General features: G+C 40.0%; 1 protein-coding gene across 8 annotated transcripts; it reads left to right on the top strand.

Moving 5' to 3' along the window:
* Positions 1-33,755: 33,755 nt before the first annotated feature.
* On the top strand, positions 33,756-40,256 carry ZBTB14 (zinc finger and BTB domain containing 14). 8 transcript variants are annotated; one of them, XM_063618251.1, is made up of 5 exons: positions 34,253-34,327; positions 34,985-35,152; positions 35,931-35,960; positions 36,606-36,689; positions 37,737-40,256. In XM_063618251.1, the coding sequence occupies exons 4-5, from the start codon at positions 36,687-36,689 to the stop codon at positions 39,081-39,083; spliced, it is 1,350 nt and encodes a 449-aa protein (XP_063474321.1). In that variant the 5' UTR covers positions 34,253-34,327; positions 34,985-35,152; positions 35,931-35,960; positions 36,606-36,686; the 3' UTR covers positions 39,084-40,256. The 8 variants fall into 8 exon arrangements, with proteins under 8 accessions (XP_055093534.1, XP_055093543.1, XP_063474347.1 ...); XM_055237568.2 differs by lacking the exons at positions 34,253-34,327; positions 34,985-35,152 and adding an exon at positions 33,777-34,166; XM_055237577.2 differs by lacking the exon at positions 34,985-35,152 and having other exon boundaries at positions 34,226-34,327.
* The last annotated feature ends 31,833 nt before the right edge of the window (positions 40,257-72,089 follow it).

Below are 72,089 nucleotides of genomic sequence, written 5' to 3'. Positions count from 1 at the left end.
ATTGTAATACTAAAGTTTTAAATTTTAATAAAATCCAACTCATCAATCTTTTCCTTTATAGTTGGTGTATTTGTGTTTGGTTTAAGAAAGGATACTGACCTTGAAGAGATTCTTCTACAGTGTCTTCAAGTAGCACTTTTTGTTTTAATTTTTTATTTAGATATATACTCCAGCTGGAAGTGCTTTTCCTATTTGATGTGATGGAGGTCACAATTCATTTGTTTATTTATGGATATCTAATTGTTCTAACATTAAATGTTGAAAAGGCCATCCTTTCTTCCAATATGCTGCAGTGGTACCTTTGTCATGAATCCAGTGTATGTAAATATGCAAGTCTGTTTCTATATTCTCTTTTTTGTTCCATTGTTTTATTCATATATCCATGTGTGGATGCCTTACCATGTTAAATATTAAAATGTTCCAGTAAGTTTTCATATCTGGTATTGGAAGACCAGATAAGTAGTCTATAGGAAACACTTTAGAATTAAGTAAATAACATGTTTCTCATCAAAATTTCCTCATATATATATATATAGCATGATTAATGATTCCTAACTAACCTTATCTTTATTATGTTGGTTGCAAAATGATACTTTTTCAACTCTGGCACCCAAGTAGGATGTCTTTTAATTTATTTATTTCCCTTCCTCCTTCCCATTTAAGAGTCTGGCAGTTGTCTTCAGCTGGGGACCCTAAGTCTGGAAATAAGTCCAATAAATTCATTTCAGGTCTTCTGTCCTCTGGTGACAGGAATTAACAAAGAACCAGTCACCAAGTCAACGTGAGCTCATGATTCTCCATTGCACTATTTTCCTTTTTTTTTTTCAGTTAGTTTTAGGCATGGTTCTTAGACCATTCCACTGGATTTTTAACTTTTTAGCCCAATCTGACAGTTTTCGCTCTTTGACAGTCCTTAAGACTGTTCCTATTTAGTTTACTATTTTATATGCATGACTACGTTCTTTGATATTTTATAATTGCTATTTATAGTTACCACTTATTTAACTTTAGTTCCTCTTTTTTCATGTTCTTACTTTTTTGGGGCATTGTAGAGTGTCTATTTCTTCCTTCTTTCTAACCCTTGCTAATTTTGGAAATTTCCTAATGCTTCAAAAATACACAAATGGTTATTTTCTGTTTATGACAATCATAACTAAAAATATATTTCTCATGATTATCTCAGTAGATGCAGAAAAGGCCTTTGACAAAATTCAACAACGCTTCATGCTAAAAACTCTCAATAAATTAAGTATTGATGGGACATATCTCAAAATAATAAGAGCTATCTATGACAAACCCCCAGCCAATATCATACTGAATGGGCAAAAACTGGAAGCATTCCTTTTGAAAACTGGCACAAGACAGGGATGCCCTCTCTCACCACTCCTATTCAACATAGTGTTGGAAGTTCTGGCCAGGGCAATTAGGCAGGAAAAGGAAATAAAGGGTATTCAATTAGGAAAAGAGGAAGCCAAATTGTCCCTGTTTGCAGATGACATGATTGTATATCTAGAAAACCCCATTGTCTCAGCCCCAAATCTCCTTAAGCTGATAAGCAACTTCAGCAAAGTCTCAGGATACAAAATCAATGTACAAAAATCACAAGAATTCTTATACACCAATCATAGACAAACAGAGAGCCAAATCATGAGTGAACTCCCAGTCACAATTGCTTCAAAGAGAATAAAATACCTAGGAATCCAACTTACAAGGGACACGAAGGACCTTTTCAAGGAGAACTACAAACCACTGCTCAATGAAATAAAAGAGAATATAAACAAATGGAAGAACATTCCATGCTCATGGGTTGGAAGAATCAATATCATGAAAATGGCCATACTGCCCAAGGTAATTTATAGATTCAATGCCATCCCCATCAACCTACCAATGACTTTCTTCACAGAATTGGAAAAAACTACTTTAAACTTTATATGGAACCAAAAAAGAGCCCGCATCGCCAAGTCAATCCTAAGCCAAAAGAACAAAGCTGGAGGCATCATGCTACCTAACTTCAAACTATACTACAAGGCTACAGTAAGCAAAACAGCATGGTACTGGTGCAAAAACAGAGATATAGATCAATGGAACAGAACAGAGCCCTCAGAAATAACGCCACATATCTACAACTATCTGATCTTTGACAAACCTGACAAAAACAAGCAATGGGGAAAGGATTCCCTATTTAATAAATGGTGCTGGGAAAACTGGCTAGCCATCTGTAGAAAGCTGAAACTGGATCCCTCCCTTACACCTTCTACAAAAATTAATTCAAGATGGATTAAAGACTTACATGTTAGACCTAAAACCATTAAAATCCTACAAGAAAACCTAGGCATTACCATTCAGGACATAGGCATGGGCAAGGACTTCATGTCTAAAACACCAAAAGCAATGGCAACAAAAGCCAAAATTGACAATTGGGATCTAATTAAACTAAAGAGCTTCTGCACAGCAAAAGAAACTACCATCAGAGTGAACAGGCAACCTACAAAATGGGAGAAAATTTTTGCAACCTACTCATCTGACAAAGGGCTCATATCCAGAATCTACAATGAACTCAAACAAATTTACAAGACAAAAACAAACAACCCCATCAAAAGTGGGCAAAGGACATGAACAGACACTTCTCAAAAGAAGACATTTATGCAACCAAAAAACACATGAAAAAATGCTCATCATCACTGGCCATCAGAGAAATGCAAATCAAAACCACAATGAGATACCATCTCACACCAGGCAGTGGCTCATGCCTGTAATCCTAGCACTTTGGGAGGCTGAGTCCAGTCCCCCCTCCGACAGGCCCCAGTGTGTGTTGTTCCCCCTCGGTGTGTCCATGTGTTTTCATCGTTCAGATCCAACTTATAAGTGAGAACATGTGGTACTTGGTTTCCTTCCTTCTTTCTTTCCTTCCTTCCTTCCTTCTTCTTCTTTTTTTTTTTTTTTTTTTTGACAGGGTCTCACTTTGTTGCCCAGGCTGGAGTTCAGTGGCATGATCTCGGCTCACTGCAATGTCTGCCTCCTGGATTCAAGCAAGCCTCCTACTTCATCCTCCCTAGTAGCTGGGGCTACAGGTGTGTGCCACCACACCTGGCTAATTTTTGTATTTTTAGTAGAGGTAGGGTTTCACCATGTTGGCTGGGGTGGTCTCAAACTCCTGTCCTCAGATGATCTGCCTTCCTCCACTTCCCAAAGTGCTGGAATTGCAGGCGTGAGCCACCACATCCAGCTGGTATTTGGTTTTCTGTTCCTGCATGAGTTTGCTGAGGATAATGGCTTCCACCTCCATCCATGTCCTTGCAAAGGACATGGTCTCATTTCTTCTTATGGTTGCAGAGTATTCCATGGTATATACATACCACATTTTCTTTATCCAGTCTATCATTGATGGGCATTTGGGTTGATTCCATGTCTTTGCTATTGTGAAAAGTGCTGCAATGAAAGTAAGTGTGCATGTATCTTTATAACAGAATGATTTCTATTCCTTTGGGTATATACCCAGTAATGGGATTGCTGGTCAGATGGTATTTCTGCCTCTAGATCTTTGAGGAATCACCACACCATCTTCCACAATGGTTGAACTACTAATTTACACTCCCAACAATGGTGTAACAGCATTCCTTTTTCTCTGCAACCTCACTAGGATCCATTGGTTCTTGACTTTTTAATGATAGCCACTGTGACTGGCATGAAATGATATCTCATTGTGGTTTTGATTTGCATTTCTCTAATGATTAATGATGTTGAGCTTTTTTTCATGTTTGTTGACTGCGCAAATGTATTCTTTAGAGGAGTGTCTATTCATGTCCTTTGCCCACTTTTTAATGGGCTTGTTTCTTTTTATCTGGTAAGTTTGTTTAAGTCTCTTGTAGGCTGTGGATATTAGAGCTTTGTTAGATGGATAGATTGTAGGAATTTTCTTCCATTCTGTAGGTTGACTGTTCACTGTGATGATGGTTTCTTTTGTTGTGCAGAAGCTCTTCAATTTAATAAGATCCTACTTGTCAAATGTTGCTTTTGTTGCAATTGCTTTTGGTGTTTTCATCATAAAATCTTTACCTGTGCCTATGTCCTGAATGGTATTGCCTAGATTTTCCTCTAGGGTTTTTATAGGTTTGGGTTTTCTGTTTAAGTCTTTAATCCATCTTGAATTACTTTGGATATAAAGTGTAAGGAAGGGGTCCAGTTTCAATTTTCTGCTTATGGCTAGCCAGTTTTCCCAGCACCATTTATTAAATAGGGAATCCTTTTCCCATTGCTTGTTTTTGTCAGGTTTGTCAAAGATCAGATGTTTGTAGATGTGCAGTTTTATTTCTGAGTTCTCTATTCTGTTCCATTGGTCTATGTGTCTGTTCTTGTACCAATACCATGCTGTTTTGGTTACTGTAGGCTTGTGTATAGTTTGAAGTGAGGTAGCATAATGCTTTGTTCTTTTTTTTTAGAGTTGTCTTGGCTATTCGGGCTCTTTTTGGTTTCATATGAATTTTAAAAGATTTTTTTCTAATCCTGTGAGAATTTCAATGGTAGTTTAATGGAAATAGTATTGAATCTATAATTTACTTTGGAAGTATGGCCATTTTCACGATATTGATTCTTCCTATCCATGAACATGGAGTGCTTTTCCATTTGTTTGTGTCCTCTCTGATTTCCTTGAGCAGTGGTTTGTAGTTCTCCTTGAAGAGGCCCTTCACTTCCCTTGTTAGCTGTATTACTAGGCATTTTATTTTCTTTGTAGCAATTGTGAATGGGAGTTCATTCATGATTTGGCTCTCTGCTTCCCTATTGCTGGTGTACAGGAATGTTAGCAATTTTTGCACATTGATTCTGTATCCTGAAAATTTACTGAAGTTGCTTATCAGCTTAAGAAGCTTTTGGGCTTAGACAATGGGTTTTTCTAGATATAGGATCATGTCCGCTGCAAACAAAGATACTTTGACTTCCTCTCTTCCTATTCAAATCTTTCTTTGCCTGATTGGCTAGGGCAGAACTTCCAATACTATGTTGAATAGGAGTGGTGAGAGAGGGCATCCTTGTCTTCTGCCAGTTTTCAAGGGGAATGCATTCAGCTTTTGTCCATTCAGAATGATCTTGGTTGTGGGTTTGTCATATATGGCTCTTACCATTTTGAGGTATATTCCTTCAACACCTGGTTTACTGAGAGTTTTTAACATGAAGGAATGTTAAATTTTACCTGAGACCTTTTCTGCATCTATGAAGTAATCATATAGTTTTTGTCTTTAGTTTTGTTTATGTGATGAATCACATTTATTGATTTGCATATGTTAAACCAAGCTTACATCCCAGGGATGCTTTCAAGTTGGTCATGGTGGATAAGCATTTTGATGAGCTGCTGGATTCGGTTTACCAGTATTTTATTGAGGATTTTTACATTGATGTTCATAAGCGATATTGGCCTAAAGTTTTCTCCTTTTTTGTTGTATTTCTGCCAGGTTTTGGTGTCAGGATAATCCTGGCCTCATAAAATGAGTTAGGGAGGAGTCCCTCCTTTTCAATTTTTCAGAATAGTTCCAGTAGGAATGGTACCAGATCTTCTGTGTAGCACCGTTAGAATTCAGGGGTAAATCCACTGGGTCCTGGGCTTTTTTTCGGTTGTAGGGTATTTATTACTGCCTCAATTTCAAAACTCATTATGAGTGTGTTCAGGGATTCAATTTCTTCCTTCCTCATACAGTCTTGGGAAGTTTATGTGTCCAGAAATATATCCAGTCTTCTAGATTTTCTAGTTTATGTGCATACAGGTGTTTATAATATTCTCTGATTGTTGTTTGTATTTCTGTGGGATCAGTAGCGATACCCCCTTATCATTTCTGATTGTGTCTATTTGATTATTCTCTCTTTTCTTCTTTATTAGTCTAGATAGTGGTCTATTTTATTATTTTTTTTCAAAAAAACAGCAGCTGTGCTGCATTGTGGGAGACTCCTCCTTCTCTGGACCACCTGGACTCCCTGGAGCCAGCAGGCTAGAATGGCTGAGTCAACTGAACAATAATGACAGTGGTCACCCCTTCCCGCTAGAACTTGGTCCATCTCAGGCAGTCCTCTCCAGCCTGGTGTAGCTGGCTGGCTGGAATTCCAAGCCAGTGGATCTTAACTTGTGAGGTGTTGTGGAAGTTGGGCCTGCAGAATGATGCTGATTGGCTTCCTGGATTCCACCCCCTTGCTAGGGTAATGCACGGATGAATCTCCCACCTCACTGGGATTTCTGGGGCTGGAGTATGTAAAACTCCTGGGTCTCTGTGTGTGCCTGAGCGGCTGCTCTGCCAAGATTATGCGCAACGCTGTGTATCAGAGCCAAGGCCCTGGTAGTATGGGCTCACGAGGGGATCTCTTGATCCATGGTTTGCAAAGATCCATGGGAGAAGTGTGGTTTCCTGGGCAGGGTTGCACAATCACTCACCACTCCCCTTGGTTGGGAGCAGGAGTTCCTTTGGCTCTGTGCTGCTCCCAGGTGGCTTGTTGCCCCACCCCGCCTTTCTTCATTCTCTGTGGGTCAAGTTGTCCACCTAGTCAGTCCCAATGCAGGAACCTGGGTATTTCCGTTGAAGGTGCTGAATTCACTCGCCGTTTTCATTCCTTTCCATGACAGCCATGGACTGCAGCTTCTTCTAATCTGCCATCTTGGACCCTCACACAATATGCTCTTTTTCTTTCAATATTTTCATTACCAACATATATATGGGTATATATATTTATTGTGCACCTTTATGTTCTGTCTTCATCATTCCCTATCTTGAGATCTATGTTCTGATTTAATTGCACTCAGTCAATTTTAATTTCACTTGATTTAATTGCATGCTTCAGTAAGTTCCTTGGATATGGTATTTGGGCAGCATAAAATATGTATATTGGCTTATCTGAAAATGCCTTTTATTCTGGAAGAGATGAAATATAGCTCTGATGTATAATGGTTTTTTTAGATCTGTTCTCTTTTCAACTAGTGTTACCAATGAGAAGTCTGACATTAGTCTGTTTTTTCCCCTTCTGTGTGGTATCCAATGTGTTCTCTTTAACTTGGAGTTCAGAAGTTTTACTAGGGGGTGTGTGTGTGTGTGACCATTAATCCTGATGGGATTCATTCTGCCCTTTCATTATATTCTCAATTTTTTTCCCTTCAAATTAGAAAAAAGAATTATTCCTGTTAATTATTATTCTCTGTGTATTACTTTACAAATACACAGATAGTGTATTTGTAAATACAAATAGTGTTAGAGACATCTGGACCCTCTGAAATCACACGATCTGCTTTTTAATCTCTGGCCTCAGTGACAATCAAGCACTCTACTCTGAAGGTAATTTACCTTCTTCCTGAGATCCTGTTAGACTCTACAGCTTCATACGTGTCCTAGGTGCTCCGCTAGCTTTCATCCTTTGCTGCAGCATCCCTACAGAAAAGAAGTTAAGAGGGAGTTGAAGTCAAAGGTAGGTGTTTAAGTTACCATCCTCATGGGACTCCATCACTGAACTTTCCTTCCTGCCATAATTGTCTACTTTCTCCTCCTGTCAGTCTGAGCAATTCTAAGCTCTTTAGATCTTAGTTTTCTATTGATTTCCCATATCACTTCTCCAGCATTTGGGATTGGAGCCATAACCAAACTTCCTGGGCCCCAGTTACAGAATCAGGAAGGTGGCTATGCAAATATCCCTCCTCCCTGCCTGTTCCACACTGTCTAGAATGCAAGGGCATCTTTTCTTCTGCCAGTCCCTTTTTGTCCCGAGCCATTGTTTATCCCTTTTTTCCTTGTTTTACTTTCTCAATCTAGATGCTGAAATATTTTAGCTTGGTTATTTTTCATTAGGTTTCTGGATATCCTCTTACTTTATTTTGCCCCATTGTCACTCTCAGGGAAGCCCTTTAAACTCCCTTCTACTTAAAGTCAACTTGATACCTTTTTAAAGAAACATACCTGTGACAGAGGATCACATGAGGTCCCATCCTCAAAGACCTCACTGTCCAACGGGGGAATTGGGAAAATTGACTCATTACAGTATTATAGATGTTATGACATGTAGTGGGTTGTATAGTGCCCCCCAACAAAATTCACATTCAACTGGAACCTCGGAATGTGATCTTGTCTGGGAATAGTAGCTCATGCCTATAATCCGAGTGCTGAGGGAGGCCAAGGTGGCAGAATCACTTGAGGCCAGGAGTTTGAGAACAACTTGGGCAACACAGTGAGACCTCAGCTCTACCCCCCAAAAAAAAACTATCTGGGGCCAGGCATGGTGGCTCATGCCTGTAATCCCAACACTTTGGGGGGCCAAGGCAGGCGGATCCCAAGGTCAGGAGATTGAGACTATCCTGGCCAACATGGTGAAACCTCATCTCTGCTAAAAATACAAAAATTAGCCAGACGTGGTGGCAGGCACCTGTAATCCCAGCTACTTGGGAGGCTGAGGCAGGAGAATTGCTTGAACCTGGGAGGCAGAGGTTGCAGTGAGCCAAGATCGCACCACTGCACTCCAGCCTGGCAACAGAGTGAGACTCCATCAAAAAATATATATATATATTTTTATATATTATATATAATATAATATGTATATTATATAATATGTATATTATACATATTATATTATATATGTATATATATATATGTATATGTATATATATATATATATCTGGATGTGGTGGCACAATAGTCCTAGCTGCTTGGGAAGCTGATCAGGGAGGATCACATAAGCCCAAGAGTTCAAAGCTGCAGTGAGCTAGGATCACAACACTGGACTCTTGCCTGGGCAACGAGCAACACCCTGTCTCTAAAAATAAAACTTAAAAAAGCCATCTTATTTGGAAATGGGTCTTTGTAAGTGTAATTACATAAGATCAGTTCACACTTGATACTAACAAATACTAGTTTGTATTTGCCACCCCAGAATCCATTCTTCCCCTTTGCTCCCCGACCTTTCTTTCCAGTATGGCACGTGGCTGCCCATCCACGTACCATATTTCCTTGCATTCTGTGCTGCTTGGTAGGGCCATGTGACCAAGGTCTCACCAATGAAATATGAGTGAACTGATGTGTGCAAATAATATATCATTTCCTTAAAAGAATGCTTAGTTCTCTACTTTTTTTTCTTCCCTTTTTCCTGCTAGCTGACCAGGTATGTAGTACTGTAAATCAGCTTTTACCACACAGAGGAGGATGATACAATATATTCTAGAACAGCATTGTTTCATAGAAATATAGTGTGAGCCACAAATTTGTAAGCTTTAAAAAAATACAAAGAAATGGATGAAATTAAATTTAATAACATTTTTAACTGAGTACATTCAAAATATTATTTCAAAATGCAATCAATAGAAAATTATTAATGAGACTTATTATGCCTTATGCCTTTTTTTATTCCCACCAATCTTTTAAATACAACATTTACACTTACAACATATCCTAGTTTGGACTAGTTATATTTCAAGAGCTGAATAGCCACACGTGGGCGTTGGCTGCCATATTGGATGGAGCAGCTCTAGAGCATGGCAGAGCATCATGGTAGGAGGAAGTTGAGTCCATGGTGCAGACCGCTCCCCCGTGCAAGCTCCCCTGAACTATCTAACTATGGCTACTATATACAAAAAAAACTTTTACCTTGTTGGGGCCAGTGGGTTTTTTTAGTTTCTTTATTACAGAAGTTTAGCCTGTATCTCACACTTACTTACACTTAATCTCGCACCTGTAGCAAAACTAATACAGTACTTCATTGAAAATGCCTTTGTTCAAGGCAGCTAGAAGGTTTATACAATATTTAAAATGTAAGGAATTATAACTGAAAATCTCTGGTAACATAATGCTTGAAGAAGTATATGGAGGGCCAGATATTTCATAATAAACTATGTCTCACTTCGATCTATTTTTTATTTTTTAGCTGTCTGTTGACTTCATGTATCCATTGCTTCTCTCTCATATTTTTCTTTGGAACCCTTGTGTTTTATAGGAACTGTTTATGACTGAATTAAAAGATGTTATGTACAGGATATATTGTAGATGCAATAAAAACTCAAAGGACAGAAAGTGAAGTACAAATAAAGTTGAACTAGAAAGAAGTTAGTTGTATCAAATTAGGGAAAATTTAATTGTTAAAAGAGAAAATCATACAAGCACATAATTGCATTTTCAAGAACATTTAAAATTTCTGCTATATGCTAGACATTGAACTAGACAGCAAAAATTGAAAGATGAGTATTACACGGATCCATCCTCAAAGACCTCACTGTCTGATGGAGGAAATGGAAAAATAGACTCCTTCATTACAGTATTACAAATGTCATGACATGTAGTGGGTTGAATAGTGTGCCGCCATAAAATTCATGTCTAACTGGAACCTCAGAATGTAATACTGTCTGGGCGCAGTAGTTCATGCCTATAATCCTGGTGCTGAGAAAGGCCAAGGTGGCAGAATCACTTGAAGCCAAGAGTTTGAGAGCAGCCTGGGCAACACAGTGAGACCTCACGTCTCCCAAAAATTATCTGGGCGTGGTGACACACATCTGTAGTCCTAGCTGCTTGGGAGGCTGATTGGGGAAGATCACATGAGGCCAAGAGTTCAAGGCTGCAGTGAGCTAGGATCATACCACTGCACTCTCACCTGGGCAATGGAGCAATATCCTGTCTCTAAAAATAAAAAATTTTTAAAAAATGTGATCTCATTTGGTAATGGGTCTGTGCAAATGTAGTTACTTAAGATCAGGTCACACTCGATAGGCCCTAAATCTAATGACTGGTGTCCTTATAAGGAGAGGAGATGACACAGAGACACACAGAGAGGATCAGGTGAAGACAGAGGCAGAGATTAGAGTGATGCATTTGCAAGCCAAAGAACATCAAGGGTTGTCTGGGACACCACGAGCTAGAAGAGGCAAGGAAAGAATGTTCCCTAGAGCCTTCAGAGAGACACTGTGATTTTAGACTTCGAGCATCTAGAACTATGAGAGAATAAATTTCTTCTGTTTTTTGAGACAGAGTCTCACTCTGTCACCCAGGCTGGAGTGCAGTGGCATGATCTCAGCTCACTGCAAAGTTGTTCAAATGATTCTCATGCCTCAGGCTTCTGAGTAGCTTCAATTACAGGCATGTGCCACCATGCCTGGCTAATTTTGTAGTTTTAGTAGAGATGGGGTTTCATCATGTTGGCCAGGCTGGTCTCAAACTCCTGGCTTGAAGCAGTCTGCCTGCCTTGGCCTCCCAAAGTGCTGGAATTACAGGCATGAACCACCGTGCCTGGCCAACTTCTTCTGTTTTAACCACTCAGATTTGTAGTAGTTTGTTGTGGCCATTCTGGAAAACTGATGCAAGGTAAAATGAAGCGGTGACCTTGGGGAGCACATAGGAGGAGCACCAACCTAGACTGGGCACTGAGAAAGACTTGTAGGTGGAGAGGACACCCAAACTGAGTCTTGAGACATGAGTACAAGTTAGGCAGCTGAAATGGGAAACCAAGGATTTGTGAGAGAATTCCAGCAGAAAGGATAAGCAGGTGCAAGGTCCCTGGCAGCATGAGAGCATGGGACATTTTTGAGACCTCAGGCATTTGTTTTAGCAAAACTCTAGGGTGCAACAGAGGAGAGAGGCTGGAGATGAGATCAATGAGGTATGGAAGGAATGGCTTTAAAAAGGCCTTGAGGTCCATGGCAAAGAGGTAAACTTTATCTTATAGATGCTCTAGAACCTGTACAGGTTTTCAGTTGGGTGTCACAGGTCGGTGGCTGACTAGATCAGATCTGCCTGATAATGAAGATGACACTAAAGAGATGGAATTGATATGATTCAGTGACCAATTATAATTGAGGTGCGAGGAATGGTGAATTTAAGTGTGGTGCTAAGATTTCTCTTATCAATAATTAGGTGCCTGCTGATTCCCCCAGCTGAGAAGGAAATAGGGGGTTTAAACAGCATAATGACGAGTTCAGTTTTGGAAAAGTTAAGCGTATTGGAAACTTGGTATGTAAATCCAGCCAGGGAATAAGAGCCTGAAACACTACCCTTGGGGATATTAACATGTAAGGAACAGACTGGGTGGTAGGATGGAGGGGAGAGAGCAGAAGGGGAGACAGAGATCATAAAAGCCAAGAGAAAGATCATTTCAGAGCACACATTTTAGTGCAAAGTGCCATTAGGCCTGTGGGCTAGAAAGTGCCAACTAGATTTAACAATAAGACAGGTGATGACCTTAGGAGGTGCTCACTGGGGTGTTGGTAGCAGAAAACAGATAGAAGTGAGTGGAAGAGAGAATTAAAGTAAGAAAGTGGAAATGATAAATACAGACTACTCTTTCAGAGAGCTTGTCTTAAGAAAGGAAACAGCTGGAAAGGGCAGATAAGAGAGGGTTGGTTTTGTTTTCTTAAAAATAGATGATATAAATATGTCATGCTGAGGGAATCTTCCAATAAAATAGAAGAGAAGAAAGTTATCTCATAGAGCAATGATAATGAAGCATCATCTAGGGCAAGATCCTTTTCTGCTGAGACAGGAAGAGGAAAACAGTGCATTGGGAGTGAGCCAGCAGAGCAAACCAGGAGGGACTTGAGGGAGTTCCCTGACTTCTCTAAACTGAGGACAGGGCCTTTGCTGAGTGACGGTGGGCTGCTGGCTAGGGATCTGGCGAGGCACTGACCTCAGTGGTGCCACTTTCTCCTGTGGTTCTCAGTTGTCCAGGAGTTGGTAGTTCAGAGATTAGAAATAGTTGGCATGATTGAGGGTTGGGCCTTTGCCAGGTAGGCATGGGGGAAAAAGGGAGGCAAGGGAATTGAGGTTTTGGAGAAAAAATAATTGAATTAAGTTTCTTTGGAGTTTAGCCTGACAGAGAACATACCTGTTTAGTCTTATTCAATGTCTTCATTCTACAGAGGGAGAACCTGAGAAATTTGCCCAGGCCAACGCTAGTTGCTGGCAGAGTTGTGTCCAAAATTCTGAGCTTTTAATCCGATGGCTTTTCTACTGCACTGACTGAGGCACTCTATTCCATCTGTTTCTTGCTGCATGCTTGGCCAAACTCCTTGGTGGAGTATTTGAACGCAGCTGTTAACCATTTGGGATAAGGCAATTTCACGTTGTCTCTCATCTGGCTTTTCAGCATTATTGAGTGGTGCTCCATCTAGATGTGGGTTGCTTGGATTCACCTGTTGGTGTTTGGAAACCTTGCTCTTTTTCTGGTTCCCAGGAGATGTTGAAGAAGCACAGTTAGTATGACAGGAAAGGAAACTGTGTAAGGCATGAAGCTTGTGATTGTAGTGTGCCCTGTGATGGAGCGCTTTCAAAATCTTTTTCCATTTTTTCCCAATCACCATGAAGTCTTTTCTAATGTCAATCCCTTTCATCCCACTTTGAATATTTCTCCTTTGGTGTCACTGTCTTTCTTTGTTGCAAGAAGAAATTGCCATTACTAGGATTAAGGCCATTGTGAAATAGCAAGAGACTGACTCCTTGCCAATATTGCCACAGATATTTTAACACCACCTTCTTGATAGACACACCGAAAATATATCATCATACCTCTGCACCAATCACTTTCTGAAGTAAATGCAGTCTCAGTCTTTCAGTCTTTCTAAGATTGAAAGGCTCATTCTGAAAAAGAAAAGAATTTGCTATCAATTAGAATTATTCTTAAATAGGGAAGATACATATTGTAAGTACTTAAAGCTTAATTACAGTGATATAAATTATGTAAATAATCACAGATTGCTATTAAAATTATTTACATTCTAACAAGTAAAAGATGTTACTGAAGTTTACAGATCCCAAAATAATATAAGTTGAGAATACTGTGAAATACAGACCTTTAAAATAAGAAAATTATCATTAGAACTGGACTGTCAGTAGTATTTATTTAAGTGTTTAAATGGGGTGAACCTTTTATTTTGTTGGATCTCATCACTTTACTCAGGATTAGGATTAACAAATTTAGCAAGTAAAAATACAGGATGCTTAGCTAAATTTGTATTGCAGATAAACAACCAATAATTTTTACTGTAAGTATGCATACTTGTATACAAATGTATTCATTGTTTATCTGAAATTCAAATTGTACAAGAATGTCCTGGGTTTTATGTGACAACCTACTCAGGGTTCAGTTAACTTTAGCATGGCAGAAAAACTACCTTTGTCACCAGGTATGGTCCTGCATGTTTGCTTCTCAGGAGCCGCCCCTCCCTGTCTCCATGTCCTTGGGCTCACGTGAAATTATCTTTGGGCTGGTGTCTGCTACCTAGGCTGGAAAGTGGATGAAGAGAATGGGAGAAAATTTTTGCAACCTACTCATCTGACAAAGGGCTAATATCCAGAATCTACAATGAACTCAAACAAATTTACAAGAAAAAAACAAACAACCCCATCAAAAAGTGGGCAAAGGACATGAACAGACACTTCTCAAAAGAAGACATTTATGCAGCCAAATAACACATGAAGAAATGCTCATCATCACTGGCCATCAGAGAAATGCAAATCAAAACCACAGTGAGATACCATCTCACACCAGTTAGAATGGCCATCATTAAAAAAATCAGGAAACAACAGGTGCTGGAGAGGATGTGGAGAAATAGGAACACTTTTACACTGTTGGTGGGACTGTAAACTAGTTCAACCATTGTGGAAGTCAGTGTGGCGATTCCTCAGGGATCTAGAACTAGAAATACCATTTGACCCAGCCATCCCATTACTGGGTATATACCCAAAGGACTATAAATCATGCTGCTATAAAGACACATGCACACGTATGTTTATTGCGGCACTATTCACAATAGCAAAGAGTTGGAACCAACCCAAATGTCCAACAACAATAGACTGGATTAAGAAAATGTGGCACATATACACCATGGAATACTATGCAGCCATAAAAAATGATGAGTTCGTGTCCTTTGTAGGGACATGGATGAAACTGGAAACCATCATTCTCAGTAAACTATCGCAAGGACAAAAAACCAAACACCGCATGTTCTCACTCATAGGTGGGAATTGAACAATGAGAACTCATGGACACAGGAAGGGGAACATAACACTCCGGGGACTGTTGTGGGGTGGGGGGAGGGGGGAGGGACAGCATTAGGAGATACACCTAATGCTAAATGACGAGTTAATGGGTGCAGGAAATCAACATGGCACATGGATACATATGTAACAAACCTGCACATTGTGCACATGTACCCTAAAACCCTAAAGTATAATAAAAAAAAAAAATAAATAAATAAATAAATAAATAAAAAGAGTTCAGCCGTTTCCACAGAATAAGGACACGTGGACGGTGGCTGGGAAGCAGGAGAGCAGGAGGCTGAGACAGTTCCGAAGGAAAAAGACCCAGGACCCTCAAATTGCTGGTTTGTCCTCCTATAAAACCTTGGATTGTGATGATTTCATCAAAGCATATCCTTTTAATACTCCTCTTCTGGAACTCTCTTTTTTGAAGTCAGCAAACAGGGTTCAACTTGTTTCTGACTTTCTTTCTTTTTTTAGATATGGGATCTCGCTGTGTTGCCCAGGCTGGTCTTAAACTCCTGGGCTCAAGCAATCCTCCCACCTTGGCCTCCCAAAGCTCTGGGATTACAGCTGTGACTAATATTAATACACTTGTATTAATGAAAGTTTCCCAGCCCCCTCCCACCCCCGCCAGATGTTTATTTTACATTCCCGGAGTCTAAGCAAACTTAAACTGTGAAGATTTTTCTTCCCCCGCCAACCACCCCCACTCACAAATAGTGAGCGGTAAGGGTTGGTCAGAGTATTAGAAAGAAAGTTATCTAGTAACAGGGTAGAAGAAGGTGGGGGTTTTCCTCAAACTTGAAAGTCTGTGGGTAGTAGGGTGAGGAAAAGGAATGGGGAGTGGGTGGTGCTATCTGCTTGGGGTCCAGCTGTACTCCCTACCCCATCTTAAAGAATACCCCAGGGTCTGAGAAGAATGTATAGTCTGTTGATTTGGGGTGGAGAGTTCTGTTGGTGTCTATTAGGTCCGCTTGGTGCAGAGCTGAGTTCAATTCCTGGATATCCTTTTTAACTTTCTGTCTCGTTTGGTAACCATACTCTGGGTATGATATGGTTATGATAACTGACACTAAGTCAGATAATGGCTCTTTTAAAATATGCAGATAAGTGTGAGTGTGTAGACATATTCACACACACGCACACACACGCATACATATTAAATATACATTTGGAAAAAGTTTCCAGGCTGCAGTGCAGTGGTGCAATCATAGCTCACTGCAGCCTTGAACTCCTGGGTTCAAGTGATCCTCCCACCTCAGCCTCCCGAATAGCTGGGACTACAGGAATGAACCACTGTGCCTGGCCCAATCTTTTAAAGAATAAATGTAATGTATATTTATTACTCAGCCTCCTGAGTAGCTGGGATTACAGGCGCACATCACCACACCCAGCTAATTTTTGTATTTTTAGTAGAGACGGCGTTTCACCATGTTGGTCAGGCTGGTCTCAGAAAATTAGCAAGTGCCAAACAATGTTAAAAAGGAAACAAATCAGCCACAATTCAGAGACAACTGCTATTAATATTTTGGAATACTGTTTTTCAGTTTTTCCATGTGTAAATGTTTTAAATATTTGAAATCACACTATCTCACTTAATGTTGAATCATGATCATTTCCCACTGTCAGGCCTTTTCTTTCTTATAAGGAGACCTGCATGTCATATGCAAGATATTTAGAAACATGATATGGGAATTTATCAGTCTCTACAACTCTCCCTGAACATCTTTCTGAAAGAGAACTTCCCTTAGCAGTGATGACCTTTGACTTCAAACTTGTAGCCTAAAATTCTCACCAATAAAGAATTTGTCATTTTTGGAGGAAAAAAATGTATGCAAACTTCATAATATGCCTTTTTTCTTAGGTTTTACAGCTCATACTCTTAAAATATTGCACAAAAAGCAGCATTCTCATGCAAGCATCTCGACCACTCTCCCATCATTGGCATTAGGTTAATTCACCATGTACACTTCTGAACAGGCTTAAAGCCTAGCTTAAGGAGCCAAGCACTGATTTTATCATGACACTTTCTGCTCAAATGGCAGCACTCTCTGTCTGATGTCTCTGCCCCATAGTCAACCCAGTCCCTCTCTGCTTCTGACCAGATATATGATTTAGATAAGTCTCTCTGCTGCTCTAGGCCTCAGTTTCCTTACCTGTAAAATAGAGGCTTCGACTAGATGATCTAAGGTTTTTTTTACCTTGACATTCATGATTAAAATTAGAGACCAAATTAAGAGAAACGTTCTTTTGTCATTTTCCAAAGGATGTCCAGGAATCTGGGCCCAGAGGCATGGAATGGATATGTAAAACCATGAAGTCTGGTAGAAATAGCACTGGGGACACTGAGCCCAAGGAGCCATTTCCACCTTCCAAACCTAATACCTGCCATCATGAAATAGCTCCACAGTGGCAAGGATTCCTTAGTTTCCAGTCTATTTTGAAATCATGTGGATTCCAAATTTCCTTGAAGCCTATGTTTGGTTTCTCCACATCAACTGGAAATGCATTAGAATTCAATCAATAAGGCCCATTGTAACTTTTGGGTGCTTTTCTCTGTGGAAACTAACCTAGGCTACAGGAAGTCAGATATAAAAACAGGAATTCAGTAAATGTTTATTTAATAACAAATGAATCATAGACTACCTAGGTATACTTAGGTTTATGCATTTTTTTTTTTTTTTTTTGAGATGGAGTCTCACTCTGTCGCCCAGGCTGGAGTGCAGTGGCACGATCTCAGCCCACTGCAACCTCTGCCTCCCAGGTTCAAGCAATTCTCCTGCCTCAGCCTCCTGAGTAGGTGGGATTACAGACACACGTCACCATGCCCAGCTATATTTTTGTATTTTTAGTAGAGACGTGGTTTCACCATGCTGGTCAGGCTGGTCTCAAACTCCTGACCTCGTGATCTGCCTGCCTTGGCCTCCCAAAGTGCTGGGATTACAGACATGGGCCACCACGCCTGGCCAAGTTCATGCATCTTTTTGGAATAAGCCTTGTGGCACTGGATTGTGAAAAGAATATATTTTTCACAATTTTCTAAATGTAAGGCTTAAGCTATTTGCATGTATAAATTACTAAGAGATTTTCACTCTAGTAGGCGATTTTATATGCTTCTATCTAAATTCATCGTGATAATACAGATGTTGGACCAGATAGCTATTATATTTAGAGGATGTGTATTGAATTCATCTTAGTCTTGTTTTTTTCATGATTAGCCTCTTGGCCATCATTGCAGTGTACTGTAAATACAAAATAAGTAAGTATCCCAAATGCACACAGAGGATAGAATATGATCATACCAAGGGAATGGAATTTACCTTTTGGATTACCTTCCCTGTGCCAGGCACTGTGCATATAGCAATTTAATTATCATTAAAAAGCTCATAGCAACTGGATGAAGTGAGTTCTAATTTATCTGATTTTCTGCATGGGGGAAATATTGTATTTTCCTGAAGTCACATAGCAGGCAACTGAATTGAGGTTCTATCCTAGGTTGATAAAGTTTCAAAGCTCACACAATTTTCACTGTCTGAGAGAAAAAGCAACATTAGACAAAAGGGCATCTTTATCAAATGGAATTGGTTAAAGGAGTGGAAGAAACCTAAGGGACTAAAGGCATCGAATAAAAGGGATCTAAAATAGGGGAAAGGCAGAAGACAAATAGGACACATGTTAAAGGAAATGTAGGGCCAGGAGAAGTGGCTCATGTCTGTGATCCCAGCGCTTTGGGAAGATGAGGCAGGTGGATAACCTGAGGTCAGGAGTTCAAGACCAGCCCGGCCAACATGGCAAAACCCCGTCTCTACTAAAAATACAAAAATTAGCCAGGCATGATGGTGCATGCCTGTAATCGCAGCTACTCACGAGGCTGAGGCAGAAGAATTGCTTGAACCTGGGAGGTGGAGATTGCAGTCAGCCGAGATCACAGGCCATTGCACTCTAGCCTGGATGACACAGAAAGACTCCATCTCAAAATAAATAAATAAATAAATACAAATTTTAAAAAGGAAATGTAGTTGAAGTCAAAGAGGGGAGAAAGGAATAAGAGGAATCCAGTAACTGAGTTGCAGCCTGCTAGTGCTTGAAGACTGAGCCACCTTGTGTGGCTTAGTTCTTTACCCAAGATCATGGGGTTTTGGTTTTTGTTTGTTTGTTTGTTTTGTTTTTTTGAGACAAGGTCTCACTCTGTCGCTCAGGCTGGAGTGCAGTAGTGCCATCAGGGCTCACTGCAGCCTCAGCCTTCCTGGGCTCAGATGACCCTCCCACCTCAGCCTCCCAAGTAGCTGGGACTACAAGCACGTGCCACCATGCCCAGCTAATTTTCTGTATTTTTTGTAAAGACAAGGTTTCATCATGTTTCCCAGGCTGGTCTCGAACTCCTGAGCTCAAGCAATACTCCTGCCTTGGCCTTCCAAAGTGCTAGGATTACAGGCCACTATGCCCAGCCAATCATGGTTTTTGTTTTTTTTTTAAGGTAACAGATTAATGGTCAAATATGTTTACGAATCCCAGCAATGAGATCTTTTTGTGAATTGTCCAACACATTACGTCTATTTTTAACCTTAGCTGTCTTTGGCTTGTTGGGGGACCATGGTATGAGAAGGGGCAGTGGTCAGGGAGTCAGGAGATTCTGACACTTGCAAAAGGCCACTTGCTGCCTGTGTCACCCTGGACAAGCCTTCTAGCTTCTGAGTCTTAGCTTTTCCATTTCTAAAATACCTACTCTTCCAACCTGTTAATGTTTTGTACATGTACATAAAATGTAGAAAACCCGAGTGAAATACATGCATGCATGTTAATTACACAGCACTGTACAGAAATATCATGATGACTGTTTCAACTAAAAGCTCCTCAGAGTAATATTTGTTCTTCTAACACTGGAAGTGTAGAGAGGAAGGATTCAGGTTACACAAAGGATTCTAGAGATAATTTGGATATAGAGTTCAATCTGGCCTCTCTGGGGACTATAATGATTTTGGAGATACTGGATTAACGTGCTTTGTACTCATTGAAGAAATAAATCACTTTATGAGACAAGATTGTATTTAACACCCTCTACAATAAAAATGAGGAATTTCATATGAAGCAATGATTTACTTGTGACTAGAGCTGGAGTCATTCTGACCAAGTTACTGAAGTTGACAGCGGAAGAAATATAAGCATCCAACAGTGAGTTGTTCCAAGTGGAAATGACCATGCTGTTTCCAGAAACATTTGGCAAGCAGTCTGTGTGGGGAGAAAATAACAGCAAAGGCAAAAATGAACAAATGACAATCTAGCCATCAATGTGTGCCCCATAGAGTCACTGCAGCTAAGGGAGAGATCTCCTGATTTCAGAGTTATAACTCCTCCTTCTGACTGCATGCAAATAAAGACACGTTGGCTTAATGTGAGCAGATCAGGGAATTTATGAGTCAGCAAAAATGAATAAAAATGCCGGCTAGGTAATAAATAATTGCTTCTATTTGCTGCCTAGCTGCTCGCTCTTTAACTTATGTCAGAGGCATAAATAATAAAACCTGAACAGTATAAATGCATGCATGTTACCTGGACTTGAAGTTTAAAGTACAATCAGCATTCCACAATAAAGATTTTTGTAGGATCTATTATTAGATCCCCTTTTGTAGACTTTATACTATTAAAGAAAATATTATAACCTCCCTCTTGCCAGCAGATAAAAATAAAATTATTTCTGGCTTTAATCTCGGGTACTAAAATATTTTCAACTTCCAGAGATTACCAGGATATTCCAAGGTACTTTCGAAAATTTTTGTTTTGGGGAAATAGAGGCTTGTTTGGGGGTAGAAGAAAATGTATCTAGTCATTAATTTCAAACATTGTGCAATTTGCTTTTCCTCAAATACAGATATGATCAAGTCCTTTCTCTTTGAAAAGTACGAAACAAACTTCGGCACACAGTTTTTTAAAAATGTTAAAAATTGTCCTTCTGTTGAAGATAAATGAAGTAACTGTTCCAAACCATTGTGTCTTACATTAGCCGTTATTACCGTATTTATTACTTTCAAAGTCATGATCACTGTCTCTCTTCTAAAATATTATTACGACCCTATCTGATATTTAATTGTGTACTTACAACCTATTGGAGACTACAGCTATGATTTGCGGTATCATTTTTTAAAAACAACTGATCCTTTTGTTCTTGTATTGTAAAAAAAATTTACCTCTGCCATCCCAAATTCCTCACTTCACACCATGACTAAGTTATAGTCTCCTTGAGAGCAGGGATTATAATCCCTTCTGCATAATAGGTGTTCAATATACCTTCGTGGAGTAAATGGCTGGATTGAAGCAGGAGCCTCTTTTCAACGTGCTGTGAAAGGGAACAGTGTAAAGAGAAGTTCAGCAACAGCACCAAGTGCCACAACAGATAATGTTATTTCAGCTCATCTTGGGAAAATCTCCAGGTTCATTGCATCTAGCCATGTGAAACTCCTATGCATGCTTAAGACAGTAACAACTATTTAAAGTGTTCTATTCGTGGGTGAGAAAATGAAACTAAGAAACGAGGCAATCAGCATCTGAGTTAAGGTGTTTGGCATAGTGGTTAAGAGGCACTGGGGTGATGCAATCTGGGTTCACATCCTAAGCCTGCCATTTGCTAGGTGTATGTTGCTGGGCACAACTGTTTAATTTCTAAGTGCTCCCATTTCATCACCTGTAAATGGGAAGACCCACCTCACAGGGTGTTGTGGGGATAATGAGTTAATATGTGTGAAGTGTTTGAAACGATACTGATCTTGACCCATGACAAGTACTGTGTAGGCATTCACTGCTGGCTTTATTACTCTAAAGAAGCCAGCTAGCAGGCCTGGAGGACTAGAGGACCAGAGATTAAGTCCATGCTCTGCCACTAACTAGCTGTGAGTGCTAGTTTGACATCTCTAGGTTTCTGTCTTTGCATCTGTAAAATAAGGGTGTAGGCTACATGGAAGGGCTTCTGGATTTCGAATCCTATCATAATTTATCTGGCCCTTCATTTCTTCCCTTCTAAAATGGAATTGTACAAGGTTGCTGCAATGAATGTGTATGCAAATGCAAAGCAAGTACAGTGCCAGTTTTTAGTGTCAATATAGGGTATATTTGGTGCTATATTCACTACAAAAGCATTTCAATATTAATTTCCAAATCTACTAAGTCCCAATTGCACTGCAAGTATAACATTAAGTGGTCATAAAAGAAAATAAAGCAACTACAAAATCGTTTTGATAGAATGGTTTGCCCACTGAGCAGCGGCTTCCTCTTCCTTCTTATCTCAAATTTTTCCTCCTGTTTTCACTCAAGGAAGCATGAATTTCTGGAGTAAGAGACATCTTTCTCATTCTTGGTGTCTCTGTAATTTAATACACTCGTATCCTTTTAAAAATTGGATTCTTCATTTGTTTCCTTTTGTTCTAGAAATATGCTTGGCCTACTAATATATCTGCCTCAACTGGGTAAGTTTGGCCCACGGGTGGGAATATTTAGTAGACTAGTAAAATCTTTCATAAATCTGTAAATGCTGGAGATCCATAGAGAGCACATGATTTTTGGGAAAAGGATAAAGTGAATACACTATAGTTGATGAACTGATGATTATGTGGGTTTCCTTTACCTGCTGATCACTTGAGTGTAACTAGATGTTACACACACAACAGGTGGGTTTGATCACCTGGTGGGTCACACGCTAATGATTGCAACCAAGGAGAATTTAACAAGCGGATTTTATTATTTGCAACAAGTAAGAAGGGCACCAAGCATAGTTCTCAAAGCAGTGCCTCCCAGAAAAATGGTGAAAACAGAGCTTGTATTGGGCTGGTTAGCTGAGTCATTGAATGTAGAGGCAGAGTAACAGTAGAGGAGGCATAGACCTGATCATGCTTCTACATATGTCACATGTACAGAACATGGCTAGTAAGCTCCTCCCTGAGCAGGGATTTAGTATGGTAATGAGTGGAGTTCGCCAAAGTTCATCTCCAACTGAGGTACCTCTGGATCCAACCAGTTCCTGTTTTTCCTGAGTTGAGCTTCTCCCTGGAACTTTTTGAAACAATGAGAACTCAAGGTGCAGCAGTTTTAAGTGGGTACTTTTTCGCAGTGTGCACCCAAAAACCTGGGGACCCTGGGCTACAGACAGGCAAAAATTTACAAAACTGGAATATATATATATATATATATATAATTGCTATATGTTATATATCATATAAATTATATATATATATTCCATATACATATGGCTAATGTATATCCAGATATATATATATATATATATTTGCTATATAAAAATATAATGGGGCCAGGCACGGTAGGTGGCTCACACCTGTTATCCCAACACTTTGGGAGGCCGAGGCAGGCAGATCATGAGATCAGGAGATTGAGACCATACTGGCCAACACAGTGAAACCCTGTCTCTACTAAAAACACAAAAAAATTAGCTGGGCGTGGTGGCACGCACCTGTAGTCCCAGCTACTCGAGAGGCTGAGGCAGGAGAATTGCTTGAACCTGAGAGACAGAAGTTGCAGTGAGCCGAGATCATGCCACTGCACTCCAGCCTGGTGACAGAGCAAGACTCTGTCTATATATGTATATATATATATATATATATATATATATATATGTATATAAATATATACATATATATGTATATAAATATATATATATATATATGTATATGTATAATGGGCTGTATACAATATATGGTCATAACATTTTAGAACTGTAAAGGATCTTAAAGCTTACCTAATCAAAATATGGTGATTTAAAACTAGTTCAATGATGTGACAAGAAGGGTACTTCACCTTGTGCTATTCTTTCTAAAATCTCATAACCCCAGTCTAATCGTGAGAAGAATATCAGGTGAACCTAGACTGGGGGAATATTCTATAGGATGCCCAGCTGGTACTTCTCAAGACTGCCAAGGTCATGAAAAACAAGAAAAGACTGAAGAACTGTCACAGACCATACGGGACTGGGGAGACATGACAAATAAATACAATGTGGGACTTTGGATTGTGTCCTGGACCAGAAAGAGAACATTAATGGAAAAATTGATGAAATCCAAGCATGTCTTAAGTTTAGTTAATAGTAATGCACCAATATCAGCTTTTTAAATGTGGACAAGCATACCACTGTCTGGTAAAGTGTTAACAATGGGAAGAATGAGCTAGAGGGGCATATGGGAGCACTCTGTACTCTCTGTGTAACTTTCCTATAAATCTAAAATTAGTGCAAAGTAAAAAGTTTATTTAAAAATAGCTAGACACTTCTTTTGGGAGGCCAAGGCAGGAGGATCAGTTGAGCCCAGGAGTTCAAGAACAGCCTGGGCAACACAGAAAGACCCTGTCTCAAAAAAAAAAAATAGCTAGACACTTCTAATGAAAAATAATTAATTTTTTGGTGAAACACTGCTCTAGTGCTGGCCTAGAGTATATGGATTGTTTCAGAGGTCAAACAAATATATTAGTAAATATGTAACTCCCTTGGATGGGAAATTTAACATGAGCATACTTAAATGTTCTACTATTATTAAGAATTTGTAGGCCTGGCGCAATGGCTCATGCCTGTAATCTCAGCACTTTGAGAGGCCAAGGCGGGTGGATCACCTGAGGTCAGGAGTTCAAGACCAGCCTGGCCAACATGATGAAACTCCGTCTCTACTAAAAATACAAAAATTAGCCACATGTAGTGGCAGGTGCCTGTTATCCCAGCTATTCGGGAGGCTGAGGCGGACAGAATCGCTTAAAACCCAGGATGCGGAGGTTGCAGTGAGCTGAGATTGTGCCACTGCACTCTAGCCTGGACAATAGAGCAAGACTCTGTCTCGAAAAAAAAAATTATTTGCTTGCACGTTTCCCCATGAGTATTCATTTTAATTATTCTAAATACAATTTTGCAAATGGTAGAACGAAATTTTGCAAATAACTTTTTCATATTAAATACAGTATAGACTTTTCCAAAAAGATCAGTTTAGAAAGACAAGCTGTTTCATTCTGAAATTGAAGGCAAAGAATGAGAAGCCAATAACATATTTTGTCTGATCATTTCCTTTTCCATTTACTTAAGTGGTTTAAATATTAGCTCTGAAAAGATCTATATGTCTTTATAAATTTCTTACGACTCTCATTGAATTGTTTCTTTTTTTAACTGTGGAGATTAAGGCCATAACTTTTATTAATATCAGACAAGAGATGTATGGGAAAATATATTAGCTTGTTCCCCAAGCGTAAAGATAGTCATGTAATATTTAGGGTCATCCGTTACTTTTATTATGCTGCAGTTTGAATCTAATAGCAGCTAATAAATTAACTTGCTTAAATTCATGCTTGGCCTATTCATCACAAAGAAAAACTGGAATTTAGATCCAATGTGAACGTTAGTTATGCAGATAAATTTGATTGATTCCGAAACAAATTGTGAGAAGAAAACGAACCTTCGACTTATCCAATTTGACCTCATCTCTGGTCACATTTGCAAAACAGGGAAGGTAAAGTATGGCAGCTAATCTCTAGACAGGACTTTGGACTGACCACAGAAAGATGGAGGTTTGCATAAAGATACCTTGAATGGAATAAATAATTTAGTGGAGATGTCCTTATCCCTTTCACATCAGTCCATCCTGCAGAACAAAGTATCACCTTCTTAGGTGTTCCAGAATTCAATAATTTGAGTCTGAATTGTTCTCCCTGGAACCCTATTGGTGCTCCTCTTTGGAACAGAGCAGGACAACCTCCTTCCTTTTCAAGCCTTTACCCCTCCCTTCTCTCTCAAAGTCCCTAGCTATGACTCTCAGATTATCAGACTACACAATTTACCACCCCTTCCCTGCCACTGTCACTCTACCTCATTCTTGGAAGATTTTAGTTCCTTGACCTCTCTCTCTTAAACCATGCTAGAATTTGCCAAGAAATATGTAAAATTATTGTTATATCAGCACGTGTTGTGTATTTTTCTGTTCAATAAACATAAACATAACATCTCAGTAGAAAACAGAAACAAAAACTCTCACACTGTCATCTGTCCTTCACAGATGGGTGCAGGGTGAGGGTGGGCACATGTGTTTCCATGGTACTCTTTTTTTCTATCTCTGCTTTTGCTGTTTGTTCAAGACAAAAGGCATGCTTTCAACTCAGGACCTTTGCACTTGCTGTTTCTGTCTTCCTGGAAGGCTCTTCATCATTATCTGCACCTGACTGACCTCCTTCACCTCTTTCAGGTTTTTGCTTAAATATTTCCTTCTCAGTGAGGTTTTCCAAACAGCTTTATTTAAAATTGCTCGCCTGCATTTCCAGTCTTCCTATTTCCCTCCACCACATTAGTTTTCTATAGCATTTATTACCAGGTAATGTAATATCTATTTCAACTATGTACTTGTTTGTAGTCTGCCTCTGAGGCAGACACATTTGTGTATTTTGTTCACTGCTATATTCACAGTGCCTAGAATGGCTGGCACAAAACGGATAGGAAGTGACATACAGCACGCCCTCCAATAGGATCATTCAGTTCAGTGGTGTTTCATTATAGCACTGATGGGGAAAAAAAAAAAGAATTGGTTTCTCTATGGGTCATTTTGCTTAAAGTTGCAGTTTCCAAGAATCTTCACAACCTTAAGTGAGGACTTATTGTATACTCATAACTATGTATTGAATTAATCAATTAACCTCATGAAGTAGGTACTATCTTTATTCTGATTGTACAGATAAGGAAACTAAATTTTGAACCATGAAGTAACCTCTCCAAGAAACATTGGCTTGTAAGTGGTATTGGTTGGACCCAAATCAGTACCCAGACACTGGGCAATTTGTACTCAGGGGTCTGCACTGCTTTGCTTTTCCTCTGTGAATTAAGTGGAGGACTCGTCTCCTAACTTTGTAAAGGGAGGCTGAAATTGGAGGTAGTAGATAAGAAGCTAAAGAATATTACATTATGGGCTTGAGCTGTTTCAATGGCTATTTGTCCAGCTACTAGGATTTTTATTTAGACAATGAGAATCTGAAATATATTTTAACAATGTAACCTGAATATTGCAGAGGTACACAAGGTCCTGAGGAGGAAACATGCCCACTCTGCCCAAGGAACACCAAAGACTAAGTATGGGTGGCGGGGTGGCGGGGATGGCAACAGTGGTACAGAGAAGTAACATGCACTTTGCACAAACCTATCAGAACAGATGCCAAGTGGAGAAATTTTCATCTTGGTTTTTCACTGACTAATGCTGAGAATGAAGTCTTTATGGCTGAGGAAACAATATAGCTTTTTGATTGTCCAAAATGGGAAACTGTAATTTTAGCTCACCATAACTATGGCTAAATGCATTGCAGATTTTTTTTTGAGTTTTAATAATTTTTGGCAGTGTGATGATAATTTTGATGAAATAAAATGTTAACTTCTAAACCACACTGATGAGTTCATTCTATACGTGATAGGTGCACTACAGTAAACAGTTTACTAAACACCAGAAATAATATAACACAGTTTGCCAATTACAGGCCGAAAATGTTATGATGATAGAAGACCAGTTTTGAAAACAGTAGCAAAAAAACAATTATAAACAGTTTGGGTCACAGAGAAAAGAATTTGATGTAAGTAGAAGTTGGTAGATATTTCTATGAAGCATTAAGAACAGATTTAATTTGAATGCCAGCTGCAAGTTAGAAAAGCATCACTCCTATAGAGTGCAATGGTTCAGACATCCTGGAGTGTCATAGGTCTGGATACCTTCCCAGAGTAGAAGAGTAATTGACAGGTATCAGCCCAAATGATGGATGAAGAGATGTTCCATACTTTGAAAGTGTTCACATTTTTAAAAAAAATGCCCAGAGGAAACTAATTTCAGCTTCAATAACATGCTGGTTCAAAGAGAATAAAATATTTTTAATATTAATATAAGAATACATGTTTCACTCTAGCAGATGAAATATTCTTTACTCAAGGACAAAAGTCAAACCTTAAAGTTGGTCCTCCAGAAAAGAAGAAAACTCTCAAGTGTAGCTGAGTGCTCTACTCTGCTGTAAATGAAGTAGCTGAGCTTTGTAACTGAGAGAAGAAAGAAAGGTAATCAAAGTTATCCTGAGTTTTTAGGAATGAGGACTATAATAATATAATGGTATTTCTTGGTAATGGAGAAAGCTACAGCAAGGAAGAGAGGGAGTCTTTCCCTTGATGTACTAAACTTAAAATAATGCAAACACTCTGATACAGGTGTTTTACCAGAAGATAAATCACAGAATGTGAAAAAAGAGCAGTGTTGGTTTTGAAGAATATGAAACAGGTTTACAAATAAATAACAAAGGGCAGATCCATGATACCTAAATGCAATGAATAATTTTGGAGCAGGAAAAAATTGATATACATTACAATACACATTATTGAAACAATTGGTAAAATTTAAACACATTAGATAATAGTATTGTATCGATGTTAAATACTTAATTTTGACTATTGTATTATAGTCATGTAAAAGTGTCCTATTTTAGGAAATACACACTGAGGTATTTAGGGGAAAGAAGCATATTTGTACCTTACTCTTAAACGATGGCTCAGTGTGTGAGAGTGTGTGTGCCTGTGTGTGTGTGTGTGTGTGTGTGTCTGTAGACAGTGTGCACGTGTGAGCACAAATGATTAAGCAAATGAAGGCAAAATGTTACAACTGGTAAATCTGGATAAAAGTAAAATGCACACAGGACTTCTTTTTTACTATATTCATGCAAATTTTCTGTAAGTTAGCATTATACCAAAATAAGAAGTTACCAAAAAAAGATAACTCAAAAATATTCCCATGTAATTGGAAACAATATCATAAAATCATACATTACATTGGAATATTTTGGGTTAGTAGCATTATTAAATAACATGAATTTAAAAAGTAATGAAGAAACCAAAGAAATACATAGAACTGAATATAAATAAAATAACATGAAAAAATACATTGAAAAGGAGAAAGCAGTCCTTAGCAGGAAATTTACAGCTCTTTAAAATCAACATGTCAGAAAACAAGAAAGCTTTTCACCAAGCCAACAGGGAATTTACCATTTTTTTTCCTTCTCGTTCTTCTGCTACTTGGCTGTAGATTAGAGTGTAGCCATGGAAGTGCCCCAACTTTCTGGATGTAGGATCAGAAAAGGGAGTTCCAGGAAGGTAGAAAGTACCAGGGAAATCAGAAGAGGAATGAGCCCAGGAAAGTGAGCCCCTAAAGTTGTTTATGAACCTCTAAGCTCCCCCTTGAGCTGCACATGCTGGGTCTGAGCCTAGTCAGCACATAAAAGACTTTGAGAATTGAACTAACAGATCATCAGATCCCAGACTGGCCAATGCCTGGAGCATATGAAACAGATCCAAGTAGCAATGAAAAACCATCAAACCACAGCACACAGAAAGTGTGTTAAAACTGGTCACCAGAACGTAACCCGATTGTCTATTAAAATTAAAATATCAACATTTTCCATAGGATTTAAACAAGACCCAGGGTACTATAACATAATATTTAAAATGTTCAAGACGCAATCCAAAATAATTCAGCATACGAAGACCCAGGAAATCTCAACTCACGTATGAAAAAACAATCAACAGATGGCAACATTGAGATGACAATGATGTTGGAATTAAGTAAAAAAGACTTAGAGGCAACTATTATAAATTCTCCAACAAGCAATTATGAACACTCTTAAACTGAAGAACAGGAAGTCTTAGTAAAGAAATAGAAGATATAAAGAAAAATACAATGAAAAAATTTAAAACTGAAAAATACAAGTGAAACAAAAAACTCACTGGACAGGCTAAATGGCAGGGTGGAAGCGACGAAAGAACAAGTCAGTGAATTGTACAGAATCAATAGAGACTATTTCATCTGAACAATACAGAGAAAATATTTTAAAAAATGAAAAGACTTGTGGTCCTATGACATAATTTTTTAAAAACTCAACGTTCCTGTCATTGGAATCTCAAAAAAGGAGAAATAGTGTGCTGTTGAAAAAAAAGTGAAAAAAATAATAGCTGAAAGCTTCCCAAATTTAGAGAAAGATATAAATAAACCTATGTATTTAAGAAGCTCGGCAATCCCCAAGCAGTACAAGCAATGAAATCCCTACTCAGAAAACACCATAATCAAAATGCTGAAAACTAAAGACAAAGAAAAAAATCTTGAAAGTATCTAGGAAAAAATAATTACATGAACAGGAATAATTTTTGTTTTAAAATAATATTGGATTTATGGAAGAGTTGTCAAGATAACACAGAGTGTTTCCAAAAACTCTTCATCCAGTTTCCTCTGATGTTAACCCAAAAGGCAATGAGGAAATCTAAATGACCAGGTTCCAGAGGAAGAAGAAACAACAGTGTCTGGTGCCCAGAGATGACCAGATGCCCCACCAGTTCAGATCCATAGGAGAATGACCCTTCCACATGGCCAACTCCATCCTCATGCAGCAATTCCTCCACAAGCATAAGACAAGCTTGTCCTGATGTTCCTTGCCCTGGCAGATGTTCAGGACCTTCTTTTGATTCAACCCCTCCACCTAAATGGCCCAAGCTTTCGGGGCTCTCATTGTGCAGACCCCTTCCTGTAAACCACAAGGCCCTACAGGTGCAGGACGCTGTTGTTCTCACAAATACATCTCATGTCCACTTTTGCAGGCCTGAGGTACTTCAAGCTCCTTCCACTCTTTCATTCACTTTGCTCCTGTCTCTGTCTTGAAATGCTATTTCTTCCCCCTCTTTGCGAATCTCTCCCTCATCTTTCAGGTCTTAAATGTATGCCTTTGAAGAAGCTTTCACTGATTTCCCAGGCAAAATTAATTCCTCCTGTTCCTCTTTTTCATCACATTCTGTGCTTTTTAACTTTCTATAAAAGCACTTACTGCAATGCGCAATTGTATAACGATATGATTATTTGTTGAATGTGCACATCAGTATCTCCATGATGACACGGATTGGATCTGGTTTTTGTTCATTTAGAGTATCAAGTGTTCTCAGAGTCATCGGGGGAAGGTGGTTATGGCATTGGGTGGGACACTTTTCCTTGCACAGATGTATTAGATTTTGTTCAGTAACAAAGCATAAAACCCAACCTCCCAGTGGCTTATAAAACAAACATTTACTTCTCACTCATAGGTCTGTGGGTGAGTTGTCTTCTGCCTAGGCTTGGCTGTGCTCAGGTTTTGGGTTGGCTTCGTTCTCAGGTCTGTTATTCAAGGGCCCAAGCTGAAGAGGAGGTTGTGGCCTAAGCATGTTCATGTTGTGCTGGACGTCACAGCAGAGGAGGAGGTGCAGAACAAAGCCTGCTCTCAAAGCCTCTACTCAGACCCAGCCCACTCTCATCTGCTGGTATCCTGCTCTTTCAAAACCAGCCAGAGGGCCCAAGGTCAACATGAGGGAGAAATCAACCTCCCCCGCCTGTGAGACATAATGTTTCCAAGCGGTCCCTTACTGGGCTGCTCTATAACCACATCAGACCCTGGCACCCGGGACTGCACACTGCGGGCCCCATGGCCTGGGCCTCACAATTCTTAGAAACAGGTTCCACTCAGGAAGCCATGGGTGTCCCAAGTAAGGAATAACGTGCTCGAAATGTCACCCAGCATAGTTGTCGGAAAAGGAGGAAAACTTTGTCAAGGACGTTGGGTCAGTGCATTTCAGGAAAGCCCGGCCCCCACGTTGACTCCACAGTGTACTTTTACAAAGCCCCTTAGTATCAAATTCAAGGATGTCACTTACTGTCCGCTGATGTTTTATTGAAAGCCTCTTGGGTGCTGGGAAGTGCACTTTTGGGTGGTGACACAGGCGAGAAGCCAGGCCTGGGTCAGGCCATTCCTTTGTGGTTTCCCAACCCTCCTCCTTCCTACAGAGTTGTCCCTTTAATTTAGACTCATTCCCACAACCCCTGTGAACCAGCAAGGGACAGCCAGGCAGAGCCCAGGTGACATGAACATAAAACAAATGAGAGAAGAGGATTCATTGATACAAAACCAGGATGTCAGGAACCGTCACTTGAGAAATGTATTCTAGTGCTTTAGAACTCTTGTGAATTATGTTATCGGGTTAGTTGAAACGTGGGAAGTCTTTTCCTAGCCATATGCGAAAAGATTGTCTTTACACAGTAGGCAGACCAAAAATACACGCAGAATGAGTGGGAAACCCCATATGTGGTATGGGAGAAGGGGGAGCGCCAGCAGCAGATGCGCCATGACTTGAGTACTGGCCGTGTCCACACACTGTGCTAACTGCAGTGGCCGCTTTACTGCTTGGTGACGCAACCCTATGACAGAGTACTATTATTAGACCCCTATAAACACACAACATCCACAGGATTGAAATGCAACTTCAAGAGCTACGCAAACAAAAATAAAGCGAGTACACGGTATTATGTCTGATGAGTGTGAACTTTGGCGGCAGAAGACTTGGTTCTGGTTCTGTCCAGGCCACTGAAACCCACCACTATCTGTGGGTGCAGGTGATTTTCCATCATGGAGCTAATACCTGAGCTAAGCACTTAGCTGGACATTATTTCACTTAATCCTTACAAGTGCCTTATTAGGTGCTTTCCATAGCTCTCCTTCAGCTGAGGTTTAGCGAAGTTAAACAATTTACCCAATATTTAAACTGGATATGTCTGACTCTACAACCGGTCTCTTCCATCCCATTTCGTCCATATAAGCCGTAACTTGGGTACTTTTGTGAACATCAAAAAAGATGCGTATAAAGTCGCCCTGGGGAACGTTAAACCAAAGTCAATTAATATTACAAAATCAACTGAGGCCATATAGAACTTCCTTTAGAAAATTAATACAGCCAATCATCATAGTATTTCCCAAATGTTTACTTAGGTGCCTGTTGCAAGCATTATCTTACGTCATCTTCAATAAGCCCAGGAGGAAGTTTCTGTTCTAATTTTTAGATATTAAATTACGCGTTTCGGGGAAACGCTGTTCGCGAGTGAGGTAAAGCAACATGAGCGACTCTAAAGCGGCGCGGCACTGCTGTCCGGCCTCCTTCATCTCGGTGAGCAGAAAACGCGGGAGCGGGAGGGACTTCCCAGCTCCCGACGCCAGACACAGGCACAGCCGCCGCGTCAGAAGGAAGGCGACGTGGTTCAACAGCAACGCAGCCATTACTAGCGCTGAGCAGGGATGTAAGGACAGAGCCAAGTTTTCAGAGCTCTCCGAATGGAGTACAGGGTCTAGACTGCCACAGACGGGTCGCCGCCTCCAGCCCCTGGACTTTTCCTTGGCGTGTCCGGGCGCGGACCTACTAGCTCCAAAGCCCCATGGGTGATCCTTTTCTGCTGGGCAACTGGGGTTGCGCTTTACACTACAAATTGAAGACGTCACTTTTTCCATTTGTTCTGCAAATGTTTATTGTGCACCGTCCACTCCCCCACAAACTCAATGTGCCGGCTGCAAGAGGCAAGACCGCAGACCCGCGGGCGCGCCTCCCGGTGTTGGCCAGTGTGCGCGGAGGGCGAAGGTGGCCGGGGTGCCCGCTCCGACACGCGGCAGAGCCCCGCAGCCTCAGCGCCCGGCCTGCGCGCGCCCGGGGGAGGCTCTGGCCCACGCACATGCACACGCATGGGAGCGCTGGTTCCCGCGTCCCCGGCGTTGCGCCGGCGCCGGGCGCGGGCGGGAGCCAAGGAACCAGGGCGGGAGGGAGCTTGAGGCGGGGCGGGTGCCCCCGAGCAGCGCTCGTGCTTAAGTTCCTTGGCTCCTGAAGCCCCGCCCTTACCCCGCCCATTCCTTCTCCCGCGCGCGGGCTCGGCGCGCCCCAAGCCGCGCGCGTGCGCGCGCGTGCGCAGGCCAGGGCCCTCCGGGGGCGGCCCCGTAGCCTCCAACGAAAGCGTCGGCAAGGGCCCGGATTAACCCTTTCTTTGCTCGCCCACTTAGAGACCCGGTCGGGTTCCGTGCCTGCGCAAGCCGGCGGCGCGCCTTCCCCCCCAGCCCGCACCGCGCATGCACGGGAAGGGGGGGGCGGTGGGGGTGTTCACGGCCGGCTAGACATTCTGTGCTCGTGCAGGAGGAGGGCTGCTACCATCAGGGACGTGCACGATTTCCCCCACCCCGCCCCCTCCCCAAACTCCAAAAAAAAATCCAAAACACACTGCCACCCACCGTGCCCCCGCGCCCCGAGCCCATCCTGTCCCGGCCTGCATTTGCTAGCGAGCGCGGGGAACCCACGGCAGTGTCTGTGGCTGTGCCAGGCTGCAGGTAAGCGCGGGCCAGGGTGCGGAAGGGGCTGGGGCCGTCCGCAAGGCGGGCGCGGGGGCGGCCGGCGGCTGGCGGGGCGGCCCGGAAGACGCGCGTTCTCGCCGAGCTCTGGGGCACCAGCCAGTTCCAGGATGTGCGGCGGCCGCCAGCGGCGCGGCGCGGTGCGAGCGGGGACTGGCGTGGGCCAGGGCTGGGCGTGGGGCCGGGGCGCCCTGGGGGCCGCGCGGGCCGGCGAGCGGGCTCGGGGAGCGGCCAGGCGGTGGCGGCCCCGCGCGCGCGCTCGCAGAGCCTCGGCGGCCGAGTTCATGGCCGCCCCCGCTCGCACCGCCGCAGTGCACCGCGGTGGGGGTGGGGACGGCCCGAACCCGGCGCGGAGCGCGGCCCGCCGGGCGCCGCCCCTCCGAGCCGCCGGCGGACGAGGGGGCCGGGACCCCAGCGCACGCACTCCCGGGTGCGCCCGCGGAGCTTGGGTTAGCCGGCCGCGCGCCGCCCCCGCCCCCGGCCGCGGGAGGGCGGGGGAGGGCCCGGCGCGAGCTGGCCGGGGAGTGCGCGGGGCGCGAGCTCCGGGCTCGCGGGCGGAGCGGGGCGCGGCGCGGCGCGGGGCTGCGGAGCCGGCCGCACGCCCGCTCCCGCTCGTCGCGCCGCCGGGGCCGCCGCGGGCCGCAGTCCCTCTCTGCGCGCTCCGAGCCGCGGTCCCCAGCCTGCCCTCGACGTCTGATTATGAAAGGGAAAGTGGCCCTTTCACCACCTGGCTCCCAGGCTGGGAGCTTTTGTCTGGGAAGGAGCGCAAACGGCCTCCTCCACTCCCCACCTCCCAGGCCCAAAGAAATTGAGAGCGAGGACTCCATACGCCTTGACGGCTTCTTGGGTCTGCACTTGGCTCTCTGCTTCCTCCCCACTCCGAAGTTGCAAGCTTGCAACAAGGAAGTCGTGCAGCCGCCATTGTCGGGCTGCCCGGGGCAGGGGAGGCGGCTGCGGCTGCTTATGTAAGTTTTTGGCTTTGGGAAGCCCCGCTCCCTGCACTGTAACGCGGCTCAGCGCGCCCGCAGTTTGGAGAGCAATTAGGAAGGGGCAGCCTTATTATGAAGGTGGTGTTGGGGCTACACCTGCCTACACAGATGCTGGCAACAGCTGTCTTCCAGTTTTGACTCACCTGAACTTAGCAATTGGAACATCTCAATGGCAAGGGGGGCGGGGCGGGGAGGAGGCGGTGTTGGACACACATGGTCTCCCAAGTCTCATACATCTTAGAGAGAGGGGAGGGGGTGCGTGGCCAAGTACACACTAGCCAAAACATCACCACCACCACATTGATATGTTGTCATAGCTACTCTAAGGCCACTCCTCTCTCTGGTCCCATGCACTTTTATCCCACAAGCCCTAGGACGAGTTAGTGACAACAGTAGTGTCACAGTGTAAGATTTTTGCCTGGGCTGCCTAGTGTCTGGATGGTTACAGGCCTGGGTGCTTCTAGGGAATAGAGAGGCAGAAACACGTAGAATGATCAAGTCAGAATCATCTTTTGGAAATGTTGCCTAACTTCAAACTTCAGATGAGACATCCCGCTTCTACACTGGGCAGCTCGGTGTGTTCACTTTTCTTTAGAAGGAGCTTATATGGGTTTCAAGGTGTTGGTCTCCAGGTTGGAGTCTTGTTCCATGGTTTTTGTGTTAAGACTATTACAGCCCAGTCCTTTGCTCCTACCACACCAAACAACTTATCTGTGTGGTCACTGTTCAGTAGAGGAAACTTTTTGTTTTTCAGGATATGGGTCTGCAGGATGGAGTTCTTCCGGTAAGAGTTAAAACTCACAAAAAAGCTAAAATTCTTTCACTCTTCCTGTAGGGATAGAGGTAAAAACACCTGGATTTCTCAAATACAGTCTTAAAGACAAACTTGTGTACTATTAATACGTCACACAGGTGCAGAAAGAAAAAGCAATCATTGTTCCCTCTCCTCCCATGTTACCTGTTGGGTTTATGTACTTCTATAGCTTTATTTATAAAGGTATATACTTCTCTAGGTTTGTATGAGCCTAGAGAAAAATGTAGAGGGCTAACATACCCAGCGGGAAATGGGATGGGTGTAGGGGGCATGGTGAACTTGTTTTTTTCTGTATCTGTGTAGCCATCAACCTCTGTACAAATATGGACATGGGCTTAGTGTGTGAGGAGAAATCCCTTAATGGTTCTCCAACCCATCCTTCCAGTTCCTAGGGCACAGCCCCTTTATGCCCGAGTGCTACAGCCCTTACCTGTTCTAGTCCATATCTGTTCAGAACTGCACTTGATGTACCAGCCACCTACCTGCCCCTCTCCCAAACCTGAAAATGTACAAGAGAGGGAACAGGAAAGTTTATTTTTAAAAAATCAATTCTTGGTTTAGGATTTGGGATACAGGAAGATCCTACCTCATTCTTGTTTGTCCTTTCCTCTGTAGGTCTGGCGTGCCCCTGATCAGAGTTACTCTGATCTGAAGATTTTGGCGTTTAAGGAATTAAGATAATAGCCTGAGTTGTTCATGGTAACTATAACTTTGGATATTAAATCTTGATGAAAATGACTTGGCATTTGCTTTAAAATATATATACCAATTCTGATTGTGCATGAACACTTCTATTTGTCTGGGGGAAAATACTTAGCCGAATAAAAGTAAAACAATGTTTTTAAAAAGGAAACATAGAGAATGCTTTAAGATGATCGTTTTTTAACATGATGACAGAGATCTTTCATGCCAGTTCCAAATTTTTGCTTATAAAATACTCGCAGCACTTATCAAGTACGTACATCTGGTGTTGATGGCACTTTTATCTGGATGCAGGTAGATTGGCATCTAGAGAGAACAAAGCCACTTCCCAAATGTCATCTGATTCTCTTAAGGTCAGATTAAACCTTGACCTTCATTTAGAAGTGGCCCAAAAGTGCTGTGGAAAAACTCGAACACAACACTCAATGGGATATTTTGGCAGTAATGTTCCTCTCTAGTTCTGTAATAGTAATTTGTTCCTTCTGTCAAGGAGGTATAACATAATTCATTATTTTGCTGAATCCTCCATAGAGTAGATGGAATAAGAGTAGGTGCAACAGACAGGACTAGAGGATCGTTCCCTTGAACCTGTTTCTTAAAACTTGAGTTTGAGTTACTCGATTATCTCTAGTCAGGAAGCACTGGTTTTGCAGCCAGATTGTCTGCATTTAAGTCCCAGCTCTTCACTAAATAGTTATAGAATATTGGGCAGATTTCTAACTTTGTCTATAAAATGAGGATAGTGATATGTACCTCATGAGGTTACCTGAATATTAAATTAATTAAAACATGTAAAGCACATAGAACAATGCCTGGGATATAACTAGGCAAATACTTAGTAAATTGAAGATGAATAGGAGTAACAATATGGAGATCCTTGAGTTGGGATCAGTCTTTTCTACCCATATTCAAAGACCACTCTTAACATTGTCTTTCTGAAATTGTTAGGTTCCATAGATTGACCAGGAAATGAAAATGTGACTGTGTTCTCTGTATGGAAAAGTACTATTTATAATTACTAAACTTTCTTTTTTTTTTTTGTAGGAGTTTTTCATCAGTATGTCTGAAACCATTAAATACAATGACGATGATCATAAAACTCTGTTTCTGAAAACACTAAATGAGCAACGCCTGGAAGGAGAATTTTGTGATATTGCTATTGTGGTTGAGGATGTGAAATTCAGAGCACACAGATGTGTTCTTGCTGCCTGCAGCACCTACTTTAAAAAGCTTTTCAAGAAGCTTGAGGTTGATAGTTCTTCAGTAATAGAAATAGATTTTCTTCGTTCTGATATATTTGAAGAGGTCCTGAACTACATGTACACAGCAAAGATTTCCGTGAAAAAAGAAGATGTTAACTTAATGATGTCATCGGGTCAGATTCTTGGTATCCGGTTTTTGGATAAACTGTGTTCTCAGAAGCGTGATGTTTCCAGTCCTGATGAAAACAATGGTCAGTCCAAAAGTAAGTATTGCCTCAAAATAAATCGCCCCATTGGAGATGCTGCTGACACCCAGGATGATGATGTAGAGGAAATCGGGGATCAGGATGACAGTCCTTCTGATGACACAGTAGAAGGCACCCCCCCGAGTCAGGAGGACGGCAAGTCGCCCACCACAACGCTCAGGGTTCAGGAAGCGATCCTGAAAGAGCTGGGGAGTGAGGAAGTTCGGAAGGTCAATTGCTACGGCCAGGAAGTAGAATCCATGGAGACCCCAGAATCAAAAGACTTGGGGTCCCAGACCCCTCAAGCCTTAACATTTAATGATGGGATGAGTGAAGTGAAAGATGAACAGACACCAGGCTGGACAACAGCCACCAGTGACATGAAGTTTGAATATTTGCTTTATGGTCACCATCGGGAGCAGATTGCCTGCCAGGCGTGTGGGAAGACGTTTTCTGATGAAGGCAGATTGAGGAAGCATGAGAAACTCCACACGGCGGACAGGCCATTTGTTTGTGAAATGTGCACAAAAGGTTTCACCACACAGGCCCACCTGAAAGAACACCTAAAAATCCACACGGGATATAAGCCCTATAGCTGTGAGGTGTGTGGAAAATCATTTATCCGTGCCCCAGACTTAAAGAAGCATGAGAGAGTTCACAGTAATGAAAGACCGTTTGCATGCCACATGTGTGACAAAGCCTTCAAACACAAGTCTCACCTCAAGGATCACGAAAGAAGACACAGAGGGGAAAAGCCTTTTGTGTGTGGCTCCTGCACCAAGGCATTTGCCAAGGCGTCTGATCTGAAAAGGCATGAGAACAATATGCACAGTGAAAGGAAGCAGGTTACCCCCAGTGCCATCCAGAGCGAGACAGAACAGTTGCAGGCGGCAGCGATGGCTGCGGAAGCAGAACAGCAGCTGGAGACGATAGCCTGTAGCTAGAGGCGGTGGGACGGGGACACTTTGCCTGGAAAGTGGAGACTGAGATGACGTGGATCATAATGAGTGAATGCCAGTTACTATATTTTTGTGGAAACATATGGAACATTGTACTCACTGGACTTCAGGCAGTGCTTGGTTAGGTATTTTTAAGACTTTTCAAGGAAATGGTGTTCCTCAGTTCTGACCAAACCGTTTCACTGTCTTGTCTGGTGTCTAGTATTAATGTTGCCAGTAAGCACCCCTCTTCCTTTTTTTTATTATTTTAATTTGAGAACTGTGTCCAGTTTAGAAGTGAGAGACTTCCATTTTTAATTCCTTTACACTCACCACCCTAGCAGGTGCCCTGCACAGAGTAATAAGTAAATTGATTTCCTAATCACAATTCTGTGTGACTTATGGTCAAAAGAGCAGTTTTAATAACTTAATGAAAGTACTTCAGATAGACACAGAAAATTGGTGAGTGGTTGACCAAGAACACCGCGCAAATATAAAAAAAGTTCTGGAAATGCAGAATGGCGTTAGATTTATATTTGGTTTGTTAATTTTATATCACTATTTTTCACTGTTTTGTGGACAAATAATGGTTGCTTTGCTGAAGTGTTTCTTCCTCAATCTTGATTGCCCTGTACCTACCCAAAAGCTGTAGTCACACATCCTAAAGGCCAAGCAAACCCACCAGGATGTTGGGGGGTCTTGGAGCCAAGCTCTTAGGTTCCTCTTATTTGGGGCAGTGCCAGTCCACACCAGCTGGGATTTGTGAGTGGACCTGTGGTAAGAAGAATAGAAAAGGCTCTCAGAGATAAGGTTTTTTACATGTGTAACAATCCCAGGATTTCCTAGATTAAAATCTTAATTGATTTTGAAATTGGATGTTTATTTAGAATCAGAATTAGGACAAGAACAGATAACTTCTTCAGATACATTTGTGTAACTTTACAGAATGTCATCAAGCTTTGGGGCTCTCTGGGGCACATGATTTATCCATAAAGGAGATGCAGTATGCTTACTTAATAAATTTAAAATCTTTTAAGTGTGTAAATAATAGTGTCGGTCTTATGTATTTCAAGTAAAAAGTAGACAGCTGCACTTTTTTTGCACATTGGATTAAAATAACTTCCATCAGCAACAAACATCAGACTGTTTTTAACAAATATTAAAGATTGTCAGACCAAATGTTTATGTTTTCGAAGTATATTTCATCACTGGTTACAGTTTTAAATAGAAGTTGATTGCCTTTTCATAGCCGTAAATGAGAATTATAAACTGTTCCAGTTTTGGTATACTAAATGTTCTTTTAACCATCTTTAGGAATATATTGAAATGACAACAATAGTTTGAATTGTGTTCTGTAAAAAACTATTAGTCAATTATTTTACAATATGTAGAATTGTAGAAAATGTCAATTTTTCAAATTCATTTTTCATTGCTAGGATTTTTTTTAAAAAATTAAAGTAATTTCACTCCATAGCTTGTTGTATTAACACCTGTAATTCTATCATGAAAGAAATTTTATTTTTTTAATTGGTGTGTGTTATGCCCAAGATGTTAGGATGAAGATACTACCTTTTTAAAAATTTTAGTTATTGGTAAAATGTTTAATTTTACTTAAAATTAATTTCTTTTCTTGAAAGTTGTTTATTCTGTTCTAAAAGTAGTCCCGGCACTGTGTTTTTATGCTATTTATAGAAGGAACTGATTGCCGTTCTTAGGCTGTTTTAACCAAAGCAAAGGAAAAATAATTTTAACATCTTGTCGATAGCTACTTCAACAAACCATATTTTGGGCCTTCATTTTTTGTGTATAAAAGAAAATATACTTCTATCATTCCTTTTTTCATTTTTTCATAGCAACCTTCCACATACCCAGATTTCTACCAAAATGTATTTTCTATGCTAGCTTCATCCTGGCTTTACAGAGTTGAAGTTAAACATGTGATATTAATCTCCGTTGAAACCACATAGTCATGGTGGTAACCCCCAAAAAGAAAGGTTAATATTCCACAGTCTATATGATGCAAATATTTGTCATTTAGCCTATTTTGCATGAGAAATGTATTTGTGTTATTTCTGCCACTGGTACTGGGTTTGTATGTGTGTTAGGGCACCTGTTTCCTTTATATATTTTTGGTGGCAGCAGAATCCTATCACGGCAGCTCTACTGTCTGCTGGGCCCTGGTCAGTAACACTGCCTCTACACCTGGCTGGATTTGGTAGTCCCCTGCATAGTGGAGCCATCATGTTAGAGTCTTCAAGTTACCTTCAACACCCTAGGGAGTTAATTCTGAAATGTGGTTACTCTGAATCTGGAATGTAAGAGGAAGGTCAAGTCTAAGTGTCAACATTACTACCTTTTCATTACTTACAAATCATTGACTTTTTTTCTGTTTTTACAGAGAATGCCACAAACTTGATGTTAGCTTTTGTGCTTAATTTGCATTGTATTGGCACTGATTGAAGAGGAGAAATTTAGGAAGTTTAAATGTAAAGTAATTTGCCGGCCATTAACTTGATCACTAATTTAGAATTGTTAGAAAGTACAGAGGTCGCCATCAAGTGAGGTTGATACTAACAAATTCACCCTATTTTGTTAGGAAAAAAAAGACTAAGATGAGGGAAAATGATGCAAATTTATGTAGTTTCCAACTTAATGGGTTATTTTGTGTAGTTATCTGTAAGTCATTTGGAAGGTGGGATTCATTGTCACATAGTAATGCTATTAGTGGTGTTTTGTTCTCAAGAGTAGCAAGCCTTGGGGTGCAATTGTAGTAGAGTTGGTACATAGTAAGGATTGTGGTGTAGGGTTGAGTCCTAGGCAGAGGCAGAGAGCTGTTCAGCAAAGAACAGAAAGCTCCCACTTTCCTTTGAAGTCTGTCTCCATTTTTGCATACCCTCTCATAACTGAAGCTCTCTCCCCTTGGGAACTATTTATAATAGGGTTAATCCTGCATCTACTTAAGGTATGTAAAGATAGCATGTTGCCTACTTGTGTTAAGCATCATATGCAAGGCACTGGGCTGGACGCTGGAGATGCAAAGGCAGAAGCAGTTTTGGTCCCCAGCTGTTAGAGTGAGTGTGCCCCTTCCCAGTCTGGTCTTACATGTTCTTTTTGAAAATGTTTTTCCATCACCCGTTATCCATGATTCCTTAAAGGTCGCCATACTGATCTCGTCTTAGGGGCCCTGGGTATAATTTATCTGGATTGTGACAGATTTTAGCAGTTGGGTGTTTTCATGATCTCTTCAAAAGATATTCCCACTTACCAATATTCATTTAAATCTTTTCAGTATAACGAGGAGGTGAGGTTTAATGGAAAGACTTTACAAGACAAACTTAGATTTGGATCCTGGTTTTGCCTCTCAGTAACTGTAAATTCAGACAAGTTCTTAACTGCCTTCAGCTGAGTTTCACCATCTCTAAAATAATGGTAAGTATTTCTGCCTCACAGCCTGCTGAGGATTAATGTGATGGCCAGGAAAATACATTAACCCCAGCATCCACACTTTTTAGGTTCACCGTAAATGTTCCCCGCTTCCTAAAGAGCATTCCCAATGGAGCAGACAGAAGCTGAGAAGCATCTCTCAGTTCTACAATCATTGGCCCTGAGCTGTAGACCTAGACCTCATTAAGTGTTATTAACTGAAAATGTCTACAGACACTGTGTTTGTCTTAGTATTTCTGTAAGCTTCGATCCGTTTGTGGCTCTGGTCTTACAAACTTGTATATTCGTCTAAATGTTGTCTTTGGTTTTGTAATTTCCCATCGTGTACATTTTAAAGTAAATCATTGGAATGTAGTCGGTGTAAACACTGGCCTCTTTGGATGGCTCCCTTTTCTTCTTTGGGAACATTGTGATGGCAGAACCAGAATTGCAATTTTGAGAGCTGGCTTTTGAATCTCATACATGAAATCATACATTAATATATTTTTGTAGTATGCTTTTCTAAAATTGGGTGCATTTCAGGCTGCACCCAACTGTTCCGTTTCTAGTTAATTCCAAGATGATCTGTTGCTTTCTCCCCAAAGGGGCCTAGACTACATCCATTAATTCTGTTTTTTTTTCCTTTTAGTTCTAGAATAACAGTTTGCTGAGTCACTCTGCTCTTCTTTGGGGGATATTTCTACTAAACTTACACAGAAGTACTTTTTATAGCCTAAGATTAAAGTATGTCAGTCATTGAATGCCTTGTATGTGCCTGGCATTGGACTTTGCGCTGAGAATGCAACAGTGAGCAAGACCAGCACCATTCCTGCCCTCCAGGAGTTATCCAGTGTGAGATGCTTATCTTTCCAAGTTTTACAACATTTTACAAGGATTTACAAATAATGTAATGATCACAAATAGGCAAACTGCTATTTAAAAAAAAATCTGCCATGTTATGTATTTTAATCCAGTTCATGGAATATACTTTAGAAAGTAGGAATTTTTAATAAGTTGTCATGGGTTAGTGATTAGTGGTGCCAACGTAAACATTCTTAAATGACTTTTGGGAATGTATATTGAGAAAATAATATCTATTAATTATTGCCATTTCCATAGAATGATTCTCATTTTCCCTAACTGATACTGGATTTCAACAAGAGGAATAGTAATAAGAGGCTAAGATATATTTCTTTAAAATAATAGATGCTTGCATCAAGAAAGATACTGATGCAAATAAAATGAGAGGAGTAAAGAATAATAACCTGGGCTTCAGTGACTTTGGGCAAGGATGTTAATAAGGTTTTAAGGGAGGAAGCACCATGAGCAAATAGAGTATGTCCAGTAGTGTCTGACTCCGCAGATGTTCCCTTAGTGCCCACTGACCAGTTAAGGTTGACAGTCTTGATAGGATAACAAGCAAGCTAATGGAAATCTGAAAAGAAAAAAAAATATGTCTTCTGATGGTTTTAGATCAGCTGCTGCTTGTCATGTTGATGGAGTTTTGAGAAAGCGTTCTATGCTATTAAACTCACTTGGAATTCACTCATTTTCTGTGTTCACCTGAAAGGCAGGAGCTTCCCGTGGTCATTACTTTTTTTTTTTTTCTACTGACTTTGAACTTCAGTCACAGGAGAGTTAGTCAAGGGGTTAGGATTTTAATAATAAAACCTAGTATACGTTGAATGTTTGCCAGGTTTGGCACTATATACACAATCACTATGTTTTATGACAAGTCTGAGGTAGGTACTCATTACCACTGGTGAAGACACCGAGATTCAAAGAAGTTAAAAATCCTGCCCAATATCGTTCTTATCAGAGCTGGGACAGGAAAGCGGGTCCATCTGCCTCCAGAGCCTGTGCCCTTAGTGACCGTGTTGTTAGCCTCAAGCCACAAAATGTGCAGCTGTGGCCCTGCACATGTCCTTACTGAGTTCAGACCGCTGTTTGGCAGATGGCAAACACTCTTCTCACTGGAGAAAGAGGCGTTTATGCAGACAGCTGTCTCTATGTCTCTGTACTAAATTGGTCCTTAGATTTTTATTTCTCCAAAATGTCTCCCATGCAGGGTACTAATACTAAACCAATATTGTTTTACCTTGCTTCAGGTGTACAGGCTGCCCCCACATGATATGAAAAACTGCCGGTAGAATGTCACGGATAATTGCAATATAACACAAAGCTACCAGTTAGCCTTCTTCACATGTTCCATTATGCGGTGAGCCAAGCAAAACCCACAAGATCAAAGGCCATCTAGTCGGGGGCCAAGGTAAAAATGGTCCTATGTAAAGGCCTACGTAAAAATGGTCTTCTGTGTTAGGAGATCTCCCTATCTATCCTCTCCTCGCCGCCTTTCTCTCTGAAAGGTGTTAGAAAACTTGGATTCAGATTCTGCCTCCACTATTTTCAGGCTATGTCACCACCTTAGGCTGGTTGCATAATCGTTCGTAAATTCTGCCAAAATGCAAATGATTCACTGCCCCCATGTACACCATTCTTGCTTATTATTCCAAAAGATAAACTCACTTTAAGGGATAGATAAGAAGTTCAGCCTTAAAATCAGATATAATTGATTGAAAATATTACTGACTTCAAAAAGGATGGCGGAGATGTCTAGAAGTTTGACATTTGGGAAACAGTATTACGTTTCATTCTTAGGCTGTTTACATTTAATTTAATTTAAAGTATGTGTAATGTTTTGGCTATTCTGTTTCTGTAATCTTCCAGCCAATACAAAACAGGAAATATTAACCAGATTGGAAGGCTCCTGGATCAATTGGTATTAGTGTAAACAAGATTACATTTAATAGTCTTGATACCCTGTAATAAAATGTGGGGTTGAGAAAAGAGAAATGAAAAACAGTAGGGGTAAATTAATTTTAAGTGGTATATAATCATTATTTTCCCAAACTTCTGGGAGTTACAAAATCATAGGACTTTAAAAAAAAATACATTATATACAGAAAACAATTTTAACTTTGGTGATACAGTAGAACTGAACTGTATACTAATTAAACTGACATCTACAGAGTGCTTTACAGTATACATTATTAAGGTAGCTTACAATATTATGAATAGGTATTACTATTCTCATCTTACAAACTGAAAAAAAAAGAGCTCAAACCTAGTTTCTGTGATTCTGGTGTCTGAATTACAAGCAGCCTGAAATAGAATCCTAAAGTACATGTAGGATCTATTTATTTCATTTATATAAAGCTTTTGGCTCATTCTAAAATTATAAAAGATTAAGATTTGAAAGATTGCATTTAAAACTCCTAAGTTCCTAAATTTGCTTTTTTTATTTTTTTTTTACTATATATTACTGTTATTAGTTGTCTTCCAGTATCCATACTACCCTTATTCTGCTGCATTTTTAATTTGGCGTTGTACTTCTGACTCTAAAATCTCAGATTAGTTTTTTTTTTTTCCTACTGCAAAACTTTGAAAGTATTTGTATTGGTAAAAAAGCCAGTGTAGTGATTTAGAGTATGGGCTCTGGATTCAGACTGCGTGGGTGTGAGTTCTAGTTCTACCACTACCTGGTTGGCCTTGGACGAGTTATTGAGCCTTTCTAGGTTTCATTTTCTCATCTGTAAAATGTGATAATAATGTTGCGAGAATTATGTGAGACAAGCTATAGAAAGTTCTTATATATGACCTTATAATTGTGTTATTTCTACCAATCAAGTAAAAGGTAATACACTTTGATTTCAGTCACCACTCACCATTTAGCTTGCTTATAAGAACTTTGAGTAACTGATTTCACCTTCATGAATCATTTCCTTGTTTTAAAGGAGGCAATTGCACTTGGTGGTCTTTAAGGTTATTTCAGGATTCAATTCTATTCTGTAATTAACTAGTTGGAGTAACACACTGAAAGCACTTTTAATGTAATTACTTGAAGTTTTTCTACCATCTAACTCCAAATGAGCACTAAAGGTGATCACAAGATGTGCGGGTTCCTCAGTACCTTCAGAGGTCACAGGAGAGGGATGTTCAGAGACTGGTCATCTCTCAAGCTTTGCCAGAGTTTAAAGTGGGAGGAATGTGATGATTCCATGCAAATTGTCACAACTCCTAGCAAAATAATTCAAATCACACTTGATGTAATCCACATAAACCTAGGATTTCCTATTTTATATATATATCCCACATAAACCTGGGATGCTCCTATTTTAAGGGCCTTCTCAGCTTTTGGAGATGCATCCAAAAGAAGTAGAAATCTTACTCTCAATAGTATTGAAAAATAATGTAGTTATTTACTGAAGTTTTCCTGAATTAGTGTCAACAAGTAGATCACACAGCAGCACTTCTTAACATTTCTTTTTATATTTCTCCATTTCTTTTAGCAGCTTCTTCTCATCTTTTCCTTTCTGTCTCAGCTGTATCTAAAAAGTCATCTCACTCTCCCATGGTTTGGGAAAAACACTAACCATATTTCCTCTCCTCTCACACCACAACAATCATAAACACAAAAGACTCTCATAACCAATAGTTGGGTGGGAGGGAGCAGAAATCCTCCCACCAAGTGAGTAACCACTTCTGCAGCTCAGTGTCCTCCAGTTTAATTCTGACACTACCTGGGGATAGCATCAGATTCCACAGATTGAGGGTTCAGTCTCCAAGACTACCCTCCACCGGACGCCAGTTACAAGTCCAGGCCTCCAGAACTTCTGACCAAGCTACTTCAAGCTGGGCTTCCCACGACCCCCACTTTAGATTTGGAGGTAAAATTAATTTGCTGTAGCAGCTCACAGAACTCAGGGTAACATGTTTACTGGTTTATTATAAAGGATATTTCCAAAGATACAGATGAAGAGATGTATAGGGTGAGGTATGGAGAAAGGAGCATGGAGCTTCCATGCACTCCCTGGGTGCCATCCTCCAGGAACCCCCTTTTAGCTCTCCAGAGGGCTCCCCAACCGAGTCCTCTTGGGTTTTTATGGACTACCATGTGGAAATGTGATTGGCCTCCAGGGTAGGAGGTAAGACCCTCTCTGGAATTATGATCTCATGACCTGCAACTGGAAAGGCAGGGGAATATTAGAGTCCTGTCAGAAGGTCAGAGAGATTCTATTTCCTGAGGCCCGACACACCCAACATTATAACAAAAAAACTGTAACAAGGGCTATGGAAGTTGTGAGCCAAGAACTGTGGACAAAAACCTATATCTATATCTCTCTATAACACCACACCTACACAAATATTTTCCCAAGTATTTCCACTATTCCTTCAACCTTTTCCTCTACCATTCTTTTGCACATAAAGCAGTTGTATCTGTTGTCGGAATCTGACATTTGCTCTCTATCCCTTCTTGGAATTAATTAAGGCCTGTCTGCTTGCAGAGCAAGTAGGAGGGAGGAGGTATTACAGCTACACAGATTTATTTTCATAGCTGTCACATTACTAGTGTTCTGGTCTTACTATGTACCACTCTCCCCCCCACCCCCCCCAAAAAAAGAAAAGTTATTGCATTATGTTTTGCATTATTATCACAGGTCAAATCCCATTACGTCAAAATACGTCACTTCTAAAGTTCAGTTTTATTTTGCCGTTTAAATAGGATAATCTGCCCTCCTATATTGCAGAAATGTAGAAAAACCCTTTGGGAAAAGCACTAAACAGAACAGATTTATAATATTTACCTGGAAGAAAATAATTATAGTTCCTAGGAATTAGAAACTACCTCCTTAAGTGGGAGAGATTGATGCTTGTTCAATTTCAACTATTTTTAGCTGCTAAATTTGGTATTTTTCTCTATTATGTTGCTTGTTTTATTTCTCAAATTTAGACTTAAATCTATTGACTTCCTATGAAGATATTTTCCTTCCTTACATCTTGTACCTATATACATTTGTGTTCCTCCTGTACTGCTAGTACAGTTTCATCATCATTTTGTTAAATCAAAATTCGTTGTTTACAGGATTGCAATATGTAAATCTGTTGCAGCTGAGCCACCTAGCATACTATGATATATTTTCCTTGCTTGCAAGTTGTTTCCCTGCAGCTAAGAACTTTTGTTTCCTTAGGTTTTTATGTGTATACCAGTAATTCCACCCTAAACTCAGTGCTAGTTGTCTAAGTCTCCTGTCCTTATGTCAGTTGTGAGGTATTCTATCATTTGCATCTGTTTAAAGAACTTCATCTCAGAGAGTGCTGGGCACTGACATTCTGGGCCTCCCTTGACCATTATCCTAGAACTCCATTCTTCAATTGGATTACCAATTCTAGATCTCACCTTGTCTTTTCCTGATTTATTCTCTTGTTTTGGTGAAAGAACAATGGTATGGTTAGGCTCTGTGTCCCCACCAAAATCTCATGTTGAATTGTGATCCCTAGTATTGGATGTGGGGCCTGATAGGAGGTGATTAGATCATGGGGGCAATTTAGCTCCCATGATTGTTTAGCACCATGCCCATAGTGCTGTCTTGTGACAGCATTCTCCTGAGATCTGCTTGTTTAAAAGTGTGTAACACTGGCTGGGCATGGTGGCTTATGCCTGTAATCCCAGCACTTTGGGAGGCCAAGGCGGGTGGATCACGAGGTCAGGAGGTTGAGACCATCCTGGCTAACACGGTGAAACCCTGTCTCTACTAAAAAAATACAAAAAAATTTAGCCAGGCGTGGTGGCGGGCACCTGCAGTCCCAGCTACTTGGGAGGCTGAGGCAGGAGAATGGCGTGAACCTGGGAGGCAGAGCTTGCAGTGAGCCCAGATTGCACCACTGCACTCCAGCCTGGGTGACAGAGTGAGACTCCATCTCAAAAAAAAAAAAAAAAAAAAAAAGTGTGTAGCACCACCTCCCTCCTACTAGCCATGTGAAGATGTGCTTGCTCTCCCTTTGCTTTCTGCCATGATTGTAAATTTCCTGAGGCCTCCACAGAAGGAGAAGCCTGTACAGTCTGCAGAATCGTGAGCCGACTAAGCCTCTTTAAAAATTACCCAGTCTCAGGGATGTCTTTAGAGCAGTGTGAGAATGGAATAATTCAAACACATCCTCAAGTGGAAGAGTGAATGAGAGGTGAACTTTTTGAGGTCCATTTTACCTTCATGCTTTATTGATGGTTTGGCTGGGGGTAGAAAATAATTTGTAGGGAAGTGAATAATTTCATGTTTCTGCATAGTCAGGGCTTTCTGAGCACTTTTAATAACACCTAGATTGAAAAACTAGCCTGGGAAGGGTAAAATTGAATAGCCAGAGACTTGCAGAAAGATTTAGAGCCTTACCTCCAAATGCGTTCAAATTTCAAAGGGGGATGACCCCAAGAGCCAGTTATTCATGTTCTAAAGGATGGGTAATGACTAGGGAGCAAAGGATTCTCTGCTTCTCTCAGATGATGATAGGGCTGCTGGTGGACTGTATAAGCCCCCCAGATAATTTCAGGCAGATTCTCATATGTGCAGGGTGACGTGGCTTTCATCATGTTTTGTGTAGATACAGGGGATTGGGAACTCTTGCAGTGATTGCTATAATAGCAACTATGATTTCTGCTCCCAAAATCTGACATTTACTTTCAGGATAGAAATTTGAGTACAGATATTAAAACCTTATAATAAACCTTTAAAATTTTGAAAATATCTTGAAAAGTCTGATGCTATTCTCAGTTTTGATCCCTTATGTGCAACCTATGTATTTTTCTCTTTTTCAAAGCTGGAAGAATCCTCCTGTCACCCCTGCATATTCTAAAATATGGTGATGTTTCCTAGTGTGGATGTACTGGAAACTGGTAGGTCCTTTCAATCTGGAAATTATGTCCTTCAGTTATTCTGGAAAGTGTTCTTGAATTATTTACGATTTCCTCATTTTTTTTCTTTTTCTTCACTTTTCCTAGACAAGCCCTCTAAATTTATTCTTATTGTTTATTTTTCATCTCTTTGTCCTCGATCGGATTTTTTGAGAAATTTTCTTAACTTTATGTTTCTAACATTTATATTTTTAAAAAAATTCATTTTGAAATAATTTTAGATTAAAGAAATATTGATCAGAAAATAAGTAGAGAATTTCCCAGTGAACTTCTTCTAGTGTTAGCAGCTTACATAACTATAGTACAATGATGAAAACCATGAAATAAAATTGATGCAATTCTGTTAATTAAACTGTAGACTTAATTTTAGATTTCACCCTTTTTTCACTAATGTCCTTTGTCTGTTATTAGATCCAGTCCACAATTTCACATTGCAATTATTTCTTATGTTTTCTTAATTTTCTCCAATCTGAAAGTTCCTTTTTCTCCCCATGTCTTTCATAGTCTTGATACTTTTTGGACAGTACTGTTAAGTTACATTTTAGACTGTCTCAATTTATTTTGTCTGATACTTTCCCATATTGCATTGAAATTATGCAGGTTTTTGGCAAGAATACCACAGATGCAATGTGCCTTTCTCTTAATTTATCTTAACATTTTTGTGTATGCTCTCCAGATTTCTATATATATATATTTAAATAAATATGGGATCATGTTATATGATCCCATATTTGTTTTTATCATGCTTCTTTCATTAAATGGCATAAAACAAAACACCTTTCAATAACAATATCCTTGCATAGTATGATTTTTATTTCTGCATAATATACCATTGTTTGGAACTTACCATAATTTATTTAAGCCTTCATTTTAACTGTTTTTATATGCTTAATGCTTTGTGTATATAAAGCATACCACTATTACTAACTCTGTCCACATCTCTGTGCACAGTATATATCCTTGAGATAGATCTTAAGAAATAGACTTATTAGGTCAATATAGATGAAAAATTATAAGGCTTTGTTATCCACAGTCAAGTTGCCTTTAAAAGGTAATATTATTTTTACTTCTTTCAGCTGTGTCATACCTTTTTAAACATTTACATTAATGTGTATTCATATTAACATCTGTGAATACTACGGGAGACCAGAATATGCCTTGTTAAAATATAGAGGTTTGTTGAGCAGAAATCAAGAAGAGGCAGATAAGGAAAGCTCTCTGTTCTCCATTTGTTTAAAAGCAGGGCATAGATTTACAAAGACAAAAGGTATCCTGCTGCCCTTTCCTGCTGTTCTGCCAGGGAGAACAAAGTTAAGTACCAACAACTTTGGACTCTTAGCCTGGTGATGGCACCAGAGGAATCTACATTAACAAGCTTTACTAACCAGCCTTTATTTGCCAGTTATTTGCGTTCCCCCACGTTGCTACCTCTAAAGACGCAAAGTTCCTTCCTTTTGACTTGTTACTTCACTAAAAATGTATGGCTCTTTGTTGAAGATCCTATATAAGTTGGAATTCACAGCCACCTCTTTGAAAACTACTCATTTTCTGGGTGTCTCCCACGTCTATATGAAATATGTATGTTAACAAACTTATGTTTGTTTTTCTCTTGTTAATCTGTCTTTTGGTACAGGGGTCTTTTCCAACTAAGGACCTATGGAGGTTGAAGAAAAATTGTTCTTCCCCCACAATACATTTATAAAAAAATGTAGTGCTTTTAACATTTTACATTACAGGAGGTATTAAAAACATCAGTTTTTAATGATAAAACTGAAGTCTACTAAGAGTTTAATCCTTTTCTTTAAAGATAGAAATATTCCTACAAAGGACATGAACTCATCCAAAAGAAAAAAGTTAAATGGCAAAAAAAAGATTAAAAAAAAAAAGAAATCTTCCATTTTCACCCTATCACTTTATCTGTCCCTAACTGACTCTAAAACTTTGTGAAAGTTACGTAAACATGGTGGAATAGCCCTTTCAGTTGTTTCCTGGAGATACATCCAGTATATATCCTAATATACTTTCTCATACGGATACATTCACTGGGGTGTATATGTTTTCTACAATAAATTTTAAATTTTATTTTTATAATAATAATGAAAAGTAATACCAAACATGTTTGGGAAGACCATCTTATAAACAAGAAATAACTACCAATCACTTGCAAATCCCACATTTTTTGCTTAGGATTCTATAATGTCTTAGTCCTTTTGTACTGCTATAACAGAATACCACAGACTGGATAATTTAAAAAGAGGAGAAAGTTATTTCTCTCTGTTTCGGTGGCTGGGAAGTGCAAGATCAAGTCATAGACATTTGGTCTTGTGAGGGCCCTCTTGCTGCATCCTCTCATAGTAAAAGGCAGGACGGCAAGCGAGCTAAATGCTATATGAAGCCCCTTGTATGAGGGCCTTAATTCCATTAATGAGGAATGAGCCTTCATGACCGAATCCTCTCTTAAAGGCCCCATGTCCTAATGCCATCACATTGGCAATACCTGAATTTAGGAGATTAAGTTTTAACATGAATTTTGGAGGAGACAGACATATTCAAACCGTAACACATACTACAACAAAGAAAGGTACTATCTGTATTGTCATGGAATAATAAGAAAACCTGATAAAGGTAGATTCCATATGTAGAGTTGCATTCTTGCAAATGGCATTGAACAAATGAAAGTTTGGTTGTGTTAATAAAAAACACGACAAAGTAGCATCTATGTTAAGCATTTCAATGTAAGTCATTTAAATGTACCTTTATTTACCTGTATTTTGATACAGGGCCAAGGTCCTTTATGTGAGCCCAATGTCTAGATTCCATAATCTATTTTTTAAATAATTCATACTCATAATACTACTGCTTTTTTCAAATGGAGAGAGGACTTAAATCCATCATGAAACAATTATTACATCTCAGATTTTTTAATTTTGGGGGTCAATATTTTATATTTGTCTCGTCTATACATAATATAACAATTTAACCATTCAATGTTTTCCCAATGCATCCAACAGATTTTTAAAATGGAAGCCACCCTTCTCTTTCTTCTCGTAATTATTTATCAGTTTGTGAAATATTGAATTAAATTTCATATTTAAATTAACAAGTACAACTGGCATAACATGTCTGGGGTGGAAATAGAGGAAGACAACAAACTCTTGGCAGGCATACAATTCAATTTATAGAGGCAGACATATGTGAATGTTCTAGACAGTAGCCCACTAGCCGTGAGCGTATAGTGGGCTATAGGTGTCAGACAAGGAAATATATAGTGTCATTTATATCAGAATCATGTCATATTGTGAAGAAGTAATCTATTTTCAGCAAAACACAACATAATTCAGCTTTAATTTATGTTCATTTGAATTTTGTTGGTTTTGAAATTTGGTTTGTTTTTAACTGGAAATTTCAGTACTTGCATGTTACAAGCATAAGGATTTATAGTTGGTTTAAGTTGAATATGTTTAAGTAATGTTCTTTTTTGGGGGGTTGACAAGCAGGTATTTTATCTTTTAAAATTTTATTTTAATTTTTGTGGGTACTCAGGTGAATATATTTATGGGAGACATGAGATGTTTTGATACAGGTGTGCAATGCATAATAAGCACATCATGTAAAATGGGGTATCTATGCCCTCAAGCATTTATCCTTTGTGGTAAAAACAATCTCATTATACTCTTTTAGTTATTTTTAAATGTACAATTAAATTATTATTGACTATAGTCACCCTGTTGTGCTATCAAATGCAAGGTCTTAGTCATTCTAACTATTTTTGTACCCATTAACCATCACCACCTCTACCCACGACCCCTGCTACCCTTTCCAGCCTCTGGTAACCATGCTTCTATTTTTTTTTCTTTTTATTATTATTATTATTATACTTTAAGTTTTAGGGTACATGTGCACAATATGCCATGTTGGTGTGCTGCTTCTATTCTTTATATCCATGAGTTCAATCGTTTTGATTTTTAAATCTCACAAATACATGAGAACATAATGATGTTTGTCTTTCTGTGCATGGCTAATTTCACTTAGCACGACTTCCAGTTCCAACTATGTTGTTGCAAATGACAGAATCTCATTCTTTTTTATGACTGAATAGTATTAATACTTCATTGTGTACAGGTAACACATTTTTGTATCCATTCATATGTTGATGGACACTTAGGTTGCTTCCAAATTTTGGTAATTGTGAACAGTGCTTCAACAAACATGGCAGTGCAGATATCTCTTTGATATACTAATTTTATTCTTTTTTGGGTGTGTACCCAGCAGTGGGATTGCTGTATTATATGGTAGCTCTATGTTTAGTTTTTTGAGGAATCTCCAAACTGCTCTCCATAGTAGTTGTACTAATTTACATTCTCACCAACAGTGTGCAAGGGTTTCCTTTTCTCTACATCCTTGCCAGCATTTTTTATTGCCTGTCTTTTGGATATAAGCCATTTTAACTGAGGTGAGATGATATCTCATTGTAGTTTTGATTTGCATTTCTCTGATGATAAGTGATGTTAGACACCTTTTCGTATGCCTGTTTGCCACTTGTATGACTTCTTTTGAGAAATCTTTGTTCAGATCTTTTGCCTATTTTTTAATCTTATGATTAGATATTTTTTGCTATAGAGTTGTTTGAACTCCTTATATATTCTGTTTTTTAATCCCCTGTCAGGTGGGTAGTTTGCAAATATTTTCTTCCATTCTGTGAGTTATCTGTTCACTTTTTTGATTGTTTCCTTTGCCATGCAGAAGTTTTTAACTTGATGTGATCCCACTTGTCCATTTTTGCATTGGTTGCTGGTGCTTGCGTGGTATTAAATTTTTGTCCATCTCAATGTCCTGAAGAGTTTCACCAAAGTTTCCTTGTGGTAGTTTCATAGTTTGAAGTCTTAGATTTAAACCTTAATCCACTTTGATTTGATTTTTGTATATAGCATGAGATAGGGGTTTAGTTTCATTCTTCTGCATATGGATATTCAGTTTTCCCGGCACCATTCACTGAAGAGACTGTCTTTTCCCCAGTGTATGTTCTTGACACTTTTGTTGAAAATGAGTTCATTGTAGGTATGTGGATTTGTTTCTGGGCTTTTTGTTCTGTTCCATTTGTCTGTGTGTCTGTTTCTATGCCAGTACTATGTTGATTTGCTTACTATAGCTGTGTAATATAATTCGAAGTCAGGTAATGTGATTCCTCCAGTTTTGTTCTTTTTGCTTGGGATAGCTTTTGTTATTCTGGAACTTTTGTGGTTCTATATAATTGTTAGGATTTTTTTTTTCTATTTCTGTGAAGAATGTAATTGGTATTTTGATAGAGATTACATTCAATCTGTGGATTGCTTTGTGTAGTATGGACATTTTAAAAATATTGATTCTTCCAATCCATGAATATGGGATATATTTTTATTTTGTGTGTGTCTTCTTCAATTTCTTACATCAGTGTTTTATAGTTTTCATTATAGAGATCCTTCACTGCTTTGGTTAATTCCTAGGTATTCAGTTTTAATTTGTGGCTGTTGTAAATGGGATTACTTTTTGAATTTCGTGTTCAGATTGTTCACTGTTGGCATATAGAAATGCTACTTATTTTTCTGTGTTGATTTTGCATCCTGCAACTTTACTGAATTAGTTTATCAGTCTAATAATTTTTTGGTGGATCATTCAGGTTTTTACAAAAATAAAATCATATCATCTGCAAACAAGGATAATTTGACTTCTTCCTCCAATTTGGATACCCTTTATATCTTTCTCTTGTCTGATTGCTCTAGTTAGGCCTCCCAGTACTATGTTGAATAACAGTGGTGAAAGTGGGCATTCTTGTTATATTCCGGATCTTATAGGAAAGCCTTTCAGTTTTTCCCAATTCAACATGATACTAGCTGTGGATCTGTCATTTATGGCTCTCATTATGTTGAGATATGTTCCTTCTATACCCAGTTTTTGAGGATTTTTATCATGAAGAGATGTTGAATTTTATCAAATGCTTTTTCAGCGTCAGTTGAAGTGATAATGTTTTTTGTCTTCATTTTGTTTTATCATATTGATTTATTTGTGAATGTTGAACCATCCTTGCATCCCAATATGGTTTGGCTCTGTGTCCCCACCCAAGTCTCATCTTGTAGCTCCCATAATTCCCATGTGTTGTGGGAGGGACCTGGTGGAAAATGACTGAATCATGGGGATGGGTCTTTCTCATGCTGTTCACATGATAGTGAATGGGTCTCATGAGATCTGATGGTTTTAAAAGGGGGAGTTTCCCTGCACAAGTTCTCTTTTTGCTTCCTGCCATCTACGTAAGATGTGACTTGCTCCTCCTTGCCCTCTGCCATGATTGTGAGACCTCCCCAGCCATGTGGAACTGTAAGTCCAATAAACCTCTTTCTTTTGTAAATTGCCCAGTCTCAGGTATGTCTTTATCAGCACTGTGAAAATGGTCTAATACAGTAAATTGGTACCAGTAGAGTGGGACACTGCTGAAGAGATACCCAAAAATGTGAAAGAGAATTTGGAACTGGGTAACAGGCAGAGGTTGGAACAGTTTGGATGGCTCAGAAGAAGACAGGAAAATGTGGGAATGTTTGGGATTTCCTGTAGACTTGTTGAGTAGCTTTGCTTAAAATGTTAATCGAGATACAAACAATAAGGTCCAGGCTGAGGTGCTCTCAGATGGAGATGAGGAACTTATTGGGAATTGGAGCAAAGGTGACTCCTGTTATGTTTTAGCAAAGAGACTGATGGCATTTTGCCCCTGCCCTAGAGATTTGTGGAATTCAATTTCATAAGGGAAGCAGAGCATAAAAGTTTAAAGAATTTGCAGCCTGACAATGTGATAGAAAAGAAAATTCCATTTTCTGAGGAGAAATTCAAGCTGGCTGCAGAAATTTGCATAAGTAATGAGAAGCCAAATGTTGATCACCAAGACAATGGGGAAAATGTCTCCAGGGCAAAATGTCAGAGATATTTGCAGCAGCCCCTCTCACCATAGACCCAGAGACCTAGGAAAAATAATGTTTTTTTGGGCTGGGCCCAAGTTTCCTCTGCTGTGTGCAGTCTAGGGACTTGGTGCCCTCTGTCCCAGCTGTTCCAGCCATGACTAAAAGGGGCCAAGATACAGCTTGGGCTGTTGCTTCAGAGGGTGGAAGCCCCAAGCCTTGGCAGCTTCCATGTGGTGTTGAAGCTGCAGGTGCACAGAAGTCAATAATTGAGGTTTGGGAACCTCTGCCTAGATTTCAGATGTATGGAAACACCTGGATGCCCAGGCAGAAGTTTGCTGCAGGGGTGAGGCCCTCGTGGTGAACCTCTGCTAGGGCAGTGTGGAAGGGAAATGTGGAGTCAGATCCCCCACACAGAGTCCCTACTGGGGCACCACCAAGTAGAGCTATGAGAAGAGGGCCAGCATCCTCCAGACCCCAGAATGTTAGATCCACTAACAGCTTGCACCATGTGTCTGGAAAAGCTGCAGACACTCAATCCCAGCCCATGAAAGCAGCCAAGAGGGGAGCTATACCCTGCAAAGCCACAGGGATGGAGCAACCCAAAACTGTGGGAACCCACCTCTTGCATCAGTGTGACCTGGATGTGAGACATGGAGTTAAAGGGGATCATTTTGGAGCTTTAAGTTTTGACTGCCCTGCTGGATTTCAGACTCACATGGGGTCGGCAGCCCTTTTGTTTGGCCAGTTTCTCCCATTTGGAACAGCTATATTTACCCAATGTCTGTGCCCCCATTGTATCTAAGAAGTAACTAACTTGCTTTTGAATTTACAGGCTCATAGGCAGAAGGGACTTGCCTTGTCTTGGATGAGACTTTGGACTGTGGAATTTTGAGTTAATGCTGAAATGAGTTGAGACTCTGGGAGACTGTTGGGAAGGCATAACTTGTTTTGAAATGTGAAGATATGAAATTTGAGAGGGGCCAGGGGTGGAATGATATGGTTTGGCTCTGTGTTGCCACCCAAATCTCATCTTGTAGCTCCCATAATTCCCATGTTTTGTGGGAGGGACCTGGTGGAAAGTGATTGAATCATGGGGGTGGGTCTTTCCCATGCTGTTCTCCTGATAGTGAGAACACGAGTGAGATCTGATGGTTTTAAAAACAGAAGTTTCCCTGCACAAGCTCTCTTTTTGCTTGCTGCCATCCATGTAAGATGTGACTTGCTCCTCCTTGCCTTCTGCCATGATTGTGAGGCCTCCCCATCCGTGTGGAACTGTAAGTCCAATCAAACTCTTTCTTTTGTAAATTGCCCAGTCTCGGGTGTGTCTTTGTCAGCAGCATGAAAACAGACTAATACACATCCTAAAGATAAATTGCACTTGGTCATGATGATTTTTTTCACATATTGTTGAGTCTAGTTTGCTGGTATTTTGTTGAGGATTTTTATATCAATAATCATCAGATACATTGGCCTATAATTTTTTTTTTTGCTATGTTTTGTTTGGTTTTGGTATCATGGTAATACTGGCCTCACTCATACAATGTTCAGAGGTACTTCCTCCTCCTCTATTTGTCGGAGTAATTTCAAGAGGATTGGTATTAGTTCTTTAAATGTTTCATAGAATTCAGCAGTGAAGCCATTGGGTCCTGGGCTTTTTTTCACTGGGAGACTTTTTTTACAGCTTCAATCCTTTTACTTGTAATTGGTCTGTTCAGGTTTTGGATTTCTTCCTGGTTCAATCTTGGTAGGTTGTATATGTCTAGGAATTCTTCCATTTCTTCTAAATTTCCAATTTATTGGCATATGGTTACTCGTGTACCCACCAGTGATCCTTTGAATTTCTGTGGTATCAGTTTTAGTCCTTTTCACCTCTGATTTTGTTTATTTGAATCTTCTTTCTTTTATTTTTTACTCTGGCTAAAAATTTATTAATTTTGTTTAACTTTTCAAAAATCAACTTTTTGTTTCATTGATCTTTTTTATTATTTTCTTCATTTTACTTATTTCTGCTCAATCTTTATTATTTCTTTTCTTCTATTAATTTTGGGTTTGGTTTCCTCTTGTTTTTCTAGTTCTTTAAGATGCATCTTTAGCTTGTTTATTTGAAGTTTTTCTTATTTATTAATGTAGGCACTTACATCCCTCTTAGTACTGTTTTGCTGTATCCCATAGGTTTTGGTATGTTTTGTTTCCGTTACCATTTGTTTACAAAAATATTCAATTTTCCTCTTAATTTCTTCATTGACCTACTAATCATTCAGAAACATATTGTTTAATTTTCATGTATTTGTAGTTTCAAAAATTCCCCTTGTTATTAGTGTCTTGCTTTATTCCGTTGTGTTCAGAGAGGATCCTTGGTAGTATTTCAATTTAAAAAAATGTTTTCAGTCTTGTTTTGTGACCTAACACATGGTCTATCCTTGAGAATGATAAATGTGCTGAGGAAAAGAATATGTATTCTGCAGCCTGTGGAAGAAATGTTCTGTAAATCTCTATTAGGTCCATTTTTTCTACACTGCAGATTAAGTCCAGTGTTGCTTTGTTGACTTTTCCATCTGGAAGATCTGTCCAATGCTGAAATTTAAGTGTTGAAGTCTCTAGCTATTATTGTATTAGGGGTCTATCTCTCTGTTTAGCTCTAATAATATCTGCTTTATATATCTGGGTGCTCCAGTGTTGGGTCCATAAATGTTTACTATCATTATATCCTCTTGCTATATTGACCCCCTTTTCATTATATAGTGACTTTCTTTGTCTCTCCTTATAGTTTGTCTTGAAATTTATTTTATCTGATATAAGTATAGCTATTCCTGCTTGTTTTTGGTTTCCATTAGCATGAACTATCTTTTTCCATCTCTTTGTTTTCAGCCTATATGTTTCCTGATAGGTGAAATGTCTTTCATGTAGGCAAAAGATCAACGGGTCTTGTTTTTTATTCATTCAACCACTCTTTATCTTTTGATTGGAGAGTTTAGTCCATTTACATTCAATGTTACTATTGATAAGAAAGAACTTACTCCTGCCATTTTGTTATTTGTTTTCTGGTTGATTTGTGGGCTTCTCTCCCTTCTTTTTTTCCTTTCTGTCTTGCTTTTAGTGTGGGTGGTTTTCTCTGGTGATATGATTTAGTTTCTTGCTTTTTATTTTTTGTGTACCTGTTGTATGTCTTTTGGTTTGAAGTTACTATGAGGCTTGCAAATTCGATCTTATAACTCATTCTTTTAACTTGATAACAACTTGACACTATTTTATAAACAAACAAGCAAAAAGAAAACTAGTAAAAACTTTGTCCCACAGCTTTTTAACATCTTTTTGTTTCTATTTATATCTTATTGTACTATATCTTAAAAAGTTGTTGTAGTTATTATTTTTGATTGGTTCATTGTTTAGTCTTTCTACTTAGGATAAGAGTAGTTTACACATCATAGTTACAGTGCTATAATACTCCATGTTTTCCTGTGTACTTACTAGTACCAGTAAATTTTGTACCTTCAGGTGATTATTGTTCATTAATTTCTTTCTTTCTGGTTGAAACACTCCTTTTGACATTTCTTGTAGGACAGGTCTGCTGTTGATAAAATCTCTCGACTTTTTCTTTTTCTTGAAAAGGTCTTTTTATTATTATTAAGTTCTTGGGTACATGTGCAGGATGTTCAGGTTTGTTACATAGGAAAACGTGTACCATTGTGGTTTGCTGTACCTATCAACCCATCACCTAGGTATTAAGCTTAGCGTGCATCAGCTCTTTTCCTTAATACTCTCCCCCTCCTCACCTGGCAGGCCTTTAAGTTCAGGGATACATGTGCAGGTTTGTTACATAGGTAAACTTATTACCTGGGAGTTTGTTGTACCGATTATTTCATCACTCAGGTATTAAGCCTAGTATCTATTAGTTATTTTTCCTGATTATCTCCCTCCTCCCAGCCTTTACCTTTGGATAGACCCCAATGTGTATTGTTCCCCTCTAGGTGTCCACATGTTCTCATCATTTAGCTCCCAGTTATAAGTGAGAATATGCAGTATTTGATTTTCTGTTTCTGTGTTAGTTTGCTAAGGATAATGGCCTCTAGTTCCATCCATATCACTGTGAGGAACATGCTCTCATTCTTTTTTATGGCTGCATAGTATTCCATGATGTACATCTTCCATATTTTCTTTATCCAGTCTATCATTGATGGGCATTTAGATTGATTCCTTGTCTTTGCTATCGTGAATAGCACTGTGATCAACATACACATTCATGTGTCTTTATAATAGAATAATTTATATTTCTTTTGATATATTCCCAGTAACAGAATTGCTGGGTTGAGTGGTATTTCTGTCTTTACATCTTTACGGACCTGCCATACTGTTTTTCACAATGGTTGAACTAACTTACACTCCCACCGACAGTGTATAACCATTCCCTTTTCTCCACAACCTTGCAAGCATCTTTTTTACTTTTTAATAATAGCCATTCTGACTGGTGTGAGGTTGTATCTCATTGTGGTTTTGATGTGCATTTCTCTAGTGATCAGTGATGCTGAACTTTTAAAAATGTGTTTCTTGGCTGCAAAGTTTGTGTCCTTTGCCCACTTTTTAATGGGGTTGTTTCTTTTTTTCTTGTAAATTTAAGTTCCTTGTAGACGCTGGATATTAGACCTTTGTCATATGCATAGTCAGCAAAAATTCCTTCTATTCTGTAGGTTTTCTGTTTGCTTTGTTGCTGGTTTCTTTTGCTGTGCAGAAACTCTTTAATTATATCCCATTTGTCAACTTTTGCTTCTGTTGCAATTGCTTCATCATGAAATGTTTGCCCATGCCTATGTCCTGAATGGTATTGCCTAGGTTGTCTTCCAGGATTTTTATAGGTTTGGGTTTTACATTTAAGTCTTTAATCTATCTTGAATTAATTTTTGTATATGGTGTAAGCAAGGGGTACAGTTTCAATCTTCTGCATATGGCTAGCCAGTTATCCCAGCACCATTTATTGAATAAGGAGTCCTTTCCCCATTGCTTGTTTTTGTCAGCTGCATCGAAGATCAGATAGTTGTAGGTGTATGGCCTTATTTCTGGGTTCTCTATTCTGTTCTATTGGTCTATGTGTCTGTTTTTATACCTGTACCATGCTGTTTTGGTTACTGTAGCCCTGTAGTATAGTTTGAAGTCATGTAGCATGATGCCTCCAGCTTTGTTTTTTTTTTTTTTAGGGCTCTTGGACATTGGGGCTCTTTTTATGGTTCTATATGAATTTTAAAATAGTTTTTTTCCTAGTTCTGTGAAGAATCTCAGTGGTAGTTTAATAGGAATAGCATTGAATTTGTAAATTACTTTGGGCAGTATGACCATTTTAGTGAAACTGATTCTTCCTAACCATGAGCATGTAATGTTTTTCCAATTGTTTGTGTCATCTCTGATTTATTTGAGCAGTGTTTTGTAGTTCTCCTTGTAGAGATCTTTCACCTCCCTACTTAGCTGTATTTGTAGGTATTTTTTTCTTTTAGTGGTAATTTTGAATGAGACTATGTTTCTGATTTGGATCTCAGCTTGACTGTTGTTGGTGTATAGGAATGCTAGTGAGTTTCGCACACTGATTTTGTATCCTGAGACCTTGTTGAAGTTGTTTAGTAGCTTAATAAGCTTTTGGGCTGAGATTAGGGGGTTTTCTAGATATAGGATCATATCATCTGCAAACATGGTTACTTTGACTTTCTCTCTTCCTATTTTGATGTCCCTTTTTTCTTTCTTGTGCCTGATTTCCCCGTCCAGGATTCCAATTCTATGTCGAATAGAAGTGGTGAGATAGAGTATCCTTGTCTTGTGCCAGTTTTCAAAGGGAACGCTTGAAAACTTTTGGCAGCTGTTGCCCATTCACAATGATGTTGGCTGTGGGTTTGTCATATATGGCTCTTATTAATATGAGGTATGTGCCTTCAATACACAGTTTATTGAGAGTTTTTAACATGAAAAATGTTGAATTTTACCAAAAGCTTTTCTGCAGCTATTGAGATAATCATGTGTTTTTTTGTCTTTAGTTCTGTATATATGATGAATTACCTTTATTGATTTGTGTATGTTGAACCAACCTTGTGTCCCAGGGATAAGGCTTACTTGGTTGTGGTGGATAAGCTTTTTGATGTGCTGCTTGATTTGCTTTGCCAGCATTTTGTTGAGGTTTTTTTTCCAAGAATGTTCATCAAGGATATTGCCCTGAAGTTCTTTTTTTGTTGTTGTTGTATCCCTGCCAGGTTTTGGTATCAGGATAATGCTGGTCTCATAGAATAAGTTAGAGAGGAGTCTGTCCTTCTTAATTTTTCGGACGAGTTCCGGTAAGAGTGATACCAGATCACCTCTGTGCGTCTGTTAGAATTCAGCTGTAAATTCATCTTGTCCTGGATTTTGTTTTAGTTTCTAGGCTATTTTATTACTGCCTCAATTTCAGAGCTTGTTATTGATCTGTTCAGGGATTTAATTTCTTCCTGGTTCAGTCTTGGGAAGTGTATATGTCCAGGAGTTTATCCATTTTGTCTAGATTTTCTAGTTTATGTGCATAGAGGTATTCATAATATTCTCTGATGATTGTTTGTATTTCTGTGGGATCAGTGGTCACATCCTCCTATTGTTTCTGATTGTGTTTATTTGAATTTTCTCTTTTCTTCTTTATTAGTGTAGCTAGTAGTATATTTTATTAATTTTTTCAAAAAACCAGCCTCTGGATTCACTGATCTTTTGATTTTTTTGCGTGTCTTTTTCTTTCATGCAGCTCTGATTTTGGTCATTTCTTGTCTTCTGCTGGCTTTGGGTTTGTTTTCTCTTGGTTCCCTAGTTCTTTTAGCTGTAATTTTAGGTTAATATGACGTATTTCTAACTTTTTGATGTGGGCATTTAGTGCTATAAATTTCCCTCTTAACACTGCCTTAGCTGTGTTCCAGAGATTCTGGTATGTTGTATCTTGTTCTCATTAGTTTCAAAGAACTTCTCAATTTCTGCCTTAATATCGTTATTTACCCAAAAGTCATTCAGGAGCAGGTTTTTCAATTTCCATGTAGTTGTGTGATTTTGAGTGAATTTCTTAATATTGAATTCTATTATGATTGTGCTGTGGTCTGAGAGTTTTTCATGATTTCAGATCCTTTTCATTTACTCAGGGTGTTCTATCACTGATTATGTGACTGATTTTACACTATGTGCTGTATGATGAAAAGAATGTATATTCTGTTGTTTTGGGGTAGAGAGTTCTGTAGATATCTATCAGGTCCCTTTGATCCAGTTCTGAGTTCAGGTCCTGAATATCTTTGTTAATTTTCTGTCTCGATGATCTGTCTAATAGTGTCAGTGGGGTGTTAAAGTCTCCCACTATTATTGTGTGGAAGTCTAAGTCTCTTTCAAGGTCTCTAAGAACTTGCTTTATGAATCTGGGTGCTCCTGTGTTGGGGTGGATATATATTTAGGATAGTTAGATTTTCTTTTTGAATTGAACACTTTACCATTATGTAATATCTTTCTTTGTCTTTTTTGATCATTGTTGGTTTAAAGTCTGTTTTGTCAAGAACTAGGGCTGCAACCCTTGCTCTTCCATTTTCCATTTGCTTGGTAAATTTTTCTTCATCTCTTTATTTTGAGCCTATGTGTCATTGCATGTGAGATGGGTCTCTTGAAGACAGCATACCAATGGGTCTTGGTTCTTTTTCCAACTGGCCACTCTGTGTCTTTCAATTGGGGCATTTAACCCATTTAAATTTAAGGTTAATACTGATATGTGTGGATTTGATCCCATAATTATGATGTTAGCTGGTTATTTTGAAGGCTTGTTTATGTGGTTGCGTTATAGTGTCACTGGTCTGTGTACTTTAGTGTTTTTGTAGTGGCTGGTAATGGTCTTTCCTTTCCATATTTAGTGCTTCCTTCAGGAGCTCTTGTAAGGCACATCTGATACTAACAAATTCCCTCAGCATGTGCTTGTGTGGAAAGGATCTTCTTTCTCCTTCACTTACGAATCTTAGTTTGGCTGTATATAAAATTTTGGTTTGGAATTTCTTTTTTAAAAAAGAATTTTGAATACTGGCTCCCAATCTCTTCTGGTTTAAAGGGTTTCAGCTGAGAGTTCCACTGTTAGTCTAACAGGATTCTATTTGTAGGCGACCTGACCTTTCTCTCCAGAGCTGCCTTTAAGAGTTTTCCTTTCATTTTGACCTTGGAGAATCTGATGATTATGTCTTTGGGATGATCTTCTTGTGAAGTATCTCACTGGGGTTCTCTACGTTTCCTGAATTTGCATGTTGGCCTTTCTAGCTAGGTTGGGGAAGTTCTCCTGGATGATATCCTGAGATACGTTTTCCACTTGGTTCCATTCTTCCCATCTCTTTCAGGGAAACCAATTAGTTGTAGATTTGGTCTCTTTATATAATCCCATGTTTCTCGGAGGTTTGTTCATTCCTTTTCATTCTTTTCTCTCTATTTTTGCCTGCCTGTCTTATCTCAGGAAGATGGCCTTTAAGCTCTGAGATTCTTTCCCCGATTTGGCCTATTCTGTTATTAATATTTGTGCTTGCATTATAAAATTCTTGTAGTGTGTTTTCTTAGGTCTATCAGGTCAGTTACATTATTTTCTATACTGGCTATTTTGTCTGTCAGCTCCTGCATTGTTTTATCCTAATTGTTAGCTTCCTTGTACTGGGTTTCAGTGTACTCCTGTAGCTCAATGATGTTCATTCCCATCCATATTCTGCATTCTGTTTCTGTCATTTTGGCCATCTCAGCCTAGTTCCAAACTCTTGCTGAAGAGGTGATATGGCCATTTGGAGAAAAGAAGGCACTGTGGCTTTTTGAGTTTTCAATATTCTTGTGCCAATTCTTTCTCATCTTGTGGGCTTATCTACCTTCTAACTTTGAGGTTGCTGACCTTTGGATGTCTTTTTCTCTTTTATCCTCTTTGATGACCTTGAAGGTTTGATTGTGGTATAAAGTGAATTCAGCTGACTGGTTTCATTTTTGGGAGATTTTAGGGAGTCAACACTCAGCTCCCAACCCTAAGACTGCATGCTCTAACTCTGGGGGACTTATATTAGGCCTTGACTTGGTACTCTGGCTCCTCAAGGTTTGGAGTCCACTGTGCTGGGAGGGCCAAGGTGTGGCAGCTTCAGCAGAGTGCTAGCGGATGCAGGGGTTCCATCCTCACTATGGGCATTCACCATAGTGGTGGAGGCAATGCAGCTGGTGGGGGGTCCTGTTGGAGACAGTGTGCACAGTTGTACTGGAGGCAGTGTTGGCTTGGGGGTCGGGGCTGGCCAGTGCAGGTCTGGGTGTCTTCTCTGTGCCCTGCAAGCAGGAATGATCACTTAGGATGTGGGAAGATCCGCTGTTCTTTGTGTTGTGTTAGTGCAAAGGCAGGGTGCTGGTGGTAGTGGGGCTTGCTGGCCCTGTGCCCACAAGGGTCCATCTGCAATGGTGGTTGGCAGGGAGAGGGAGACAGACTGAATTCCCATATGCTGGTGGGGCAAGTAAAGCAAAACCCACCTGTGTAGACATGCACCAGAAAAGTGATGTGGGGAGTTGCTGTGGGTCTAAAGGAAGCTGCAGTATGGCGGGGGAGCATGTGGGCCGTTGCAGGGATGTAGTAGCTGCCTAGCTGGAACTCTCCACTGGTCAGGCATGGTCTTCTGGTGCAGAAGCTATGGTCTGGGCCTCCAGGGACCCAAAACTGCCCTGTAAGCAGGTGTGGCCAGGCTGGGGACCCAGGAGAGTCCAGTAGACCACTGAGTGCTCAGATTGGGCAAGCCCCATCTGATGTGCAAGACCACCATGCAGAGATTAGGTCTGACAGTTCACCTAGGGCTAAAGTCTCTTATGCGGACAAGTCAAACCTAAGAGGATGGTCATCCCTGGCCATGCTTCACTACAGATAATCCCATACCAAACTCTCTGGGCTCCACATCAGCTGACATGCTGCTCCAACCACTTCTCTAAGCAGCTCTCTCTGACACCTCAAGTGTCCATGGTGGCAGAAGGGGTCCCCTCCTGCCAGGATTGCACAGGCATGTGGCAAGAGCAGGTTTCTCCTTGCCAGTTCATCTCACCGGTTCCTCCAGAGCTGTTGTGTTTCAAAAATGAGTCCCAGTGTGTGGTAGCCCGTGCTGGGTTCCCAGCTTTCTCTCCCCTCACCCCAGCTTTTCTCTTTCCTCCATCCACCCTCAGCGACTTCCCTCCAAAGATCTATTAAAAGCAGTCCAGTTGTCTCAGTCCCTCCATGGAAGCTGTTCCACTTGTCTGTGTCTAGTCAGCCATCTTGTCCTCTGTATTCTGGGAAGGTCTTTATTTCTCCTTCATGTTTAAAGGATATTTTCACTAGATAAACTATTTTAGGGTAATTTTTTGTACCCTAGAATAGTATATATTTAAAGTATGGCATATTTAAAGTCATATCACTCCCACCTGGCCTATAAGGTTTCAACTGAAAATCTTCTGCCAGACATATTGGAGCTCCACTGTATGTTATTTATTTCTTTACTCTTGCTACTCTTAACATCCTTTCTTTATCTTTCACCTTTGGGAGTTCGATCATTAAATGCCTTAAGGTAGTCTTCCTTGGGTTAAATTTGCTTGGTGTTCTATAACCTTTTGGTACTTCAATATTGATATCTTCCTCTAGGTTTGGGGAGCTCTTTGTTATTATCCCTTTATTATCCTACTTCTATCTCTTTACCTCCTCTTTAAGGTGAATAACCCTTAGATTTGCCTCTTTGAGGCTATTTCGTAGATCTTGTAGGCATGCTTTATTGTTCTTTTATTCTTTATCCTTTTTTCTTTTGTCTCCTCTGACTGTATTTTCAAATTGCTTATCTCCAAACTCACTAATTGTTTCTTCTGCTTGATTAATTCTGCTATTTAAAGACTCTGATGCATTCTTTGGTATGCCAGTTACACTTTTCAGCTTCAGAATTTCTGCTTGATTCTTTTCAGTAATTTCAATCTCTCTGTTTAGTTTGTATGATTGAATTCTGAATTCCTTCTCTATATTATCTGAATTTCTTTGAGTTTCCTCAAAACAGCTATTTTGAATTCTCTGTCTGAAAGATGACGTATCTATATTTCTCCAGGACTTGTCCCTGGTGTCTTATTTTACCTCATTTGGGTAGGTCATGTTTTCCTGGATGGTCTTGATACTTGTAGATGTTCACTTGTATCGGGGCATTGAAGAGTTGGGTATTTATTGTATTCTCAGCCTGAACTTTTTTGTACCTATCCTTCTTGAGAAGGCTTTCCAGGTATTCAAAAGGACTTGGGTGCTGTGATCTAAGTTTTATCTCTTTTAGGAGGCATCCCAAAGCCAGCAATGCTGTGGTTCTTGCAGACTCATAGAGATCCCACCTTGATAGTCTTGGACAAGATATAGAAGGATTCCCTGGAGTACCAGGCGGAGACTCTTGTTCTCTTCCCTTACCTTCTCCCAAATGGAGTCTCTCTGTTCTGAGCCACTTGGGGCTGGAGGTGGAGTGACACAAGCACTCCTGTGGCCACCACTAGTAGGACTGTGCTAGGTCAGTCTTGAAGCCGGCACACACTGGATCTCACCCAAGACCTGCTGTAACAACTCCCTGGCTATGGCCTATGTTCACTCCAGGCCACTGGGCTCTATAATCAGCAGGTGGCAAAGCCAGCCAGGCCTGTGTTCTCTTCAGAGTAGAAGTCCCCAGGCCCTGAGTGGGTCCAGAGGTGCTGTCCAGAAACCAGAGACTAGAGTCAAAAACCTTAGAAGTCTACCTGGTGTTCTACTCTACTATGGCTGAGCTGGCACTCAAACCACAAGACATAGTCCTTCCCATTGTTCTTTTCCAAAAGGCAGAGGAGCCTCACCGTGTGGCCACTGCTACCACAAGCCCACAGGGAGTATTGCCACATTACTATCAATGTTCCCTTAAGGCCCAAGGGCTCTTCAGCCAACTTGTAGTGAATGCTGTCTGGCCTGGGACTCACCTTTCAGGGTAGTGGGCTCCCATCTGGCCCAGGGCAGGTCCAGAAATGCCATCCAAGAACCAAGTCCTGGAATTTGGAACTTCAAGAGCCTTCTTCAGTTGGCAAGTGATGAATCCTGCCAGGACTGGATCATTCCCTTCAAAGCAAGGAGTTCCCTTCTGTCCCAGGGTATACCTAGAAATGCCATCCAGAGCTAGAGCCTGGAACTGAACTCTGATCAGTTCCCTTTTCTGCTCTATTGAGCTGGTATACAAGATGCAAGACAAAGTCCTTCCTTCTCTCCTCAAGTGGAGGGTATGGGTCTCTTTTAGAACTGTGAGCTGTGTGGTCTGGGGTTAGAGGAGTGGTGATATCAGCACTCCCTTAGCCACCCGGGCTGGTGTCTCAGTAGTTCGTGTGCCCTCCTAGCTCACTGTTTCTGGGCCCAGTTCAACACTAGGATTTGCATAGGTGTTGCAGTTCTTGTGGCCTAGACTGCCTTTCAAGTATATTTAGGGCCCAGAGAACCTTAGCCTGTGGTGGGGAGGCTTGCAGGAACTCAAGTTTGGAGACCATTGGGATCGGCAATTCCCTTCTGGCTAGGCCTGGTTTAAATGCTCCCTCTGTGGGTGGGCATCAGCTAAGTTTTGTTTTCTGATCTAATAGGGCAGCTCTGAGTTCAATGTGTCACAACTGCTGCTCTCTCTCTCTCCTCAGTGCCCAGAAATGCTCTTCATACCACACACTGCTGCTGGAGGATGGGGGAAAGATGGCTTTGGTAATTCAAGACTGGCTTTCCTACGTCTTCAGTGCCTCTTTCAGCAAAATGATGTTAAAACCAGGTACTGTGAGTGCTCACCTGATGTTCGTTTCTAATGAAGGTGCTTTTTTGGGTCTAGCTAGTTGTTAAAAGGGTGTCATTGCAGTGGGGATGATCAGTGGAGCCTTCTATTCTGCCATCTTGCTTTGCCCCAAGTTCTAAGTAATATTCTAATAATTGAAATTATTAGAATTCAATTATAGAAATTCAAAAGTATTGAAATTAGCATCAGGGATAGATGAGGACTTTTTTCCAGTTGTATAAAGGAGTTGTATAATACTTAGATACTTGAATAAGAAACACTTTCATATGAACTAGGAAGAAACTTGTAAGAACTAATGTAAAAATAACACATATCCATGCCTAACAGACACAAGAATTTACATTTACTGCTGCACTTGTATCCCCTGCCTCCCCTTCCATTGCTCAGTGGAGCACTGAAGCCATCAAACTAACAATCTGAACTCTAAACTAGGCTGGGAGGGCAGGGGCACAGTGGATACAAAGTTGAGTTGGTCCTCGCTCTCAATATATAAGTATACAAAGGGAGAAAAAGTATATAACTACTAATTCAACAAAAATTACTATTTAACAAGGCAAGAAGATAACTGCCATGAAAGAAGTAGAGGTGATTACTATGGGAGTCCAGAACATGGTCTGATCCTGCTGCTACTTAGTTTTTTGCACAATGAGTTGCCGCACTAAAATTTATGATTTGTAGCCTTAAGAGTGCTTTGTTCTGAATTTGCCTGTCTATGAATTAAAACCATTATAATGGTGATGTAGGGGCCAAGGGATTTCTCCCTCCCTGTCTGAAGGTTTGAGTCTTTAAGTCTGCTGAAATAAACTGGCAATGGACAGATTAGGAGGACTAATTTATTAATCTGCACATATACCCAGAAGCCACATGAAATATGATACTCAAAAAAGAGGCCATACAGAAAAGAATAGAGGTTTGGAGCTTCTTGATGGAGATGGTGACAAGCTATGAGAGGTGTAAGGGAAGAAAGGTTTGGTGAACAAAGGCTGTCTTGTTATGCAGATAAAGACTCTCATATAGCAGCCCTCGAAAGAATAGGTACCAGTTTCTCTGTCAATTCTGTAAAAGTGTCAGGACTTTAGTCTCCTTTTCCTGTGAGTCAATCTTTCCTAGATTTGGATAAGGCAGATAAGGAGGCCCTCAAGAAAGCCTGTTTGCATCTGCTGTTTACTTCACTAATATAGATTTCCTCTACAGATGCAAATCTCCTCCACAAAAGGACAGCTTTTCAGAACTACTCCTGTGTCTGCAGCCCCTTTAAATAGCCATACCGAAATATGCCAAAGAAACATATTTTAGGGTGGCATATTTTGGTTTCCCAGTGACAAACTGTTCAATTCTCAGTTGTTATTACTGCTAACATTAGCCTTTATTATACCATATTGCTTGCAATTATATTCTTTTAGGCCCACATAAGTGTGTTAAAAGGAAGTGTGCGTGTTTGTGCATGTGTCTGTGTGTGTATTTAGCCCCTTTAAGTATGAAAATTATATTTCTCCTGAGGAACTGAGATTAAGTCATAATCTAAATATGAAATTGATAGTTAAACCATTAGTAATGAAGGGTATGATTTTTAAATTTAGATTTTTATAGTCTTGATAGATGTTCATGTAATAGATGTTCATGTAACAGATTTTCCTAGAGTACTATATATTTGTGTAGTCAAGGAAATAATGCATGTAGTGTAGTCCTGACAAAAGTCAACAACACTAACTTCTCTTTACCAACATCAGGAAGGAATCTGGCAATTATCCATGTATTTAACCAGAACTCATTGTCTCAGAACAGAAAGAGGACTTAGTCTGAGAGGCTGATTTGGGAAATACGCAGGGTAATCAGATAAATTGAACAATGAGTCTGGTCTTAAAGACCAACTCAGAGATAAGGAATTAGAAACTTGGTGGCTGGGCTGTTAAGAGGCTGTTGATATAAAATCTCCTCTGTTCATGCATGGGTCAGAGATAGGCAAACCAGGCGAGTAGTGGGGGCTTCTTGGGGTATTCAGTCTTAGGAGTTTAGGAAGACAAAAGTAGAGACAGTTCTGTCTGATAAGCCTTAATATGTCAAAGAAAAGGCAAAGCTGGACAGTAGTAAAAGTGTTAAAAATATATTTTATTCAAGACTATTG

Source organism: Symphalangus syndactylus, chromosome 1 (assembly GCF_028878055.3).
Source record: "Symphalangus syndactylus isolate Jambi chromosome 1, NHGRI_mSymSyn1-v2.1_pri, whole genome shotgun sequence".
In the NCBI taxonomy this organism is placed as follows: Eukaryota; Metazoa; Chordata; class Mammalia; order Primates; family Hylobatidae; genus Symphalangus; species Symphalangus syndactylus.
The sequence above is the reverse complement of the archived record's forward strand: the minus strand, read 5'-3'. Positions and strand labels throughout refer to the sequence as shown.